The sequence below is a fragment of the Astatotilapia calliptera genome, chromosome 3, assembly GCF_900246225.1.
Source record: "Astatotilapia calliptera chromosome 3, fAstCal1.2, whole genome shotgun sequence".
Lineage (NCBI taxonomy): Eukaryota > Metazoa > Chordata > Actinopteri > Cichliformes > Cichlidae > Astatotilapia > Astatotilapia calliptera.
In genome coordinates, this window is record NC_039304.1 from 21,820,671 (window position 1) to 21,892,759 (window position 72,089).

Consider the following 72,089-nt stretch of genomic DNA (forward strand, 5'->3'; position numbering starts at 1 on the left):
CATCAGCAGAAGGCCACACCGGGTGCCACTCCTGTCTGCTAAGAACACAAAACTGAGGCTACAATTCAAACTGGACAACAGATGATGAGAAATGTGTTACCTAGTCTGATGTGTATCAAGCTCTGCTCTGACTTTTGGAAAGGAGGGTCAGAATTTGGAACAAACGTGGATTCATTAATGTTTCAGGCTCGAGGTGCATTAATGTGGGGGAACATTTTGTTGGCACACTTTGGGCTCCTTAGTACAAACTAAGCATCATTTAAACCCCACAGCCTGATGTTGACCATGTCCATCCCTTTATGGCCACAGTGCAGCATCTCCTTATTGCTGCTACACACCATGTCCCAAAGCTCAGATGAAACCGGTTTCTTGAACATGACAATGGGTCCACTGAACTCAAATGACCTCCACAGCCACGAGATCTCAGGCCGACAGAGCACTTTTGGGATGTGGATGAAGAGGAGATTCTCATCATGGATGAGCACCAACTGTGTGATGCTGTCATGTCAACATGGACCGACATTCCTGAGGAATCTGTGCCATGAAGTATTAAAGCAGCTCTGAAGGAAAACAGGGCTCCAACCTGGTACTAGTGACCAATGAGTGCAGATGTTAGTGCCTTTCATTTAAAAAATATAATTTAATCTTTTTTTCCATGAGACCTTTTAAATAACATGATAATAAATCCAAAAGCAGGACTTGGCTTAATGGGTTAATTAATGGATTAATACATGAATTACTAAATAGTCAATGATAAGTCTCAACACTCAAAGTCAGTAAGAAATTAATGTGAAGGTGTGAAATGACAGTGTTAGTATTTGCTGCCATCTGGTGGTTAAATCTGCACCCGTCAACACTCCCAACCCCACTCCAGCACTTCACTCACCGTAACCACACGGCGAACGGATATTGCAATTTTTTTTATTGCGATACTGAGTTACCTGACAAAATACAGTCATGTGTTTTTACACTGAAAAGAAATAGTGAGCTCTCACAATGAACACATGCTTCACGCACACATACACGCACACGTACACGCACACATACGCGCACGCCACATTCGCAGAACCTTCGCGTTAAAATGAAAAAAGCATGCAATAATGTTCAAAACACATCTCAAAACTGAACCTCCTCCCCTCCCCCGACTCGGCTGATCCAAAAACTCCAGAAATGTTGGAATGTCCACATGTTTAGGTTCGATATCTACCCAACAAATTCAACTATTCAAAGTTTTAAATACACACAATAATGATCATCGATAACGACACTGAGTCGAACAGTGAGTCGATAGTGATGACTTGCAGCAGGAAGTCACCAAGAGGCTGGCGACGTGCACATTTACATTCTACCAGTCGCCGCGAGGCTCCCGGTTTTATTGGTCAGACTGTCCTCTCAGTCCGCTTATAACAAAAAGAAAGAAAAACAGGCTCAGCCAACAGTAGAACTCAAAAGCGGTGAATCGAAACATGAAACGGATGCAGTTCTGAAAAGGAATAAACACTGAGAGAGATTTTAAATACATTCGCGAGTCATTCAGTAAAATCTGTTGTCCTGGTGTGTGGATGTGATGCGCTTCCGTCTTTTTTCTTCCCTCACTTGGTTTAAAAACAGAGAGAGATGATGCCTTTCTATCACTTCCCTCCTACTTGCCCATTACTCCACCTGCCAAAACCATTAAATAGAATACGCAAGCTGGGAGAAGAGCTTCTTCTTCTTCTTTGCTTTCCTTTTTTTTTCTCTTCAGGAAGTAAAAATAAAATAGTCTTTGTGGGGGAGCCTAAAAATAAACAGCTGATTTAAAGCTTCCCTCATGATTTCTTTCAAAGCAAACAGCTGTTGTGTCACAAGATGGCCTTTCTTTTATCTTCTTTTTTCGTCCCTTTGGTATTGAGGTTTGGTCGTGGCTATCACACATCTCCCCTTTTTTGTCACTGGGGTGGGGGGAAGGGAGGGAGGGGGGCACAGAAAGCCTCGTACCCCCACCTTTTAACAGCATAGTTCCATCCAGCAATCAATCTGCAGACATTTACACATAAAAGGAGCAAACCCCCCCCAAAAAAGTAATAAAATATCCAATTTTCACCCAGAACTATACAGTGGAAGGGTTACATCACCGCGGTGGACTATTTGCCTTCTTGCGGCGCGCGCTCGCAGGAAGTGATTAGTTTCCAGGCAACAGTAGTCTCACAGAATTTGTCTTTGGATTCGAGCCTCTTCACATGTTTTTTTTTTGTTTTGTTTTTAATGATGTAATCGCTTCGTGGTATAACTCTGGGTTCATGTTTCAAATAACAACCAAAATCCATTTATTACACATTTTCCATTGTCACAAGCAGCACACTCCTTTACACTAGCAGCCACACTGAGTGGTACATGGTACAACTTTTTGGCAACACTCCCCTACGTTGGTCCTGCTCTGTTCTGCACGTCGGTCCATTTAGGGAAGAGTTTACCATTTGTTTGTTTGTTTGTTTGTTTTAAAGCTCTGCTCCTGGTCTGGAGAAGGGCTGCAGTTTGTCACGAAAAAGTCCCGACCCACGACGAGACACAACACACCGTCGGAGAGAGAAAAGAGACAGAACAAGAGAGAGAAAGAGAGAGAGAAAGCAAGAGCCACCATCCATCTCCTCCTCCTCCTTCCTTTCCTTCCTTCCTTCCTTCCTCCTCCTTCCTCCTCTATGCCTCCCACTCACTCCTCACACACCGACTCGCTCAGGTCCACGGCGCCACCCCTGGTGAGCCGCCGCATCTTGCTGAAGTCGTGGTCGGTCCTCAGGTAGGAGAGCGAGGGGCCTCCCTCGCTGTGGCTGGCCAGGTCCTGGGGCTGGGCCTGGGGCGGCAGGGCCCTCATCTCGCCGCCGCTGCGCCAGTACAGGGTGTATTGCTGCGGGTCGGACACTCCGAAGGTGGCGGCACACAGCTGCGCCAGGGCCTGGCTCGTCTCCCCGGCTCTCCACTGCAACGTCCGCACGGCGCTCCGCTCCCCGTCCTGGAACAGTATCCGAACGCACCTCTGGAGGCAGCGAGGGAGGGAGGAAGAGAGAAAGAGAGGGAGAGAGAGAAAAGGAGTGAATATATATACTGTATTTATGCAAAACACAGGTCAAGAGGCTTATGGAGTGAGGGCAAACGAGGGGGAGGAGAGAGATGGAGTCAGAGGAGGAGTGAGGACTGTATAAGCACGGGCTGATACGCTGCCACAATAAATGAGCCAAAAAAACCCAAAAATCAGAAAAAGGACGTTCATGAAAGAAAAATGCCTCTTAAACAAAGCTCCTGCTTCCCACACACAGCCGGCAGGTCCGAGAGCTTCACGCGAAAGCCATCTTCATGAAACTGCTCTGTTTTCCCCTGCTCTGCTTCATGTTACAGCTTCACTGACAAACTCCCGGCATAAATCCACTCGAGCGAGTCCACTTCCAAACTCAAATATCATCCATTAAACTCGCTCTACTCTGGTGCTCTGCTGAAGTCCCCCCCCCCTCTCCTCCACCACCGCCACCACTCAGCAGACACAAACTTTTTTCACATTTTCCACAGAGCAAAAAGCGAGCAAACCCAAAACTAACAGGTCTATCGCAACAATCGCTGCTCTTCAGGCACTTGAGCCATTACATAATGTCAGATTCGACCACCTACAGACGCCCTCACAACTCTTTGTAAAGCACACACACACACACACACACACACTGTGAAAACATGCTGGACATAATCCTTTTTACCAAACATCCAACCTTGAGAAACCAGGGAGAATCCTCTTCCCTGTCGCTCACGGAAACACACAAACAGACAAACCATCCAGCCTGCCTCCCTCAACACACACACACACCACAGACGAATAAGTGGCTTTTAAAAGAAGCAGAAAAAAAGAAAGAAAAAGCAGTCAGTAGCAAATATAATCAACAGGTCAGCCATTATCAGAACTTACAGAGTCACTGAGCTCCTCGCTGTCCGTGTGCATATTGTGTTTGCCTGCTTCGATGGGTAGATGCAGCTCAATAAATTTCATGTTATCTGACCGCCCACTTCTTCATAGCACTTGGCTCACTGATCCCCGCCTGTGTCAGTGGAAAATCTGGCTGCCGGGTGAGTTAGATCGGCTATTTGAAGCCAGGAGAGGAACCACGTGACGAGACAGAAACGTTGTGGATGACAATGCCTGTTTTCCATGGCATCTGGTGGACCGTTACACAAACGTGGGGCCAGCAGGATGATAATAGGAGAGTGTAGGTAAAAAGTCAGCGTGCGTGTGTGTTAGTGTGTGTGTGAGCGCGCATTAGTGCACGACCGGTCGTAAGCCAGCGGCCCCAGATCAGAGGATTACCTCTAAAAATGTCTAAAAACTAATCCCCCCAAATGAATTTGAAACGTGTTTGCACTCAGAAAACCAAAACAGGGAAATCCAGGTGTGCTCTTTCACCTCTGATTTAAAAACCGGCTTTCCAAAAACTCCAGCTCTGTCCCCGACTTCATCAAGAAGCTTCAGCGGTGATGCCCGAAATCAACTTTGAGTCAAATGTGGATCACTGCTCCTTTTTTTTCTACCCCACCTGCCAGAGTCACAGATAGAGGACAGTGTGATGTTGCTCAACACTGTGTTGCCATCAGTGTAATTAATGTGCTGTAATATCTGACCTCTTTGGATGGATTAGCACCTCTTTTTCGATGTCGCTTGCTTCTTTCGTGCAATTTTTATGTGCCAAAGCGCACTGTGACAGTTCTAAGCAGATGCTGGCCGCTCCAAGCTGCAAAGACCACACGTTTGATACAAGAGAGACTTTGATTGTTCTGCCAGAAGAAAAGAGATTTTAACTGGTGCCATCAAGCGATGATTTGCTTTGTTATTCTCTGACAGTCAAAGACGAAGCCAGGGTAGCCTGCTTCTGAGTGCAGCTTTGTGTTTAATCCATAAACGTGCAGAAAATGGTTAAAGCTATACTGCTGTCCAACACCAGCACTAGTCAAAGCAGCATGCAGAAGCTTTGCAGCTGCATGGAAACACTTGTCTTGGCCCTTGTATGAGATAAGCTAGAGTAGATCCAGAAAGTATTCACATTTACTAAACAAGCTATTTCTAGTAACTCTGTAATTATGCTGAAACTGCCAAACTGATAAATCAAACACACAGTTTCTTGGTGAAGGGGTGAAATCAAAACCCCAAAGTAGACTCCTCTGCAAATAGAACAAAACCTGCAGATTGAGAACATCTGAGTAAAAGATGTTCTGGTCTGATAGGCGGCATGGTGGAGTGGTGATTAGCACTGTTGCCTCACTGGGTTCGACCCCACCTGTGTGGCGTTTGCATGTTCTCTCCGGGTACTCTGGCTTCCTCCCACAGTCCAAAGAGATGCAGTTAGTGGGGTTAACGTAACTGATGATTCTAAGTTGCCCATAGGTGTGAATGTGAATAGCTGTCTGTCTCTCTGTGTTAGCCCTGCAGTCCGAGCATCCTGAACTGGAACCTTGATGGATAGATATTCTGTTCTGATGAGCCTTATAACCCCAAAAAACATTTAGAGAAAAAGATTGGGACAGGAGATAGTTGTCCTCCGATGTCTTCTTAAACCTGGAAATAGCAGCAGGACTGAGCGTGCAGGATGCAGGACATAAAATGTCCACATCCTTGCTGCGAATTAGACTTTTCCGTTCCTCTTCACCATCTACACTGCAGACTTCTCCCACAATTCCACCCAGTGCTTCCTGCAGAAGTTCTCTGATGACTCTGCAATAGTCGGCCTCATCACTGATGGGGACGACAAGGAGTACAGAGGTCTGACCCAAGACTTTGTGGACTGGTGCCAGCTGAACTACCTCCAGATCAACGCCAGTAAAACCAAGGAACTGGTGGTAGACTTCCGCAGGCACAAGCATTCTCCACTGCAACCACTGAACAGCCAAGGTATGGACATTGAGGCTGTGGACAGCTACAGGTACCTTGGTGTTCATCTGAACAACAGACTGGACTGGACTCATAACTCAGACGCCCTCTACAGGAAAGGGCAGAGCAGGCTGTACCTGCTGCGGAGACTCAGGTCGTTTGGAGTGGAGGGCCCACTCCTGAAGACCTTCTATGACTCTGTTGTGGCTTCTGCTATCTTTTATGGCGTGGTCTGCTGGGGCGGCAGCATCTCTGCTGGGGACAGGAAGAGACTGAACAGGGTGATCCGAAGGGCCAGCTCTGTTCTAGGATGCCCTCTGGACCCAGTGGAGGTGGTGAGTGACAGGAGAACGGCGGCTAAGCTGTCATCCCTGATGGACAACATCTCCCACCCCATGCAGCAGACTGTGACAGCACTGAGCAGCTCCTTCAGTGGGAGACTGCGGCACCCACGGTGTGGGACGGAGAGATTTCGCAGGTCTCCATAATAAAGACTTTAACTGATCAAGCACACACATCCATACATATGCAATAATACTAAGTGCAATAATCCTTTCTGTCATCGTTGTATTTTTACTCAGTTGTTTATAGTATTTATATTTGTATTCTATTTTTATCTTATTGTATATTTATTTTATTTTATTCTACTGTATATAGTATATTATTTTATTCTATTCTGTACAGTTGTGTACTGTATTTATTCTTATTGTATTCTAATTTTTGCCTCATAACTTTTGCACTGTCCACTTCCTGCTGTGACAAAACAAATTTCCCACGTGTGGGACTAATAAAGGTTATCTTGTCTTATCTTACTTCAAGCAGCTCCTACATTTACTTCCTCTTTCTTACAATCTAAGACGTGCTGGTGAGCGCGCAGGGGATAGACTGTTTAATACCCAAGTCTGATGCTTTGCTTCTTACACTGGGCAGCTGTAGCTCAGGTGTTACAGCAGGTCCAATCAGAAGGTCAATGGGTTAATCTCTGACTGCTCCAGGCCACATGTCTAAGTATCCTTGGTTAAGATACCAAACCCCGTGCTGACACCCCTAAAACCCCCTTGAATCCATCCGTTGGAGTGTCAGCGTGTGTGAAATGGTGGATGTCCAGGAAACGCCAGGCACTGCTTGGAAATAGCATCAATCTGAGGGAAAGGCAGACTGATCAGAGCAGAGAGACGGAGATAAACCACCTGACAAACAGGCGACGGTTCACCTTTTTAGCATGACAGTGACTTGAAGCTAATAACCAAACAGCCACTCTGGAGTGGCCTCAAAGCAGCTCTCTGCCTGTCGCTAAGTGACCCCATCAAATCCCAGACTTAAACGCCACAAAACATCAGTCGAGAGGTCTGAATAGGCGCCTTGCATCCCATCAGGCTGAGAAAATCTGCCAAGAAGTATAGAATAAAATAAAAGCTTACTTTGGCTGCTCCCTAATTCCCAACAGGGTGCCACAGCAGGGTAGCTCTGCGTGTTTAATTTGGCACATTTTCTTTATGCCAGATGCCCCTACTGATTCAACCTCAAAGGGATTTGCATCTCCTCCTGGGATCAAACCAGAGATCTTCTGCTTGTTGGGCAAACGTGCAAACCACTACATTATGGAGCCAGTCCAAGAAAAATGGAATAAAAGCCACACTTTTACAGGCTTGACCAGAGTTATCCAAGAAAGCTCAAAACTGTAAGGAGATTTCTGCAAAGCTACTGATTAGCACTAGTTTCTTTATCCATATTATCAGTTTAATCCAATTCCCTGCGTTTGTAATAACCTTCATGTAGAAAAACAGATTAAAGAAAGAAAAAAATAAGACATCCGCCTCACATGTGTTTGTTTTTCTTTTGATCGTCATTCATCCACCTGTAAGATTTAGTTTCGTGTCTTTAAACCGTTTCTGCCGTTAAGTCGTCCACACGGGCCAAAATATCCCATTAGAGTTGTCTCACTGCATAATAAGCAGCTGTCCACACATAAATCACCATTTCACACAAGAGAGGTTTGTGTGAAGGCTGTATACTACATTACTCCACAACAAACCCACATGTAATGCTACTAGGGCTTGTGCACTGCTACAATCGAAGCAGGCGGCGCCTACTTGGCTCTGCTGATTCTCTTTCTGTCTCTGGGCCTCTCGGCTCCGTCTGCAGCTCCACTCTTTCAGCGCTTCTTGGACCTCTGGCGTCAGGCAGCCCGAGAACGGCTGCTCCTTGTCCAGGCTCTGGATCAGACGCAGGCTGGCGTACACGCTGGTCAGGTAGTAGCCACCTGTAGGCGAAAAAGGTGTAGGAGGGAAAAAGAGTGTAAAAACAGGACTAAATCTTGCATCACATAGTACTTCCTCCTACTCTGTCCTTAAAAAGATTGTCTTAAACTTCACTGCCATGTTCTGCTTTCAAGAGATTTTTTTTTTATTTACTTCCTAAATTCACTTCCTACACTCTTCCTGTGTAAGTCAGAGGTACGAATTAATAATAGAGGATAATAATATAATAATAATGTAGTAATAGCTACCAAAATACAAATAAGACAGAGTAGATTATGAACAGTCAGTGCAATTTTAAGACAAAAAGCGAGTAAAATGTGAATCATCAAACGCAGATTTGTGGTAATATCTGAAAATGTGTATTTTTGAAACCAGGAAAAAAAAATTAACTAGCTGTCATAAACCTTCATAATATCTGTTCTTTTTATTTTGCTGTTACCTGTGTTCCTTCTCTCTGTCTTTTGTTAGTTTTTCATCTTTAACTTCCTGTTTTAGATTGAAAGGTTAGCTTTTTGTGTGTGTCTCTTCTGGTTTTAATTCCTGTTTGTCTTCCTTTGCCGTTTTCACACTTGTGTCCTCTCTCCTGCATCCCTGACGATCTTTGATTATCAAATACATCCAAGTATCTACAAAAGTTTTGCATCAGTGTTTTATTTCTACTAATCGAATTTATTCATTAAAGTCACTTTTCTTTATATGGGAATAGGTATGTAGTATTAGTAGAAGTCCAACAGCACAGTGTTCGTTAGAGTAATTTGCATTGCCACCATATAAACATAAAAACACATAAGAAAAGCTTCACACAACAAAAAAACACCAAATCACTTGTGAATGACCTTTTTAAAAACAGTTTAAGGTTGCACTTAAAAATATTCCAGTCTGGATACAATTTGATTTCTTCTTCCTCTTTCAGCTGCTTCCTTTACGAGATGCTGCGGCGGGTCATCTGCCTCCATCTCACCCTATCCTCCTCCGTCACACCAACACTCCTCATTCACTACACCCATGAATCTCCTCTGTGCTCTTCCTCTTCTCCTCCTGCCTGGCAGCTCCACCTTCAACATCCTTTGTCAAATATATCCACTCTTCCTCCTCTGCACATGTCCAAACCCTCTGACCCTTGTTTCTCTAACTTTCTCTCCAAACTGCTCAACCTGCGCCGTCGCTCTGATCTACTCATTTCATCTCCAGCTCGGTCTCCTGTCTTTTTTGTCAGTACCACCGTCTCCAAAACATACATCACAGCAGATCTCACTCCCATTTTGTAAACCTTCACTCATGCTGCCATCCTTCTGTCATAAATCACCCCTGAGACTTGTCTCCATCCCCGCCACCCTACCGACACTCTCTTTTTTATCTCTCTCGTGCATTGTTTATTGCTTTGGATGGTTGACCCCCAAACTCAGAGGAATCAAAAGCACCTGAGAAGTAATTTGGTCCTATTTGGCCTTTGGCCCATAAATTACTTTTGATTGTTATATCATCAAATGTTTATGTTGTCTGGCTATTGCAGACGGTGATTAAAAATAACCTAACTCAGTTATGCACTGTGCTGTCCCAAAACAAAGACAGCAAATGTAACAAAACTATTGTGATAGCTGCTCCTGCGCTGCACAGTAACAGAGGTTTAATGATGGCTGTTGTACCAAAGATATCCTGGGACGACCTGATACAGTGTTGCGGTGCGACCGATGCCACAGTTTAGGACCTACCCTCTCCTCCGAGCCATGAGGGCTCCAGCAGCTCCATCATGTACTCCACCTCTATGAGGATGTGAGGCTTGTTACACTCCACGATCACATAAGACAACGACGGCAGGAAGTCGTCCCAGCTAACTTCCTGTCCTGCATATATATTAAGAGAAGGAAAGGAAAAGAAGAGGCTGTCATCGTTCTTTCTGACAGCTTGAAATGAACATTGTACCAAATAAACAAGTGTACAAAAGCAAGCAGGTTGTGCTGCTGCCCACACAGATACAGTTTGAAATGTGAAGGTTTTGACAGTGAAGAATGGCTCTGCAGAGACGCCTGACCTTCATTTTTTCGTCTTTCTTTTTTTTTTTTTACAGCCAGGATCACAAGCAGCAGCGACAAAGCCCTTTATCTGTAAACGCTACAGAAAGTGAAAAGTCTCCAGTATCAAACCTGATCTTTAACTAAAAACATCACAAATCCACATAAAACTCCAGCTGAAGTGACTCCATCTCTGGCTACCTGTGTTTCTGTCTGTGCAGCATCCAGCAGTCTCACCGTGTAAGGACCCCATGGCCTTGTGCACACACTTGCACACTTGGAGCAGCAGCAGCACCTTGTCGATGGGCGAGTGCGTCCGCTGCATCAGGACCAGTTTCTGCTTCACCCTCTCCACCTCTCGGCTGTCTGGAACGCCCGTCCGAACACCGAGCCTTTCCATGGTGGCGTCCCCTTTCAGCCGGAGCAGGTTCTGGGTGAGACGCTGGGTGGAGCCGTCCTGATTGTGCAAAGCGACCAGGGCTTTCTCGAGGTGGGACCTCAGAGGCCTGAGCACACAGGAGAACATGGAGCGCTCCAACGCCAGGTCTGCGAAAAAGGGGAGGGGCTTGTTATTCGGGAAAACCAGCATTTATTCTGACAAACTGATGCACAAGGAAGGAAGAGAACTAATTTTTGTGTTTTGTGCAACTGGGAAATACTGACACAGAAAGGTCTGCAGCAACACTTTTCATAATGCATGAAATTCCTTTTAAATTAAGAAAAAGCAGAAGAAAAGCTTTTTTTCCAGTTTTTATTCTGTCCTGCATTTTGAGAAGCACCCATGGAAATTAAAACAAAGGTACGTCTCTAGAAGAGGATCTTGGGGCCGCACCTTCTTCCAAATGATGTAATCACCTTTTTGGGTGAGGAACAGTGTTGTTCCACTGTGCATCACTGTAAATATAACTATAAATATAACAACAACCCCTCAAAATTCTTCAGGTAATTTTATATTTAAACAATAAAAATACAATTAAAAAATTGGCTCCCCCTCCTATATTGTGGTTTGGTCTTCTGCAGAGGTGTGTCTAGAAGGTGGGCATGGGTGGGCACCAGCCCACCCTCAAAATGTGATTCCCCCACCACCAAAGCAGCACCTTCAAACCAGAGGAATGTTAATCTTGTAGTTCCTGATACCACTGGATGAGAGCACAGATAGGACTAGTAGGAATGTAACTGAGTACATTTACTCAAGTACTTCACATAGATTTAATGTACTTGTACTACATTTAAATATTTCCATGTATTCTATACTTGGAATGCAATTATTCCACTTCATACGCCATTTGTTTTTAAAGCTTTCGTTACTTCTTATTTTGCAAATTAAAGAGATTCACACATCAGTAAATCAATAATTATAACCCCAAAACATCATTAGTACATTTACTTTAGGTACTTTACATATATTTGAACTATTAAGCTAGTTAAATGGGATTATAACTGTTACTTAGGTTAAATATCTAAATTCTTTTTTCCACTTTGCAAAACAACTATTCATCACAAGACTGTGTTTAAATTCTCATGCAGTTTCACTTTTCACACAATAAATCTGCAAAGGCAGGGCTGTATATGAGCTTTAAATGTTATAATTTATTCAATTTAATATTTCTAGATAAATGCCAATGTCAGTTGTTTTCTATGGCACATTTAAAAGCAACAAGGTTAAAAGTAAATGTGCTTTGCACAACAAGCAAGATAAAACCACAGTTCAGTAAAATAAACGTTGCAAAAGTGAACTTAAAAGAAAGCATATTTGAGACACTGTTCCTTGTGCTCACTAGTCAATAGAAGAACTTTTTTTACTTCACACCTGAGTCTTGTGCTTCAGTGCTGCCTCCCTGTACGGTATCAACACCCATGCTGCAGCGCAGTAACAATCCTGATGCTAATGGATTAATGAAATCAATTAAAATAATGACCTCATTAACCTTGCTGAAATTTTAACCAATTTTCAAGTGGTTCGGTTTAGTATTTGTTCCTGATTTCCCATGAGACCCCACGGCTGGCTCTGCATCCCAGCCCACTGCCACTCCATTTACAAAATCCTGGAAATGTCTAAGTGGGGGGCGGGGGACCATTAGGGACCGTAACATTTTATCTACATTTATTTTAACGATTACTGCTCTCAAATACTCAGCCATCATCCAGTGACCTGCGATAAAGTGCACATAAAGTAAAATTACCTTCAGAAAACAGACAAATATATGAAAATACATAAAAAAAATTCCAACAAATAACATTGGCTTGATTTTTTTTAATGATCTCGCCCACACCGTGTCAAGTCCCATTGTCTGGTTTCAAATTAATATTTAGATTATTTATTTAGAACCTTCATTTAGAGGAAAATAATAATTCAGATAGCAATGGATCTGACAAAGTACGCTTAATGGAGCGATCCACAGAAACACAAATTACAGCCTTAAAAGGTTTAACTACTAACACACATTACTTACAGAGCGTACTGTACTTGACTGTGTGCTTTCTGTTTTGCCTCACATCATATAAAATCAGATGTGCTTTGGATTCGGGAGATTATTGCTGAGCGAAATGTTGTTCAAACTCTTCTGCTGTAGTGCAGAGTGAGTGTTTGTAGAAACAGCTCCTATTTTGCATGGTCACATTAACCTGAAAGCGACCCTCCCTGCAGTTCACCTCCCGGCACAGTTTTTCCATTAACCCTTTTCTCAGAGCACAAACCTTTGCAGAGACACAGGAATCGTTTCAAGGTAACACAAATCAAAGTGATCAGCAGTCCTCCTCTGGCTGCAGACTGAGACTGGGATTTGTGCCTGCTATTCTTAGTCAAGACATAGTTACAGCAGCACATAACTGCTCCAAGAAAAAAATGTCTAGACTGTCATTTCGATCATCTCTCATCGCTTTGCCTCGTCCCTGTACCAAAGACGCCTCGTCCCAGTGGCCCCCAGGATTACAGGCCCGTGGCACTGACCTCCCACATCATGAAGACCCTGGAAAGGCTCATCCTGGACCAGCTGCGACCCATTGTAAGACCACATCTGGATCCCCTTCAGTTCGCTTATCAGCCTCGTCTCGGAACAGAGGACGCCATCATCTACCTGCTCAATCGTGTCTACACCCATCTGGACCAGCCGGCGAGCACTGTGAGGGTCATGTTTTTTGACTTTTCCAGTGCTTTCAACACCATCAGGCCGACCCTCCTGGGTGATAAGTTAGCAGCGATGCAGGTGGATGCTTCTCTGGTGTCCTGGATTGTTGATTACCTGACAGGAAGACCACAATATGTACGTCTCCCACAGTGTGTGTCTGACAAGGTGATTAGCAACACAGGGGCACCACAGGGGACTGTCCTCTCCCCCTTCCTCTTCACCCTCTACACCACAGACTTCAGCCACTGCACAGAGACCTGCCATCTTCAGAAGTTTTCTGATGACTCTGCGGTGGTTGGATGCATCAGCAGGGATGATGAGACAGAGTACCGGGCTGTGGTCGACTCCTTTGTCACGTGGTGTGAGCAGAATCATCTGCAGCTCAACGTGGCAAAGACCAAGGAACTGATCGTGGACTTCAGGAAGACCAGGAAACACTTGACCCCTGTTTCAATCCAGGGGGTCAGTGTTGACATTGTGGAGGACTATAAATACCTTGGAGTACACATTGACAATAAACTGGACTGGGCTAAAAACACCACAGCACTTTACAGGAAGGGCCAGAGTCGTCTCTATTTTTTGAGGCGACTGAGGTCCTTCAACATCTGCCAGAAATGCTGAGGATTTTCTATGAGTCTGTGGTGGCCAGTGCGATCCTCTATGCTGTTGCATGCTGGGGAGCAGGCTGAGGGTCGCAGATGCCAACAGACTTAATAAACTGATCCGTAAGGCCAGCAATGTTGTGGGGATGGAGCTGGACTCCCTCAAGGTGGTGTCGGAGAGGCGGATGCTGTCCAAGATAAAGACAATGTTGGATAACACCTCCCACCCACTCCATGACATGTTGGTCAGTCACAGGAGCTCGTTCAGTGAGAGACTGAGATTACCGAAAAGCACCACTGAACGACACAGGAAATCATTCCTGCCTGTGGCCATCTCCCTGTACAACGCATCCACTTAACACACTGTTTGCTGCTACAACTACACACGTTTCTTTTCCAAATATTTATTTTGAGTGACTTATGTATGTATGTATGTATATATATGTATATATTGTACTATTCTTAGTTAGCGTATTGTCTGTCTTGTCTTAATGTTGGTTTAAAATGGAGCACTGTAACAAAAAATAATTTCCCCCAGGGATCAATAAAGTATTCTGATTCTGATTCTGATTCTGATTAAAGCCTGGGAAGACTGAAGGTGGTGAGATACCGTGTAAAAAAGATTAAAAAAAAACAAACAAACAAAAGGCGATCTACAACCTTCTGACAATTTATTGTGAACGCTTATTTCCATCATTGAAAGTTACAAATTATTAGCAGGTAGAGCTAAATCAAAATTTTTTAGTTATTATCTCAAAATTGAAACTTCAGTTTTAGTCGAATTTTTGAGTCTTTTTAGTGGCAGAAACAAGTTTCCACAATTTATAATAGTGTATGCATTTCTGGATGTGTATACTAAATATTTTCCTACGTGTGTGTGTGTGTGTGTGTGTGTGTGTGTATACACATTTTTACAAATTAGATAGTAAAAAAATAAAATAAAATAATAATAATAATAATAATAAAATATATAAAATATACAGAGTTGAATATGTGCAAAACAAGTGGCATTTATATACAGTATGGAGTGCATAATGTTGAAGTTCCAGTAGTGAAGCTGAGGTGTCTATGACGTGTTCAGCAGTCTGATGGCCTGATGGAAAAAGCTGTCTCTCAGTCTGCTGGTACGGGACCGGATGCTGCAGAACCTCCTTCCTGATGGAAGCAGTCTGAACAGTTTATGGCTGGGGTGACTGGAGTCCTTGATGATCCTCCCCGCTTTCCTCAATCCTTTTGATTGCATAGTATCATTATAATTAATAATAATACCTTCTTCAAAATGATGTCCGCCCACCCATCGCAGCTATAACAGTTTCAGCTCTTCTGGGAAGTCTTTCCACATGGTTTAGGAGTGTTTGTGGGAATTTTTAAACATTCTTCCAGAAGAACATTTGTGAGGTCAGACACTGATGTTGGACGAGAAGGCCTGGCTCTCAGTCTCCAATCTAATTCATCCCAAAGGTGTTTTTTGGGGCTGAGGTCAGGACTCTGTGCAAGTCAGTCAAGTTCTGTCAAAGCACACTCATTCATTCATGTCTTTATGGACCTTGTTTTGTGTACTGGCGCAAAGTCATGTTGGAACAGGAAGGGGACATCCCCAAACTGCTGCCAAGGTTGGGGACATTTAATTGTCCAAAATGTTGGACATGTTGATGTGCTGAAGCATTACGCGTTCCTGTGCGACTGAACCTTTGACTACTACTTCATGGCTCAGTTGCTGTCGTTCCCAATCACTTCCACTTATAATACCACTAACAGCAGTGAGGAAATTTATTAACTGGACTGGTTGCACAGGCAACGTCCTATCACGGCTTGTAGAAGCAGTCTGCAGGTCTAGGTGTTCGATTTTAAACACCTGTGGTCATGGATTTAATTTGAACAATGATTTGGATGGGTGAATGAATACTTCTGGCAATACTGTGTATTCATTACATAAACTAGGGATCCCAGAAACTACAATAGTGGCTCTAACTAGCAGCAGGCATAAGCTATACTTTCTCATCTTTGTTAGTTTTTCTGGGAACTCCTTTGTATCTCCCAGCCAATTTTCCACCTCGCTTGCACAAACCTGGCTCCCTCCTCGCTCTAGTCTCGCCTGCTTACCCACAATTCTTAGAGAAGTGCTTCACAGATGTCACAGAACTGAAATAAGGGTAAACCTTAGCTTTCTGTTCAGCAGGTCCTCACTTACATTCCCCTAAAGATAAAACACGCTTTAAAACCTGCCTCCAATGAAGAAACGAGCATATTTCTGCAAATGTTAAACGACCCGTTTAAACCTCCCTGATCATGTAATTAGAAATGACATTTTCTCATCCTCTGAAAAGCTCAGGAGTGTGTTTATTTTTTTGTTTTGTTTTGTTTTTCATTTTGTTTTGGGGTGACAACAGTGAACTCGTGTACATGTAACGGTTCACATGCGAGCCTTCCCTTACACGTGTAAAAAACACACACTCGGTGGTTCTCCTGCAGTCAGTGGGCAGTCCTGACTAAGTGGGTAACAATTCTCCAGTGCACACTGTTTTTCCACTCATCATCAATATCCTCCACTCCCTCCTCTCCATGCTTCATGTTTCCCTGCTGCATAATCCTTGAACATCTCCCCCATCTACCTCACTATAGCACTCCCCCTTGTGATCAATCATTCCCACCCTCTAGTCTCTGTTTATCCACCTCCCTCTCTGCTCCATCTCTCTCTCTCTCACACACACAGCTCTGGAGAGTAATAGATTACATGTAATGTGATTACAACCCAGGTACAGAAAAAAAGCTGACTTTCTTTTCTCTCTTTTTTCCCTTTTATTTTTTGAGTTGTTACTCACAGTTCAGTAACTGATTACATTTTCAAAGTAACCTGCCTATTTCGATCTCTCCCTCCCACCCTCCTCTGAATCGTGCTGCTCTTCAAGTGAGCGTGGGACTGTGATATCTTTTTATGATAAACGAGGGGGAGAAAAAAAAATGCAAATGCCTCCCACCGACGCAAAGCGAGATAAATCAAAATCGCAGCGCAGGAAGGAAGGAAGGAAAGGGAGGACGGAAGGCAACGGCCGACCGCTCTCCCCTGAAGCCTCTGAAGCCAGGCAACCATCCGTCATCACACATTTACACACAAGCACACGCACCTGCGAGCGCAGACGCTCGGCCACACACAAAGCAGTCCAAACACGACCAAACCTACGCAGAGGAGCGTGTCAAAAGATCTAACTAGAATGCTTCCAGAGTAACACCCTGCGATGTCTTTACAATAATGAGACGAGTCCTGCTTTGAATGCTATGGATGTGAGTGCAGACGCGTCGGGCCGGGCTTTCCTAATGCTATTTTCTAAATACCAGAGACAATATGAGCTCCACTGAATGAGACTCTACCCCCCCAACCGCCCCCTACGCAAACTACTTTGTGTTGACAGTGCCTTTCACTGGAGCCCGAGCAGCCCACCATTTATCAGAAAAGGCTGTCTGTTTCCACAGACCTGCATCCTCTGGCACAGTGTCTATTGAATCACTGTTTTCTAATAGTACAGTTTGTTGGTTTTTTTGCTTTGTTTTACACATTTCTATCTCTCCTCGGTCCCTCGGTGCACTCACCATCGCCTCCTTTTTTAAATGTGATAAACCAATCAAGCATTCATATGAGAAAGGGTGGTGAGGATATTGTGCTCAGACTGTGATCCAGCACAGTCAGCTAAATTTGATCGAATCCTTCCCTCGGCGAAGCAAACTTACTTTGAGCTCCTCTGTGGCTCAAACTGAAAGATACTGAATGTCGTACAATCATGTTTAACTGTTTAGTTTTGCTTTGAGGTGTGAAGCGCTTTTGAAGATACATGTTAAGGAAGTGAAAGGATTGAACAGTCCTATCAGAGCGGGGCTGCCAGGGGGGAGGGGTGGGGAGGATCATCCACACCAATCAGATTATTGACAAAATGACCGCACTATAGAAGCAGAGGACCAGCAGTGCAGTACCAACTACAGCACTGAAAAGACTCACAGTTGAATGGATAACACTGATCATCTCACTAAAAGGAAATTTAGCCTTTATATGGATGTTTTGTGAGTTTTTGAGGCCCTCTTCTAATCAGGGTGTGTGGCTTTATCTCCACATGGGGGATCATCATGTATGAAATCACAGCCAATCAGTTCTCTGGAAAATAGCATCACCGTTCCTGGAAGATCCTTCAGACCTCTGTTTGTGGACAGTTGGAGGGTCTAAAGTTTTTTAATAGAGCGTGAAGTCTCTGTGTTTCAGTAACTGATACAGATTCTTAGACTCTTTCTTTTAAAACTGACTACAATTTTTCATCAATTTTATTGCTCTATAAGCATCAAGATATGATTCTGAAATGGGAAACGGATGTATACTTGTGGACTTTATATCAAATTCATGCCGCATTTTTTCTTTACTTGCTCAGAGAACATTAAACCCCTTTGGAGCAGCAGGTGATAAAGTTGTGATATTGAGAAGTCTGTTAACCCACGCAGACGGGCTCTCCTTCGTGTCTTTAAATAGATTAAACTTTGTGAATATTGTCACTCTTTACTTACTTTTAATCCTAAACTACCGTACAGAGTTTGTCCTCTATCTCTCTCACACACACACACACACATGGCTGATTTGTCTGTAGCAGCTGTGTCACTTTCAGCCCATATTGTGTGTGTAACCTCTTCATATGTTTTTTTGTAATATTGTAGTTTTATCTTCCTTCGTAAAAATCCTCCACTCTGCTGCCTGCACTGTTATCCATGATTATGATCAGCAGGATGCTGCCAACACCAACCCGTTCCTGTGAACACACTTGTAGCTAGATTGATAAAGCCTGGTTTAACTCATTGAGCTGATAACGACCTTCGTGTGATTGCTTATCCTGATCGCCAGTGTAAGAATAAGTGAATCCAGATAATAGAAAAAAATGGCACAGGTCTAGCAGACTAGGAATGGATGATCTGATATCGTCGTTTTGGTGTTGTTCCTGGAACAACATTTACTATTTCGTTCCAGGATCAACATTGCAAGTGACCAATCACATTGTTGTGACGTTATTCTTTGGCGCGCCAAGCCATTCGTGCATTTATGAAATTCCAATGTTGCAAGGACAATATCAATTCTGCTTACTGTTTATTAAAGGGTCAGGGTCAGGGTCCGTTGATCGGCGGACAGAGGTGGTTTCTCGCAGCTTAAGTACAGTTTTTTGTTTTACGGCAGTTTTTCCCGAAGTCGCAAAAGTATGATGTCACAACATTCTGATTGGTCACTTGCAATGTTGATCCTGGAACAACATTTACTATGTTGATCTGGGAACAACACCAACATGACGATATCAGATCGTGCGACTAGGAATACCCCACCATGGTAAGAGCAAGTCCAGCAGGACAATGCTCACGTCTTCAGCTCGAACTATGAGAACTGACTTCACCTCAAATTCTCTACAACAACATTCAATCTGTGCAATGAGCTCAAAACAATTCGGATCCACAGAGGCCACTCAAAGCAACCATCAGGACACCACAAAACACCCTCAGGAGGAAACTGAACTAAAAAATACTTCATGTTGAATTCCAGTTATTTTAATTTGTGTAACAAAGTAAAAACTAAATGTTCCTCAATGGAATAAGATTCTGCTAATAAACCTGCTCCAGCTCCAGCTTAGAGAAATTTCAAAAACACAGATCAAACTATGTTTTAAATGCACCGTGTTTCAGTTAAAATTCCCAGAGTGGATTTGCATGTTAATTATGTTTGCATTTGCTTACCCTTCTCGTTCTCTGGCACCAGGGTTTCAATGGGAGGCTCCAGCTCTCCGCTGTCCAGCAGGCAACACTTTGCCTGGGACAGAAAGAGGCGCAGACCCTGCAGAAGCTGCACGGAGGTCACGCGTGATGAGGACGATGCCGAAGGCGAAGACGTCAGGGATTTGAGCACCTCTCTCTGCTCTAGGAGGAAGTCCTGAATGATACCCCCGAAGATTGAGCGCCTGTCTCTGGACAGCTCTTCCACCAGCCGGGTGAGCCGCTTGTCTGGTGCAAAGAAGCACACAAATGCCTCGCTCATGCGGTGCAGCCCGCCGCGACCTCGAGAGCGCAAGAGTGGCGGGCGATGGTAGGCGTGCATTTGGGTTTGGGACATGCTTTCAGGTTCCGTGTCTGAGTCATGGTCCTCATCCATACTGCTGAAGGAACTGCTGCTGTCGAGCTCAGCCAAAGATGGAGCCGGGCGGCGCTCCATGGCCAGAAGTGCCACCTCGATGCCTGGCTCCTCAGCTGGGCCAGACGGCTGGGGCTTCGGAGGCTCCTCCACCTTGGGAGATGTCTTGAAGAGAGGAGAAGTTATTGCATGATGTGAAAAGCGACATATTTACTATAAATCAAGACAGAAAGGAGGTGTGCTCACATATCCGTATCAGTATAAGCATGCTTTGACGTGCAAATAAAGATCCTGACTCTTATTACTTGTGGCACATAGACAGACATCAGGTCATCCTCCTCAGCAGATCCAGGTGAAACAGCAGGAGTTCTCCTCAGGACGCCTGCACCGGCGTGAACTCTCCTCTGTGGGTTGTCGTTGGTCTTGTTCAGCCTTTCTGACCCACCAGGTTGCTCAACTGAAAGGGGAGGTGAGTAGGAACCAACCCCCTCGAGGGACAGATTCATGGAGGACTCAGAGAGCCGGAGCCGCATGCTGCGCTTGAAGCGGTGCCGTTTATTGGAGGCACTGTGGTTTGTGAGCTGTTGCTGCTGTAAAAAGGGAGGAAATGGATTCAAGGGTAGATTGATGAACTGTTTATTTTTCTATAAGTGATTATCTATAAGAGTAAAGTGCAGGGTGTAGTTATTTATCAGTTGCAGGGACGTTTCGATTTAGAGCACTTGTAGAGGCCAGAAAAGCACCAACGGGTGTCCTTGAAAGGTCTCAGAGAAAGCTTCTAAGCAACTAACCTTGCAAACCTCCAGCTGCAGAAAGAGCGGGTTAATGAAGCACAGTTTGCCTTGTGTGCCCCTTGACAGCAGGGGACATCGGTCCTGGACCCCAGTCTGGGCCTGACTGGTGGATGCAACTGGCTCCATCGGTCCATTTTGGATGTCTGAAGCACTCGGTGAACTCCAGAAGTCTAATTGAAAAACCAGGAGAGGGGAGATAACTTAAATATTTGAGTAAGTCTTTATTGTACTTTATTTTACAAGTGTTTAAACAGCGTTCCCATTTTTTAATGTTTCACCTGCTTGAAAACTAAAACAATACACAGCACAACACACAACATTAACCTGTGTTTTTTTACTGCAAGCTGATCCAGAAGCAGACTGATTTTGGAGAAGCATGATGAGAAAGAGTCTGGTTATCACTTTTCGCAATGAAGTCACACCCCACTGCACTACAGAAGTATGCCGCGCATTTAAAAATAGACGCAAGCTGGCAGCCACCACTTTAGTCAGCTATTACTTTACTCTCTCATTCTCTCAAACTTTGGTTTTCTGTCAGCGATCTCGTCCTGAACACATCTTTAAAGTCCTTAAATCTCATTTAGGTTCAGTGTTAAAGGGGGAAAAAACCCTCAACAGCCCCACCCCCACCTCTGGTTAGTGAATTATGAGAGAGTAGGACAAATAGGAAATACCTTATGGTAGCAGCTCTGTTGGGCTGAAGTATTTAGGCAATTTAGACAATTAGACAGGCTGACCCAAAAATGCTGATCTACGTTAAGTAACACTTATTATTTGGAGCAAGCGAATGTACCTGCTGCTGCAGTTTATTTTTTAAAGAGGCCACCAGTGACCGACCTTGTCCCATGTGTGAGATGGCCTCCAGCTGCCTGTGTGTTGACGCTCTAACGATGGCATCAGGTAGCTGCAGAGGCAAAGGCAACACATCCCTGCAGATCAAAGAAAAAGAAAAGTTCAAGTTTGAAGATATGTGAGATCAGAAAGTTAAAACTAGATACAGTCAATTTTACTACATGCAAGGAAGTCTGTGGACAGCTAAAAATTACGGGAATAAAACTGGTTTTAAAAACCAGTGGGCATCAAGATGCAGAAGAAGATTTAGGACCCAGCGTGCAAAGACTTTGCTCCCATTTAGGTGCAAAGGCATTAGGGGAGATCTGCCACTTCTCTTAAGAAGATTTGGGCATTCGGCCATCCATAGTGAAGTGAGGACTCTGCATAGGCCAGTGAGGTTGAATGTTAGCAAGAAGAATGATTGAGATTTATTATCAGTTATAATATTATTACCTGCTGATACAGTAGAAGGCCACCAGTCGACACAAGTCAGGGAAGCTGAGTGCTGAGCTCTCCAAGGCGAACGCTGGTTATACACAGACAGAGTTTGATTGACAGCTAATGGGAGCAGTGGGACACTTGTTCAGCTTTAACAGGAAATGTGCCAGTTGCAAAAAAAAATCTGGAGGACCCATCCTCTCCGGCCCACATCACTTCACCGAGAGAGTGTCTGAGCTGCACTGCGCCACAAACGCTGACTGGGTTGTCAACTCTCACACTTTTGACATGAGACACCTGTTTTCAGTCTGTCTCACACTCTCATGCTGTCAAAACAAATCTCGCTCCAATTAAGAGGAAGCCACGAAAAGAAGCCTTTATGAAAAGTAATCCATGTTAAACAGGCTTTCTCTCGACAGTCTGAACACCAACATCACAGAAAGCACCAGACTGCAGTTTAGTTCGTTTAGTTAGTGGATGCACACTTCGCCAAACTTCACCAACATCACAGATCGACTTTCGTGGATGTTGAGTTTTGCCTCGTTTACTCGACTCTACATTTTTCATCTATTACACATTGAAATTCCTACAAGAGAGCAGAAAATCACTGTGATGAGTTTGTAGCAGGTTTGACCTTCACCAGTAATACATGTAATCCATTTCTGACAAGCCTTTAACAGAAACTAAAGTTTACTTTGTTTTATTGATTTATTTGATTATTGGATTTATTTAATGAACTTTTCTCTGAGTTTATTGAATATCTGCTGCATTCAACAGCAGCATGATCCATTCGAGCATCTCAGAGAGCAGTGCAGCCATCCTCTGTAAAGCCATTTGTTTTGCTCTTTTTAACAGATTGATGTGTAAAGTAAAAAGTTTTCTCGTTTATTGCTTTTTGAAGTTTGAAGTTTTTGAAGTAGCAATGATTTGTATCATTGTACCACCTTTCTGCTCCATTACGGGTCCCTACTTCAATTTTTTTTTAGCTCCATCTCACCCTAACCCAATATTCTGTCACACCAACTTCAAACATGTCCTTCTTCACTACAGCCATGAACCTCCTCTGAGGTCTTCCTCTTTTCCTCCTGTCCAGCAGCTCTATATTCAACATTGTACACTATCCTTCTTCAGCACACATCCAAACCGTCTCGTGCTTGTCTATCTTAACATTTTCAACTCTGCTTCCTGTGCTTTTGTCAGTGCCACTGTCTCCAAACCATACATCTTGTTGTAAACCTTCCCTCTTACTCTTGCTGCTATCCTTCTGTCACAAATCACCAAGACACTCATCTCCCTCCACCCCTCCCTTCACTCTCCTATTGCTTTTTCTGTTGCTTTGGGTATATTTAAACTCCTCCATCTTTACGTCTTCTGCTCCTTGCATGTTCACATTTCCACCTGTCTCCCTCTCATTCACACATGTATTCTCTCTTGTTTTTTAGTCTTTCATTCCCCTTCTTTCCAGTGCATACCTCCACCTGCCCCAGGCCCTCACAACAGATCATTATGTTTTATAAAAAGGCTAATTTTGAATATTACATGTGATATGATGAAATAATTATCAGTTAATTTCATTTGTGCACATCTAAAAAGACGTAAAAACAAGCCTGACATGGTCTTTTTTTAGAGGTACAAAGATGACAACTTAGTGGCTGTGTAGGTAATTTCTAAAAAATAAGAGTCCAACCCTGCTGTACTCCAACACAAGCCCTCTCCCCCACATCCCCTCGCCCCTGATCTCACTCAGCCTGACTCTTGGCAGCTGTGGATGTGTTGAGTGTTATGTGTATTGCTTCAACTGCAGTTGGCTGATAATTTAGCTTGTTTTATACTCACTGGAGTCCTCCTCACAGATGAAGCACTCCTTAACAGAGGAGGCACTTCTGTCCGCTGTCACCCTCAAACACAGCACCTTCCTCTGGGTAGAGCTGCATTTGCGCACTAGAAATGTCTGTAAGCACAAAAAAAAAATCACCGAAAATAAGAACAGAACATTTTTTTTAGTTTTCTCAGGTCTAGGAGCTGATGTCCACTTCATGATTAAGGTTAATTTTCATGGTTTTCAATCAAACACATTTCATTTTAATTAGTGGAGAATTGCAGTTGGCATGAATAGGTTGATTGGTGGTACTTAGATGATGATGTTAATTAGATGAGGACATTTAGACCACCCTCAGTAAATATGAAGCTAAAGCAGGGAGAGCCAGGAATCATATCCACGTAAGATTTTACAAAATCCTGCTTTTTTAGTTACATATGTAACCATCCAGTTCATTGGTATGCACAAAAGATTATTCATTATTGTTTTACCTGATTAAATAGTATGAGTAATATGATTGATAGTTCCTCACCCCGACAGGTTCTCTGAGCAGGATGTAGAGGGCAGCTTCTTGGTTGAGTGACAGCTGCAGCCACACAGGATGTGTGAGCAGCAAACGATCCAGGACGCTGAAGGCCCGCTGAGAGCCTCGCTGGGAACTGCCCACCTCCTGCATCTGCAAGACAGATGCAACCAGAGAAAAAAAACAAATCAGACAAGCTGTTCCTGTCAAATATTTCAAATTTCAAACTTCAAATCATGATTTTTTTTTTAAGGACAGAAGTTTAAAGAAGCAGATTGTGATACAGCAGCACAGTACCAAGGAGGTTAGCACTGTTTCCACACAGCGGGGATGTCCTGGGATCAAATTCATCATGTGGCCAGATCCTTTCTGTGTGGAGGTAGTAGTTAGGGTGGTTAGGTTAATTAATTAACAAATTGTTCATAAATAATCTGTCTTTCACAGTCCAGTGACAGACTGGAAACCTGTCCAGTGTATACCTCTTCTAGACAGGCTAGACTCCAACCCCTGTGACCCTGATAAAGGTAGGAGGATGGATGTATGTGTTTACTCTCTGCCCCCGTAAAAAGTGATTAGGTTTCATATTTTAATTGCTGTTGTTAGCATTTTGTACCAAGGGAAAAGCTTTGAAATGTCTTTACTTTAGTTTTATTAAATAGTCATGAACCATTTTAGGCTCTATTAAGAAAAGTAAACACATGTTAGACTACTATTGATAATAATGATAACAATAATCTATTTGCTTATGAAGTCCCACAACATCAAGAATCAACCAAATTTGGCACACAGGCACATCTTAGGCCACCAAGTTTTTATCCATATCAGATATTATGATATCATCATGTTGCCTAGCAACAGGCAAAATGACCTATTAGTGGCATTTAAGGATCTAGTACGTTTTAGAAAGGTTTGATATCACGTTAATTACACAGCATTAATGTAATATTTATACCCACAACAGTTGAATTACACATAATATATTATGATGTCACTACACTGCCTGGCAACAAACGAATAAATGACCAGTTTTTAGCTTTTATGTACCTAACATGTTTTTAATGAGGTGTGGTATCGTTTTTATTCCACAACAAAAACATCTCACATATGTCCACAAAAACTGAATTGTTCATGATGAATTATAAACAGCATCATGTTACCTAGCAACCACCTACCAATGGGCTAAAACAACCTATTGTTAGCATTTATGCACCTACCACACCTTATAAAAGCATTTTATCATTCCAGTTTCATGAACAGGCCAAACAATACTGTCGCATGGGCATACAATAACAATAATAATAACAAGTTATTCACATGGTGTGGCCCTTCCCCACCAAAAGCTAGCATGACTCAAGAATCATCTGTGTGGTCCAGCTGCTAGCTTAGCATTAAGCTAGGCTCCAACACTGCTGATGGGACACTTTTAATGTAACACCAGACAAACTATAACACTTCACTTGAGTAGAACAGACTAAGTTGTTAATTATAGTTCAGAAGAATATATTATGAATATATAAAATAGTGTTAAATGTCAATAACTGCATGGTGTTAGAGTGGTGTTAGCTTTTATACCCAAGTCCTCCAAAACCTAATCAGTGTCAGTATGTTTACACTGTTGTCAGTTGTACTTCCTGTCTAATGGTTTGCCCTCATTAGTGTGACCTGTGTTTAGTCTGCAACACCTGTTTCCAATTAGTCATCAGCTTCCGTGGAGTATATAAGCCTCTAGCTGTTTGCTTGCCACCTGTTAGATTATTAATGATTTCTGTTGAAATATGGCTTGACTTTTGCCTGCCCCTCATTTGGATTGTTTGTCGCACAAACTGATTTCCTGTGTATGACCATCGTGTGTTTTCTGGATTGAAGACTTTTATTTCGCCCCAACCCCTCCGCCAGCCCCCTCGCAAGAGTTGTATTAGATTTGTCAGAAAGCCCACATAAAGTCTCAGCAAAGTGTTATTTATGTCGTGCTGTGTGTGTGATTTATGCAGAGTGCATACATTTTTATTTTTTGCATATTTTATAGTGTGCTGTAAAGCTGTACTTGCTTGAGATAGATAGAATTATTAAACAAGAGAAAGTCAAGAGATTGAAGTGGTGAGCCAATTTTTTTCTTGATAAATTATTCATGGTCTCAATTAGAACATATTAGCAATCCATTCCTGAGCTTTGTGGAAGAAACACCACCAGTTTCCTGCCATGTTTTTTTTTTAAACTCAATGGCCCTAGCGATGACACTGCAGCTCCTTTAGGCCCGCACCACACTCTGACTTTTACCTGCTGCCTGCCTGTGAGCGGCTTTAACCATCCTCATCCTTTACCAAACTTCACAAGTCCTGAACATTTAAAGCAGCTTTACATCCTTCTGTTCCTTCTATAATCTGCCAAAGTCTGCTGTGTTTCACATGCTGCACACCTCTCCTCCTTCTGTCACCACTATAGCAGCATTCCTAAAGAATTTATTGCACTTACACTTTCTAAACAGATTCACCTTTACGTGGACGTGAAGTGAAACTAATTCACTGTTTTTTGGGATTTTTTTGTGTTTGCTTATTTTTGGCTCTTTAATGTAAGCTTTCAGTCACAGTGTTACTTTCTCTGTAAGACTGGCTTGCTGCTGGATGTCACACTGTGTGGGCTGCCGGCGAACGCTTGCGAGCGTAGCAGCAGATGGTTGCTATGGCAACCTGGGCCTACACATCCTACCAGGCATTCCCACTCAGTGAAACACCCTTTCTCTAACAAGTTGGAGATGCGTACACACACACACACACACACACACACACACACACACACACACACACACACACACACACTGTTGGCTGACGGGTGACAGGTTTTTCCGGGGTGCAGAGGTGTTTTATTTCTAGGACGTACTTCTTTCCTTTATTCTTAAGGAAAGTGAAGAAATGATGTTGTTAATGATCATTATATTTCCAGTTCCTCCTTTTCCTTACATCAGACCGCTGAAGCACAGCTCACACACGATCTGTTTCAACGATATTAGTAAAAGCATTATGAATATTGTTTTCCTTTCAGTATCACATTTGAAATTTTCACATTTTTCATCACCTCCTGTTACCTATTACATAACCCTCCCCTCCTCCAGGAGAAACAAGTTCCCAGTCTGCACCCTGCAGGACCATTAACTGTAGATAGCACAGGAAAGGTTAGGAAACAAGTGCAGCACATATCAGTCACATTAGGGTCTGTGTTTTATGATAATAGCCACCTATATAAGATGCTTTCTCTATGTAAGAGGACAGTTTTAAGTGTGTTGTTCTTCTTCTTTAGCCTTTTAAACCCAGAATGCTAGTTTTCCAACACCTGTTAGTATTACTTAGTTGAGTTGTTATTGTAGGGTTACAAATTTAATTTAAATAAAGAAAGCCACTTGTTGCAGAGGTCAGATCCAAGAGTTGAGCTGCTGACCATAAAATCAAAGAAAACATGCTTTATTATCTCAACTATCTTAAAAATACAGACTTCTTTCATTCTGTGTGGGTAATTTTAAAAGACCTTTCCACATATATTGCGTCCATGTGTCTTTAAAAGTGGTGCGCTTTAATCAAAAATCTTTTTCACCATGTTTCATGTTTGTTAATGTTAAAAAAAACGGCTTACCAAATATTTGATGTGGCAGCAGCACCTCAGCTATCCTGTCTCATAAAGAAGATGGTGGGAATGCAACAGATTAAAGTACTGCATTTAAGTACTAAAAGTCTTGACTCTTTTTTACTTTTTAAATGATCATTTACTGGTCATTTTAAATGTAGATACCAGTAAGAAAATTAAAGCCGAGTGCCTTAAAGCTCGTGAGTCGTGGAAAACATCAGCCAAAATCCCCAATAGACTCAATGAGGCCCAACATCGATGGCTAAGATGGATCTTGCAGGTCTCTTACCAAGACCATGTCACGAATTAAGACGTCCACCACTGGACTGCCACACGTCCCCTCTGTGACATTGTGACTGAGCAATGTATGCACTTTGGAGGTCACATTTTACGCCAACTCCCGCGCTAACTGCCCAAGACTGCCCAAGCAAACCAGACCGCCCCCGTACAACATGGCGAAGGACTTTCGTTGATGATTTACACACCTAAGACATAACATGGGGTGAGGCCGAAGGAGCTGTAGCTGATCGATTACGCTGGCGGAGATCTGCCACCCAATACGGCGAACAGCGCGGGAGGGTAAAAAGCCTTAAACTTGGATTCCTCTTATTTGTTAAAGGAGGCCAAAATACCTGTGACTACAAACAGTTCTGGCTCCATAGAAGTGAAAACCGACCTCAGACCTGACTGCTTTAAGCACTTCCCTGATGACTTAATGCTCTTAATTGCTTATTTGGGTCTTATAGAATAATATACATGAAATTAATTTTGGAAAATTTGGCCACAAGTTTCAGAAAGGAGGATTATCCAGGATGTCCTCATACATATGGTTTCACAGTAGGATCCGCCCCTCATTTATCATATCCAAAATACCAATATAGGGATGGCAACATCAGCTTGAATCAGACAAAACACAATAAATAGTAATAACATTGTCTTTTGCAACCAGAGGTGTTGCCCCTTGTGGGTGTTGGGAAAATGCAGGTGTAAGTACCTCCACTGTTTACTTTACTCCTCAAACCCCTGGTCTATGTCCTTCTGCAGTCTATGCCCTATAACATAGCCTGATCTTAAGGTTTGAGCTAGCTTCCCATCATTAGCCAAAGCTGAAGTTAATAAAATCTGCTATTTCTTGATATTCCCTGTTTCATCGAGCCGTGGTCGGCCATCGGCCATGGCTAAATGTCCACTGTCATAAATTTCAAACCTAATTTCAATCAAGAAAATCCCTTCTTGTTGGCTTGAAATACAAAGACTGCTTTTGTTTACTTCGAGTAGCTATTGTTTCAGAAAATACTGAATTGTGAAGCTGCAAATCTGCCACTGTTATCCTGGCAAGCCTGACGACAGGCAGTTTTAAATGAATAAAACAAAGGATGAATCTTTATCCTTCAAAAAAATAAAAAAACTCAGACACACTTTACATGTGCATCACAAGTCAACAAGCAGCATCACTGTAAAAGTACAAGTCATATATCAAGCTGCTTAATGAATAATTACAATTTAAAATACGTGTTTTGTGTGTATATGTGCGTGTTTTTACGACTCTGAGTGGGCTTGGAGAGTCACATCATTGTGTATCTGGAGTCAACCACAGTCCGATGACCCGAACACACACACACACACACACGCACGCACACGCACACGCACGCACGCACGCACGCACACAAGGCCACAAGACAACCAGAGAGAGAATGAGAGAGCAAGACACAAATGTTTTGCTAGCCATCTCCAGGTCCACCTTACATAAAATGCAGTGCTGCCCACACACACACACACACACACACACACACACACACACACACACACACACACACACACAGAAAGTCTTATGTAATTCCCTCAGAGAAACAGAGAGGGAGAAACACAAAAGAAAGATAAAAGATAAAACGATGAAAAGAGAAGAGAGAAAAGTCGGCACTGCAAATTAAAGCTTGGATAAGGAAATCACAACATCGGTGGGCCCGCAGCGCTGCGAGCTGGCAGACTGGAAATGTAATAAGCAGAAGGAGACGACACACGCTGTATATCTAACAAGGTGTTTTTGCACCTGAGGGCAGCAGCTGCAGCATAAGCAGCAGCAGTGGGAGCCCAGCGGGGTAGAGCATAAAGTCTGATGCTGCTGATCGCACTCAGCACTTAACAAGAAGTAGATGAAGAGACAGTTAGGGCAAGGTTTGACTGAAGCGGGATGGGGAGAGGAGGAGGAGGGAAGGAGTGCTGAGCCCAGTAGTGCGATTCAGTGGGGAGTTGTTGAGGATTTTTAGAGAACCTTAAATTATGTTCCTCTTCTGGGAAAAAGGTAGAGGGGAGAAGAGCTTGTACAGTCAAAACTGGAGTGAGTGCTACAGAGGGGGGAAAAGGAGAAGCAGCAGGCTGTTGGTGGGTAATTTGAGCAGGAAACATCAGATTTTATTGTGCAAATAATGACTGACTGCTGGAGAAAACCTGGCTACACCTTTTGGAGAGGAGATGAGAAATTTTGAAAGAAATCCGAGCATGAGTGCGATGCTGCACAGAAGGACTGCGAGCGATGACGGGCTGACGGAGTGACTCAAACCCTGACAAAGGATGATTTTACAACAGATGTGAGAAAACACAGCAGGTGCAATAGGTATCAGTGTTTTGTTTAGATTTTATAGGCAGTGGTGCATCATAAATGGTGTACAGAGATTACATCACCACCTGTCTGTCACTGGACAACAACTCAGGACTCGAGAGAAAAACGGCTTTTAGGGCTGAATGTGAGTAAGTCACATTGTGGGGGATGAAAGAGATTGCTAACAGTGACCAGCTGCTATGCTAGAAGCTCAGCTTCATGCAGATGGTCAACATCATGGTGTCCAGATTTGCAGGATGCAGTTTGTCCGCCTCCACAGCAGCGTCCACTCAGGATGCACAGAAGCACAGTGGCGCCCCCAAGGGATCGAGCTTATTTGAAGACTTCACAGACAATGAACCCAAAAAGCTCTGCTGTGTCATGCATGTGAGGAAGAAGAGTATTGTCAGGTGTGCAAGGCAACTACTGGTTCTACAGCCATGAAATATGATTGGTCTTCTGGAGCCTCTACCCGCCCCCCCCCACCCCTCACCAACACCACTGGTCTAGAGTACAGCTGATCTGCAGATGAACAGCGCCATTGGATCTAAGAGTGGCTAGGACTGTGCATAACACATTTACTCAATGTGAATGGACTCATTACCCTTTAAACATGTCATACAACTATTGTTTTACACCATTATTAGATATTGAAAACAAATCTACATTTCATCTAGATTCATGTTAATTTGAAATATAAATCTGAAAATAAAATAATCCCACATCATCAACAGTTCAGGCTGCTGGTGGTAGAGGTGGTGCAAGGTGTAGGGGATGTTATCTTGATATACTTTAGTGCAAATAAGAATCCTGCCTCAGTAACACCACAGCCTGCCTGAGTATTGCTGCTGACCACATCCATCTGTTTATGACCACAGTGTGTCATCCAGCAGGATAACACACCATGTTACAAAGCTCAAAATATCTCTTGAGCTACCAACCTCCTGAACCACATCCACGTGACGTGGCACATCTATAGTCGCATTAGTGGTGAATAGCGAGTTTGTGTTGCAGTTCACTGCAGAAAAAACATCCAGTGCTCTGCTTTTTTTAAATCGTTTTTAGCGTTATCGTCGGTGTCCCTGGGTCTTTTCCCGAGTGTTATGAATAAATCTTCTTTTTTTAGGTACCGGTTTTATTTTGTTGTATTTATCCGCGACACCTTAAAGGCCAGTCCATGAAAATATTGTCAGACATAAACTGGTCTGTGGCGCAAAAAAGGTTGGAGACCGCTGACATATTTGATTAACTAAAACTTGTGCATCCTTTCTTGCAGCAAACCCCAAGTGTTTGCTTTGACAAATTACCTTCGGTTCCAGTACGGATGAACTTTAGACCTACCTGAGACACAACAAGTAATCCATCAAAGAAAGCCTAGTGTTTTGCAGTCACAAGGAGGGAGAAGATTTAAAAATAAATAACAGAATGTGCGATAAAAACTTAATGTAATGTAACATAAGTAATAACCAAAAAAAGCCCTCCTGAAATGTGAAATCAGGCTGTCCCAGATTGTTGCATGCTGCCCCTTTATTCTCCCTCCTGCTTCACACTCCTGCATTTCCCAGCATTCATTTCAGCAGCCTCCAGAGAACACTCATAAACTTGTTTTCAGCTGAGTTTTATGTGTAGGTGGATGTAGCCATATAATGACAGAGGCAGTAATAGCAAAGCAGCGCAGGCGTCCAGTTAAGCAGAAACCTTCGCGATTTACACATCTGCAAGCTGTGATCTGCAAGCCTGATCAGTTATCCCAAATAATGAGATGGGAAATGCTGCTGGTGATTGATGCACTGTCAAAAACGTCAAAGAAAATTCTAAATCATCCGTACAGTACTTCGCATTTTGCCAGCTACTCACAGGGGAAAAAACAAACCCTAATGCAATAAGTCCAGGGAAAGTTAGAGAGGCTCCTGAGACGGCAGCAGAGGAGGAACAAGGCGGAAACTTAAATCTCAACAACCCACCCACTTTTCACTGAGCTGATGCAGCTTCAGCTTCTGCCACACCGAGTGAAATCCACCGAGTTCTCACAAATGTAAACCCCAGCCAATAAACATGCAGTGATAGTAATGCTGAAAGCAGATAGCAGTGCCGTGCACTTTGCTCATTGTTACATCCTACATACGGTGTTTCCATCTGGAGTCTTTGATAAGCAGGCGCTGGAAATTCACTTTTTAAAAAAAATCATCTTCTACAGATTTTACATTTGGCAGGGACATAACATTTCATGGATATACACTGATGTTGCAGCTCTGAGAAATCCACAGGATGCACAGATTTCTGCACATTTATAGCAGCTTACCATCGACAAATTAACATGACTAATAATAAGAATTAACAGGTTATTGTGCACATTTATTAATCACATACAGAAAATGTATTTTTCCCAAGTTCTGTTAAACAGAGCAAGGAACTTTTAACACAGCTTTTCCAAACATCCTAGTTTTATTATAGATACTTACATTACTTTACGTTCCCCATTTGACCTCCCTGATGCTGAAAGTCAGTTGTGCGTTGTTTTTGCTGGATAACAGCCTGCAGTCGTTTGTTGTAGTTTTCAGTAAGTATCACTTATGTCTCCTCAGCAATCCCAGGCCATTCTTGTTTCATGGGTTTTTCTTTCTGAAGCTTCACATATCCTTCTTTCATCATGATTCCTTCCATCTTGACAAGATTCCTGGTACCAGATCTTCTGAAGCATCCCCACAACATAATACTCCACCATGTTTCACTGTGGAGTTGTTTTCCTCTCTCTTCTTTCTCCAAACATAAGCAGCATCTCTGTGGCCAAAGAGACCTAGTTTTTGGGTCATCTGAAATCTTGTGCCACACTTCCAGTGTACATAATGTCTCCAGGTGGTCCTTTAATCAGACAGTAGTCAATCGTTTTCTTTCCAGAGTCTTTGAAATCTTTGTCTTCCCACCTCTGCCAGGTTTAAACTGTCTAAACTGACTTCTTTTGCTTTTGACATGATGCGTTTTCAAGAAATAGCTCAAACCCATGCTGGAGTTTTTATACTGTGTGTTAAATAAAAGATAAGCCTTACTTTTAGTTTGATTTTACAAAGTTAAACCACATCATTGCACAGTAGAGGTTTGTGCTATGGCTCAATAAACCTCTCATTTTTTCTGTAATTGTGTAGAAAAAAATATTCATTCATTCTTTGAAATGCTTAAAGAAAAGTAGAATGTTTAGAAATACTATGTCGACCATCCCTTAACTGTTAAAAATGACTTTTGACAAAAACTTTAAAATTCATAGGCCTAGTAGCTGTTCTCACCTGTATAGCATTCACTCCAGCAAGTCAGGCTCAAATGCACGCTCAGCAGATCAGCTGATCTCAGTGCTAACCCAAATCAGCTGTAGGTTCAGCTGATATGCATTGTGCAGTTGGCAAATGTAGCGTAGAACATGCTATTTGAGTCTTTTTAGCTCACATCAGTTGCTGCCTATTGCAAGCCTCTTTGCAACCCACTGTCACCACAACACATCTTCTCTTGTCATTTCAGACAATGTGTCTTGCTGCTGCAGCAGAAAAGTTTTTCCTACTCTGAAGAGGATGGTGGCAGGAAAAATGTGTACAGGCATTAATATATTGCGATGAATTTATATTTGTTATTTCTGATCAATATGGCGGCCACATTGCTGGATTTATGAACAGTGGCCAGTGGTCTATCTACTTGAATGTAACTACACACTGTTATATACACAGTATACGCCAGCTCTAACTTCATAATAGTTGAAGCCTTAACATGTCAAGCAGAGGTAGTTCTAAACTCAAACAGAAATCAGACTAACAACTGTGTACTTAAGGTTCAGCATAAATTCTTGCTTTGACGCCAGCCACTCTCTCATCAGTCTGTAAAATCTCTCATTTGCATAAGAGTGACCATGACAGTGGATAAGTATAGCCAGCAGCCCATCACTGCATGCGTAGGATGACTAATGGAACAACATAATTGCAGTGGGCTATAAGTATCCACAGGGGGCAACAGTGGGCACGGGGGCCTGCTGACTGATGACAGGTGTCCGTTTTGATGCCTGCTGCATAAGCGGCATAGCAAAGGCACTCAGGGCCAGTGACAAGGAAGTGAGAGCAGTGTTGTGTGTATGTGTGTGTGCATGACGAAGTAGTACAAAGGCATTAGTATGAGTCAGAAGCAACACTTGGGCTGTAGGAGAGAAGAAGGACTGTTAGCATAACTGTGAATTTTCATAATTTTAGAAGCATATCGGTTAACTGATGTGGTGATTCAGAAGGAGCATTATCACAAATAGTTCTGTCAGACCAGAGATGCGTGTCTGTGTGTGTGTGTAATGAGAGAAAAGCTAAATGTGATCCATTATGATGTCAAATCATTTAACTGTTCCATTTTTGCTCCATAGTGTGACACAGAGGTCAGCCTGCAACCTATAATCATTCAGCTTTTGTTAATGGCAGCTTTAGGTATATAATGCATGTTAAAATCTTATGATTATTTGAATTCAGGATAATTTGGCGTGAATAATTGCGTGTTTAGCACTGAAAAGAGCAAATATGAGGTGTGGAGACTGCAGTTATTATGAGGTGTAAATCTAATATAGGATATTTTTAGATTTGATACGGATCCCAAATTGGATAAGTATGCCCATTCAGACAGAGAAATAAAGTGAACCGTGATTTAAACATAAGAAATGAAAAAAATAATCCACAGTATTGAAGTCCTCCTATTAAAACTATCTATAAAAGCACATTTAGACTGAAAAAACATTAGGAGTATAATTATAGTACAAATTTACTGCAGTCATTAACCCTGAAAAAGAAAAAAACTCTGAAAAGCACGTACTGAATACGAAACAGCAGCTTGCTGATGAACATCTTGCGCGGGTTAGCAGCTAAAGATACAGATATTTTCTCAGGAGTGACTAAAAGCAGAGCTGAAAGTATGTGAATGTTAGCGCTAAATTCAGCAGGTGAACAGAAACACCAGCTGAATGATAGAGCTGCCTGTTGAATGGAATGATGGACGTGTTAGCTAAACTATTAGCTATCCAGTCGTTAAGTCTGACGTCACTAGCCGTGTCTGGGCCTAAACTCTGCTGCAGGTCCATATATCAAACGATCACTATGGCATTACTGAGAGTTGAAAAACTGTCTAAAGTCTTTCATCTTTAATAAAATGATCAGCGTTCTGCTCTACCAGGTGTAACAATTGAGTTTAACATCCAGGCATCCATGAAAACAGAATTTATGACATTTAACGGGAAGTTAGCAGGAAGTTAGCTCGCTAGCTTTTATCTAAATACAATATAGCATGTCCTGACTGTGGGGTTTTGGAAACAAATTAAAACGTACAGCTCTGTTATCACTTCCAACATAAATAAAGACAGAAAACTAAACAGCAGTGACGTTTGTAGGGTTACTGAAGTTGGGCTAGCTGGTATATAATGATGTGCTACGTGACCGCTAGCGACACAGCTATGTTAGCATAATATAAACAAGCTAACTTTTTTTCCACTCGATAAAAGTTAACGTGAGTGTTCTCGGTGGTCAGGAACAAATGTAATCGCATGGCAGGATGCTGTAAAAGGACCAAACTTCAGCCAGGAGAACAACTGAGATAATCCATCCACAATACGAGGTTAGTCATTCATATACTGCTGCATGGGCTGGGCTGTTACATCCTAAGGTTTTAAAAACTGAGCTTAAATAAATGATTAGTGGTAATAAAAGCCGAGGGAGGTCAACAGTGATCACTGACTGTTTTAGGAGCTTTTTGAGATTAAATAGAAGAAAATACAAAACATTAAACATGTTAACAACACAAAAGCCAGACTAGACACGCAGACTACTTTAGACCCGGAAGTAGGATTCGTCACGTCATCACTTAACAACCGGATAGTAACTCGCACAGTAGTGCCAAGCAGCAGCTGCTGGGGCAGAAAAATAAAGCCAGTGTGGACATGCCAAAACTTGAGTTCACTTTGAGAGCAAATGTTTCCCTCTATATCAACTGTACAAGGAGTCATGTTTGTTTGAAAGGCTGAAAGTTATCATTATTAGAGAGGTGGAGGCTAACACAGGGGGCTGTCATGCTAGCTCTCTGCTAGGCTCTCACCTATGTTATTTTAAGTCGGTGAAATTCACATATTTTTGGTGTTGGTGCCTTTAAGAATATTCCCATTACATTTTTCAGTAACACGTTTTCAATTCAATAATCACATTACAGTTAGATTTACTCATTACTGCATTTTCACAGACAGCATATGTGCTCATTAGGATAACCGTTTGTGTTGGTGTGCGGGATAGTGGCCCCAGGTTTATATTGTTAACTGGTTTTTATGTGATGACGCATTTAAGCCATGTTACAGAGTAACGTGAAAACTAATTAGCAAGTAATGTAACAAATTACTTTTTTTCTGTGGAATAGTTAAGTAATGTACTGCATTACTTTCAAGAAAAGCAGTGACTAATGTGAAATACATAACCTTTACTGAATAACAACCCCAACACTGCTTGCTAATAAGGGAGCAGCTGAAAGACAACATAGCACTAATTAGCAGCTGTGTCGGTGGGTACACACATGGGATAAAGTGGGCCAGTGTTCCAGCACCTTCAGCTAATGAGTATTTAAATCTTACAGTTTACGATACAAAAATACTTTCAAGTAAGCATTTTTGTTCTGTGCAGTTTGACACAATGTGTCTACTAGCTAAAGGTACAGATACTGTATTTCACAGGGACAGAAAAACAGAAACAACATGTTAATGTGTAAAACTGTCGGAGGTGGAAAAAGATGTGGAAGTGTGGGAGAAGAGGACAGGAAAGTAAGAAGAAACATTTAAATAGGAAATTTAAAGCTTACATAATGTGATGTGCTGCTGGAGTTGAGTTTTTTTTTCATATTGTATACAATATTGTGGTACATTTTATAGTGATTGATGTTAAACGGCTGCAGGGCAGGTTGTGGTATCCTTGGTAACTGGCAGGTTAGTTCCTGGCTACTATGAGAGACATTGAAAGAAACAGAAACGGCACTAAAATAATTTGGAATAAAATTTTGTGTGAGAATTTTGCAACAGGAGGGATGCCTTGAAAGTTCAAATAATTAAAACCACTACAAGCATGTAGTACACAATGGTACTATATGTGTATTCTGGCCACAAATAAAGAACAAAAACGACCAAACAATAAAGTACATCCGTTTCCCAGGTGACCAATCTATTTTGCATGTGTCACCAGAGGGCACCAAAGGCCCATAGAAAGCATTTTCTAAATACAAATAAACTTTAACCTAAAGTAATCCTAAATGTTTATTTCGTAACTACAATATTCTAATATGTTATTTGAATGCTTGTGCACATGTAAACAGTATTTATAGACTATTTACATATAAATAATATCAATGTTCTTCAGAAATGTGCACATTAATTTGACTGACCAAGCGGTGGTTAGCATACCACCCAGACTAGCAAGTTTAGACATTAGCAATTTAAGAAAAAATATACACAACAAATAAAGCTATTGATATCTAGTACTCTCTAATATTGATTATAAATAACAAATGAATAAACTTACGTGAGTGCATTTACGCATCCTCAGAACAGACTTTAGCTACTGTCAATCCACTAAGTGTTGACCACGCTGCATAATGCTGTAGAAGAACAGCTATTGGCCAATAAACCCAAGAAGGACCAATCAAAGAGCTCAAAACTAAACCAATAAAATCGAACCTTTACTGAAAGCATTTTTATCAGTAGCGGTTAAGCTTAAAGAGGAAAAACCTCCTAAAGTCTTATTTGTGGTAAAAGTAAGCAAACTTTTAAAAGATGTTTTTAATCAGATATGAGTGAATCTGTGCATTTTTTAATATCCTGGTTTAAATTTAAAGTTTAATTTAATAATACTTTAAAATTTGTTTTAAATTTGTTTAAAAGTAACAGGACCTGCTTCCAGAAGAACTTTGGTAGGAGTCATCAATGTGAATTTTAGCTGATATTTCACCCTTTTGCTGTCTTTTTAATAGTTAGGATTTGGAAAGCATTCATGATGCCTCATATAACATCTACTCATATAGTGTAGGATGCAGCTGGGTGAATCCAGGAAGAGGAGGAAACCTCAGAGCCAGCAGTCAGCTGACTTCAGCTGGTCCACAAAGAAAACGTGCTGGAGCCCACATTAGACATGTATGCTGCTTTTTTCTGAGTGACTCATGAGCTATCCATGCACCTTGCTAACTAAGCTTGATAGTATTAGCAGGTAAATTCATATTCAAACCACTCATCCAAATATGTGACGCAGCACGGGAAAAGCCAGTCAGAGATGCCAACCAACAATCCTGGCTGTGCACAAAAACAAACAAAACACAAAAGAAAAAAATCACGAACAAGGAGACATTCCAATATTTCTGTTTGCTATCTTAACTTCAGTGTCTGCAAATATGTCTCAAAACTGTCAGAATTTTTGTAAAATGTAAAAAAAAAAAATAAAAAAAAAATAAAATTCTGTCTTCAGAATGTTAGCTTCTAGTCCCCCAGAAAACGTATTTTTCTTCACAAGGCAGTAGGTGGCGTCACAGTGGCCTCATCTATTTTTAAATACAGTCTGTGGTCCCACAACAAAACAAAGTAAGTGGTCGTCATCAGCTTTGAGAAAGTCTAAAAATGTGGACTATTTGTGAGCAGTGACTATTATTATTTATATACAAATAATCAGTGGATAAAGTTTTGACTGAGGTTTTAATTTACTGCAAATCTTATTTACTGTGTCTTTTTCCCACCGTGTTTTGGAGCTTATCTGGAAAGCCTGTACTCGATTTGGAGTGCCAAAGTTGTCCATCTGAACAGGTCACTAAATCTTGCATTTTCCTCATAATAAGAGCTGGAAAAGTTGCCAAGATAACAGCCCGGCCACATTCACTTGTCTCCCACGAAAACTGGAAACCAACTTTCTTCAAGATGCTGTCACTTTGCCGTTGTCACTTCTCAAAAACACATAACAACTGGAATCTCACCACGCGACTGCCAGATTTTCTCACACCGCTTTCAGCAAAAACAAGGCGAAACACCTCTCCTCTCCTTCTTAATCTCTCTTTATCCCGACTGCGGTTAAAGCTGTGATCCAAAATGTGCTTGGAAACAATAGGATCCATACCCTTAACAAAAGTCTTTTCAGCATCGCAGTTCCTCCTTTTTTCTGGTGTTGCTTGACCTCTGCATGACTGCGTGATTCACAGTGTAACTAATGACGCATGAGGAGCTCTTCATACAAAATGGTATTTTTGTAAAGGACTGTTAGGTAATGTCAGAGGTTTTTCCATAAGCGGGAGTGAATAATATCTCTAAAAGTTGAGTTTTGTCAGGGGTCTTTGGAGAAGATATTGATTGAGTAGATATAGCATCTCGTAGACTTTGTGCTAATATCAGTTTTAGCAGCTTTTTAAGACTTTGATTAGGAACTTTAAAGTTTAGTTTTATTCTATCAAACACTTTCCTCCAAAGAAACCTCAAACTAGACGATCATGTTAGAGTTAGGACTAAAAATGTTTCCTAAACTACTAGTTTGCTGATAAGACTTTAGTGCGTGTATATGCGTCCATACATTTGGTTAGTATTTAAATTCCCCGGCTTTCCTGCGATATCTACCGTGGATTTAATCTCACGAGCGCGGACTTGACAACGACAAAGAGGGATCACTTTCATCTTTCATTTTCAGATTGTGTTAGAGTGACCACAAGAGGACAAAAGCCTGCATTAATACTGTAATCTCTCTGAAGAAGCCAGGGAAGGAGGACGACAAACCAGATCTGTTGGTTTTCAAGTTCTGCTCTATTAAACAACCCCTACTGATTTTTTTTTTAAAGTGCTGTCACAATAAACGTAAAAATAAAACAGTCAACTATATGTTTTTTGACATATTTAAGGAGTCAGATTTAGCAAACTCGCCGTCTTTAATCCGTAAACCAAATTCAAATCTTTTACTTTGTGATGTTTTGTTGAGTCAGTGTACGTAAGCCGTAAACCTCTCGTCTTGAACATCTACCTTGGAGCATTTATCCACCAGACGTGCTCAAACATGAGGGAAAAAGCTGTCAGGTTGCCTAAGAAACACACCTATATTAGGACTATAACAACACACTTCCTAATTTAATTACACTGCATGAAACAGTAACCAAACGATATCCTCCAAATCCTGCTGTTTTACATCCACTCCATAAGTGCTGTGGTGCATGCGGTACCCTAACAGTGAGGAGACAGGGTGGGATCTGTGGTCTTAACCAGGAGGTAATGAATATGAGGCAGTGCAGAGCTTCTGATCACATCATGTCTTATCGATTTTGGAGTATTTGTACTTCGAACGCAGAGTGTTGTTTTTCAGAGCTCCATCTGTCAATAACTTGTTGAGTTGGAACTGATTAATTTCAACCTTAAAACCAATAGAGGTGGTAATTTGGGGATATATCTTTTATCATACAAAAGGCACTCTGTAATTTGTGACGTGTCCGTGACCTTTTACTTGTTAATACTACATATTAGCTTGCGAGTTAGAGGAGTGCACGTGTGCAGTACGACAAAAGTGATCACTTCTGTGATGGTTTCTTTCAAGTGGTTATGTAGGTGTGTTATTTTCTGCTGCCTCTTTAGATGCAGGCGAAGCTTTACCATAACGTTACGAATGCAGCAATCATTCTTAACTGATAAAGACAACATCTGGGGACCTCCCCTCTACCCTTAATGAGAAGTACTGACACCGATAAAGATCAATGACATCATTAAAGACGTGTTTCGACCACCGGTAGACCACTCTCACTTGAAGTTTGTTTCTGCCGCTGACAAACTAAAACACTTTTTGGGATCTGTAAGTCATAATTTAAGGTTATTATCTAATTTCAAGTTTTTTACTCAGACGTTTTGCGTTAGCAAGTCAAAGTTTTGAGATAATACCTGGAAATTGGGACTCAAGCTTCTGAGAAGATCCGTTGAAACTTCGAGCTTATGGATGCAAAAAAAGAGTTTTTTTCTAGAAATGATTGGCACTAATTATTAAGAAGAGATTGGAAGCTGTGTTCTTGTTTGTGTGTCTGTTTATTGTTATTGTGGTTAATTTGAAGCTATAAACAGAGAGCTATACCAGCAACCATACCAGGGAGATATTATCATAAACATCTGCTGTTTCCATACCAAAATGATCATAGTTGTGCTTTAAGTTCTCTCTGTTAAGACCTGAGGGTGTTGGGGTGGCGACCTATTCATGGTGATACCTCACCTCTCCAATAAAAACAACAGCTCCAGCAGCACCGTCACGACCGTGGTTGGATAAGAAGGAGTATGTATTTTCCCCATTTTGCATATATTTACAAAAAATGCAATTTTTTTACTCGTATCACATTGTATGAAGCATTGGTAGCTACTGACAATTTGTTTTCCTGTAAAGTGCTGCCCTGCCCTACTGTGCATTTAAATTAATCTGACTTAAGCTGACTGGAGAAGGCGTTCGCATTGGAAAGCGAGCGTCTTACATCCTAAGTTAGTGCAGCTTAACTTGATTATACTGCTGGGACACACTGATGGGAAATGGTTGTTATCTAAAAAAAACAAAAAACTAATTACATCTTTAATAAAGTTTTGATTCGGTGCCCAAAATAGCCTCTAACTGAAGAGTAAGAAACTGCTCTCAGTGGAGAAACTGTCTCCTGTGCCAGCAATCCTTATATATCTGCCAGACTTTTCAAAATGGTGGACGTTTGCTTTAGGAGTGAGCACTTTTTTTCTGTTTTTTCTCTCTTGTGTTTCAAGGTGATGCCACAATTTCTTAGCAGTGAAGAGGGGAAGCCTGCCATATACATGAGTCAGGTTACTGTAATGTGTCTGTCTGCGCACCGTTTCCAGCACAGAGGACAGGCTGCTCAGCAAAGGACTGAACTCTGTCCAACAGCTCTGAGCGTCATGCCTGGGCACTCTGCGATCGCACTCCTCCTACACAACACAGGGCAGAAAGCAGCCCCCCTCCCCCTACACACACATAAATATATACGCACACATTTGGTCAAAATCAACATGTCAGTCCACCATTCAGCAATCACAGACTCCTTGTAGGTAGGACGGCATAATCACAGCAACGACTCGCAAAGCAATCAGTAATGCTCGTGGCCTCATCTGCATCTGCATTTAAAAGAAGGGTGGGGGGTCTTAAAAAAGGAATAAATAAAAACTATATTTTTTTTAAAAAAAAAACAGCAGTCATGTAAAGTCACAAAACGCCACTTACAGTAATGCGCCTCTCAGAATTAACGAGCAAAACAACAGCGAGGAAGTGGGAACATCACATCTACTCCTACGCAGGCAGGATGGCACTTCAGTTTTAAAGTTATGTAACAGTCCATTGGTGTGAGATTACATTCACTTTGCCCTCTGAGGGGAGACAGGAGATCAAGATACTTCAAAAATAAAAGTCTGAGTGGCTAATTGAACACTGGCATGCCTCGTGAAGGTGCAGTTCAACCAAAAAAAAGAAAGAAAAGAAAAGAAAGCCAGGCGGATGGATGGGTGGATGGATGGTCATTAGTTCACCTCCAAAACCTGCAGAGATGAAAATTTGCATTACTTCTCGTGGGTGGCTGGTTTGATTAGGTGCTGGAGGAAATCTGGGGGAAAAAACGCCCTGAACTTCTGCTTGTCTGAGGTAATATGGTAATTTGAAATCTTCAGGCTGTACACAGACAAATCTGCAGCACAACCACTGAGAGACAGAAGGAAAAACCATCAGTAAAGTTGAAGGAGGAACAGCCCAAGTACACAGTGCAGACCTGTGGCTGAGAATAATGAATACCTACACCCAAACTGTTATTATCATGTAAAAAACATCCATATTAATTTCATGAAACCTCCACTTTGAGCTTTGGGTCGTGCGTCAGCCTCACTCCCACCCGCCCCCCTGCACCAACGCTTTCCGACCGTCCTAATCGCTAATTGATTAATTGGCACAAACTTTAATGTCGAGGGGACGCACACGCGTGAATCACCGAGCTGCATTGTTTACCGAGACGTCCCCTGCTGACCGGAAACTACGTTAAACAACAAACGCCGACGCGCTTTGAACTTGAGAAGAGAAAGGGGACCTTCAAAAGGGAGGAGAAAATATTAATACAGCTACTGGAGCCTGGAGCTGTGCTGCATGTGCCAACTCTCCAGGAACTACCTCTTCCTTTTTTTTCCAACTTCGCGCAGGCTTATTTTTATTTATTTATTTTTATGCATCTTCACAGCCAGTCACACCTGTCTCCCTTTTTCTTTTTTCTTTTTAACGCAAATTTCGATTCCAAAAAAAACAAAAACAAACTTACCTTCTATCTGAAGGTGGGAACAGGTGCTGCGGGGCGCTGTGCGCAGTCTGCTGTCTTAATTAAGCGTCCGCGAGAGTTTAATGGTTATGTACGAAGAGGGTGCCGAGCCTCCGAGTCCGAGCACCATGCTGTGGGAACACGGGCTTGTCAAGAAAATGCGCACAACACCGGCGACAAGGCGGAGGAGCGCATTTTTAATTCTGTCTGAGCATCTGAAGTGATACACAGTCACAGCAGAGACACACTGTGTGCCCCCCTCCCGCCTCCCTGACTCTGACACTCACTCACTCACACCAATCCAAATCACACCATGCCAGGGAAAATATTCTGCTTGTAAATCCACTTTTTTTTCTTTTTTTTTTTTTTGACATAGTGGACACGATATTTAATAGAGGGCGTTTCCCGTGTAATCATGCAGGAGCCTCACAAAACTTTAAGCCTTTTGTAATGTTCTCATGAGGTTGATGGACTCCAAGAAGGAGACAGCACCAGTGCAAACTATAAAAGACGAAATCATTTGTCTTTTAGGGGACACAAGGCACGTTTTTAAATCTGTGATATAACCAAGAAAATAACGTAGAAATATTATAAACAGACTTTTTACTGCAGAAAGGCAGCGAATCGTCCCACTTCTGTTCCCCTAATGAAGCCCTTGAGTATATAACGCGCTGTTCAGGTGGAAGAGAAAGCGCACAAAGGTCCTGAAAATGCTAATTGAAACAATTTGCATTTTCCCACAGAGACTAAACGATCAAAAATAACACCGCTCTTTATAAAACTGCGTGTGTGTGACCATGGGAGAAGCTGTGAGAAGCGTCACATAACCGGAACTGGACTTTGACGCACTGTGCGCTTTTTTGTGAGAGCTATTTCTGGACTGCTGCATCAATCTTTTTTTCTTTTTTTTCTTCTTACAGGTGAAGGTGTGTGGTTCTGCTAATGGCCGCCAGGTGACGCCAGAGTCCGCGCTTTATGTCGCCGACATGGCCAAAAAGCTCCAGAAGTTTTCTGAAACAGGTGAACATTTGGTTCTGGTTCTTTATGTGTGACTTTGAACAACATTTACCTTCCTCTGTATCTAATGAATGATGTAATATTTTACATATGTGAAGCAATAAAATAATAATAATAATAAACATGTTTAACTTACTAAACTGACATTTGACAACTTGAACTGTGTTTAAACTGAATGTAGAACTTATATCACATCACTAACTAACTATAACTGTGTCTTTATGTGGCCATAGGAAACTAACTGACTATCTGGATACCTATAACTACCTAACTATAAGGACTATTACTTGATATGCTCAGTATGTGGATTGGGGGGGTGACAAAGCATCTGGCATGTTGCCAGATTTTCCCTATTGTAATACAATAAAGTATTAGCCTACATTATTTTGACATTGATAATAAACCAGGCAAAAAAAAAAAAAATGGAAAGAGCTTGATTAAATGCTAATAAAATTTTAGTAAGTCACCAGTCTGACACAGGGTTAATGGAAAGAGACATGTCAGGCAACCACACAGGATCACGTCTACACCTACGACCACTTTAGAATCACCTATTAACCTAACAAGCAAAGTGGACTGTGGGAGGAAGCAGGGGTGCCCAGAGGAAGCCCACACAGGGACAGGGATAACAAGCAAAGTCCACACAGGCAGACCTGGGTCGAACAGAAGGTTTCAACCACATACCGTCCTGCGGCGAGGCAAGAGGGCTAACCATTGCACCATTGTGCCACAAAACTCTTGTCCTGAATTTTAATTATATATGCTTTGATACTGTTGGTCATATACGCTTTTTTTAAGCCCAATTTTTATTTTGTTTACATATGCTGTACCATCCATCCATCCATCCATCCATCCATTCATTATCTTTAGCTTATCCTTATCAGGGTCCCAGGAGAGGGGAAGCAGCTACCATAGTGCAAGAGGCGGGGTACACCCCTGACAGTTTGTCAGTCTAAGGCAGGGCTAACACAGACAAAACAACCACTCACACCTATGGGTAATTTAGAATCACTAATGAAACTACCTGCACTAACTGACATTGTGTTAATGTAGCATTGGCATATTAACACACAATGCTACAATCCTCCCAGGAGACTAGATGTCACAGCAAATTCACCCCAACGTCAGACCGTGTAAAAAAAACTCTCCATCACAGAGTCAACAGGCCTCAGTTATCTATAAAAGTCATGACAGTACAGATGTTTGTTTCACACCACTAAATTTAGAGGAAACCAAACACCTCATATCAGCTGTAGGCACAATGTTGGAGAGGTGATGTTTTGGGCTTGTTTTGCAGCCACAGGACCTGGACATCACCCACTAACAGAGTCAGCCATGAACTCCTCTGTATACCAAAATATTCTAGAGTCAAATGTGAGGTCATCAGTCTGACAGCTAAAGAGCTGCTACTGCTACGCTTGGCTGAAACTGGGTCATGCAACAGGACGATGACCCCAAACACAGTCGAGGTCCAGACTGCTGTGGTGGGACCTTAGAGCTGTGCATGAATGAATCACTGCAAACGTCAATACAACGAAAGCACACTGTAAAAAAGACTGGGCCAAAATCCCAGCACAACAATGTGAGAGACTCATAAAGGCATGCAGGAAATTATTATGTCAGGTTATTGCTGCTAAATGAGGTTCTACAAGCTACTAAATCACAAGGTGTACTCATTTTTTCACATGTCTGTAGTTGCTTCAGTCCCTTCTGTTATCCATGTAAACTCTCACGTTGTTATGGAACAAAGCCATGATTAATGTTATGACTTATATCTTTGCTTTCACTGCCAGATTTGCAGACATAATAAGCTGCTGTGAACAAACTTCCTGTGGGTGCAGAACACGCTGCTTATATGAAATAGAACTGGACCTCAGTTTTGCTCATGTGGTTAATGAGAGGCTGATTTATTAGAATAGGGAGTCGAGATTCAATGGTCATGTCGCTGAGATGTTTGTCTGTCCACGTATTTCTCTGCGGTGCTTCAGGAGCAGGTCAGCTCTAGGTGTTTTTACCCTAACCTCATGCCTCTCTCTATATTGTTTCTCAGATCAGCTCTAACATGATAATGTGCCTGCCTGCCCACACTCCTCATTATTTATCCTTCTGAATGCTTGGTTTGCTGGTGCTCTGCCAGCTCCAGATGTTATTTGAAGTCTGGCATCACATCATTATTCTCTGGGCCTCTGCCATGCGTCCTGTGTTCACATTCATTCCTCTGCACACTCTTTAGTCTATTTAGGATTGTTTTCTTGTTTCTTGCAGTCGGACTTGTTTTCTTGTCATTTTCATGCCTCCCTGGACCCGTCCTTGACGAGTGTAACTGTGAAGCTCAGCCATTTTTAAAATGATGACAATGACATTTACAAAATGATGTCTGGCATGTGGGACTTTCTTCTTCTTCTGCTACTCTTTATTTGGCCTAAAAAGAACATTGTTTTAGTATAGGTGCATTTTAATACTGTCATTCAGGGCTATTGGAAAGATTTTAGCAATACTGGCTTTAATTTTTTTTAAATTACTTACCTTTTTATTTAATGCATTTATTTATTCACAATTGATTTTATGCAAGTGGAAGCAGTTCTCTTGGGAAGATTTCTGCTGATATCAGCCGATGCATATTCTGTCAGCTCCATGTGCCAAACTTAACTCTGAATAACTGCATCATTGTCGGTTTTCCTCGAAATAGCACCAGTGTTACATAAATGTGGCCGGAAAACTTTTCAAGAAGTGACTGACCCATGAAATGAAGTGTGAGACGCTGATAAAATGGGCTGTGAGATGCAGTTCAGAGATCAAGCAGAAGCTACTGAGTGGACCATGTGTTTGAGTTATTTCCTCACACATGCAGAATTACTGGAGCAGTACTTTCCTTCAAAGGCTCAGCTGTGCTGCCAGGAATAAAGCCCCGGTGGAGAAATACTGAATTCTATATTTTCTCATTTGGTCTCTGTAGAAACTGCAGCGAGAGCTTTGTCTGCATCGCCGGCAATAAGTTGGACTCTTTCCCGGTGGATGCTGGACTTTGCCAGGGCTGCCCTTTGTCTCTGATTCTGTTCATCATTTTATGGACAGCATTTCTCAGGGCCACTCAGAGACCTCTCTGCTGTTTGTGGATGATGTGGTTCTGTTGGTTTCATCAGGCAGTGGCCTCCAGCTTACACTGAAGCAGTTTACAGGTAAGCGAAAATAAGAACCAGGAAAGGGAATTTGCACCTCCAAGTCAAAGACTGTGGTTCTCAACCCAAACATGGTGGAGTGCCCGCTCTGGGCCAGGGATGAGTTGCTGCCCCAAGTGGAGGAGCTTAAGTTATCTTGGGGTCTTGTGAGGTAAGAGGGGAGCAAGAGCTTGACAGATGGATTAGAGCTGCATCTTCAGTAGCGTGGACCAGTGTGGTGAACAGAGAGCTGAGTGTAAAGGCACTGGTGAGATCTGTGTTCCTACTCTCCCCTATGGCCACAAGCTTTGGCTCATGACAGAAAGACTGAGATTGTGGATATAAGTGGCACATATGAGCTTCGACCAAAGGGTGGCTGGACTCTCCCTTAGAGATCGGATGAGAAGTTCAGTCATTCGGGATCAGAGATGGGCAGTAATGCGTTACTGTAATCCAATACTTTTTTCAGGTAATGAGTAAGGGATTACTATTGCAAAAACAGTAATTAGATTACCGTTACTTTCCCGTAGGAACGCTGTCTTACTGCGTTACTAAAACCGTGATTTTTTTGCGAGAATGTCTCATGACAGTGACGTAAGCGAGTGCGACGTTCGTGACAACAGCTGTGTGCAGATCAACAATGGATCACATATCGATTGTGGGAGAGAGTGTGCAGCGTTTAAAGCGTGGAAGTACTGACCTTACTTTGAGTTTGATTCCATAAAAAGTGACAAAAACATTAGCGTCCATCATGCGTGGGAAGAAAACTTCTTTTTACAGCGGAAAAAACCCCCTAAACTTCCAAGCAAGCACCGAGTGCGCAACGACGTAATGGGAAACTCACAGAGAAACTCGCGGATTCTTCCACTGACCGCCGCGGCACACCTGCACCAGGGAACGCCTCCGCCTCCACCACTCCTGCAACACAGGTGAAAATAGAGCAACAGGACCGTTGAGTCTTTGACTTTATTTATTTTCTGCTGTGTTTTACTTGCATCTATTTGAAAGAGTGAGTGTAAACAAAAAAAATATATTTTATTTTATGTGCTGGAATGTGCAGAAAATAGGTTTAAATGTTAAACAAATTTCTTCCAGTCAGAGAATGTTGCATATAATTTAATTTTTGCTTGATGCATAAAGTTAAAAGATTAAAACTGATAAAACAAGTTAAAAAAAGAGACTTTTCCATTTGATTACATTTTGTATGATGGATTATGTAGAAAAAGTAGAATTGGGCTGAAAGATCTATTGCTTTATCACCTCTTCAGGTTGTAAATCGTGTTTTTAAAAAGTAACTAAGTAACTAAGGAATTAATTACTTTTGAAAATAAGTAATCAGTAAAGTAACAGGATTACTTTTTTGGGGAAGTAATCAGTAATTAGTTACTGATTACATTTTTCAAGTAACTTGACCAACACTGTTCGGGATGGACGGTCAAGCTGCTCGTCCTCCACATCGAAAGGAGGCAGCTGAGGTAGCATCTGACTCGGATGCCTCTGGGCACTTCCTAGGTGAGGTCTTCCCGTGGGCTTGTCCTACGTAGATACGAAGATGGATGGATGATGGACAGATGGATGGAAATTATAAATAGCTTCATTCACCTCCTGCTCATTTTAAAAACCAAACAATGCAACAGTAAGAAAACTAAATCTCAAGGCTTTAAAAAACGGGTGTTCAGAAAGGGTTTTTACATTTTATAAATGTGACGTTAACATGAAGGTCGAAGAGATTTCTAGTGCCCATTTGAGTTGCTTCATTTTGGGCACCTCTGTCGGTTTTGCTTTGTTGTCAGTCTTGTAGGTTTTTATTTGGGAAGCTGAGAGATAAATTATACAGCTGCCAGTTTAAGAACACAGCAACATCTGCTATTATAGAAATGTGGCTTAACTGATATATCAAGTCTTTAACCACTCATGTTGATACATAGCTAGTTACATTTTCTGTGCAGACTTCTTGTGAATAACTTAATCCAACCAAACTGGCACATGAAACTGTATTATTCCAAGGTCAGGGTGTGTGTGTGTGTGTGTGTGTGTGTGTGCATGTTTTTAATGCCGCATTTTATCAAGCTGCGGTCTGCTGAACGCCTTCAGGGGGGAATCTATGCTTCCGATGTTGTGTAGCTCTCGGTGTTTCACTGCTTGGTGTTTGCCTTGTTCGGACATCCTCGTCTTTCCAGCAGCTTTCACACGCCAGATCACTGTGGGCCAGTTCCTCCATCCACTGAGTGGAAAACTCTCCAGTGTGGCAATCTGCAGCCGCTCGGAAACCAACAGCGCCCCGCTAATGCTAATTAATTGCAACACACGTGCACATGCACGTGCACATAAGTCCTCTCCCTTTCCTTTCTGCCCTCTTGCTCTCTCTCCCTGCACAAACACACACTCATGCCGCCCACAGCCCTTCAGAGTGTGAACTAAAATGGAAGTGATGTGTTGTGGTCTCAACGCTGCAAAAAAGCATCTCTGACTCACCAAGAGATAAATGAGCAGGGACACGGGCACTGGTCATATGAGATACTGTCAGTGTGTGTGTGTGTGCGTTACATGTTAGAGTCATGGCAAATATTGTGTGTAGCCTCATATCCAATTCTGTTGGGTGATCATGCTGGCAGACAGATGCGATGCTGTTCGGGCCTCTTCGTGTCAGTTCGAGAGCTCTTCAGGGAAAATAACATGATAGACAGAAGACAAGTAGCTGCATTGTAATAAGTAGCAGTTTATACAGCTCAGGAAAGTTGTGTTTTTTCATTCTGTCATTAGAAACACTGAAAGCAAGTGTGTGTTCAATTTATATGTAATTTCCACACTAAGGCTTATGTGGTGAAATGTAGTTACACCCGTTCAGCTGTTCAGTTCCTCAAACATCTGACACATCATCTGATCACATGACAGCAGCTCAATGCATTTAGTCATGCAGACGACCTGCTGAAATTCAAACTGAGCGTCAGAATGAGGAAGAAAGGTTAAATTTGAACGTGTCATGGTTGTTGTTGCCAGGCCAGGCTGGGATTTTCCCACACAGCCATCTCGATGCTCTACTACTAATGCTCTGAAAAACTGAAAATATCCACAGAGCGGCAGCTCTCTCTATGAAAATGCTTGTTGATGTCAGAAGAATGGCAAGACTGCTTTGAGCCGATAGGAAGGCAACAATACTTTAAAAACCATTCATTACAACCAAGTTCTGCAAAACAGCCACACACATCCAACCCTGAAGCAGATGTGCCACAGCTGCAGGGGACCACATAAGGTGCCGTTCCTGTCAGCTAAGAACAGGAAGCTGAGGCTACAGTTCACACAGGCTCACCAAAAGTGATCACAATGTTGCCTGAACAGTCTTGATTTCTGCTGCAAAATTCAGATAGCATTGTAAGGGCGATGTTGTAATGTAATGTGTAATTGTGTGGGAAATATTTTCTTTGCACATTCTGGGCCCCTCGGTACCAAGTGAGGATAATTTAAACACCACAGACTACCTGAGTATTGTTGCTGACCATGTCCATCCGTTTATAACCACAGTGCACCATCTTCTTATGGCTGCTTCCAGCAGGATAACACACCATGTCACAGCTCAGATTATCTCAAACTGGTTTCTTGACCATGACGGTGATTTGACTGAACTCAAATGACCTCTGCAGTCACCAGATCTCAATCCAATAAAGCACCTTTGGGATGTGGTGAAACAGGAGATTCACATCATGGATGTGCAGCGACCGTGTGATGCTGTCATCATGATGTGATGAGAATGTTTTCAGGATCTTCTTGAATCTGTGCCATGAAGAGTTAAAGCAGCTCTGAAGAAAAAAAGGGTCCAATCTGGTACTAGCAAGGTGTACCTAATCAAGTGTCCTGTGAGTATACATTACCTTCTACAGTCAGAAGGTGAAAGTGTTGTTTCATACTTTCAAAATAAAATGCTTTCTAATTTTTACTGAGCTTTTATAAACTGGCGGCACAGTTAAGATTTTATAAGTTTTATATATGAAAGATGCTCCAATTAAAATTTCAATGAATTAAATTTACATCAATCAGTTTTAAAAAGTACTAATACGAGACCGTATCCACACAGAGACGTGCAAAAACGCACGTGCCAGTGCACTCACATGCACCCGTGTGCTGCTGGGCTCACACTGCCTCCGGGCCTTGCAGCATACGACAGCAGGCAGAAGAGTTGACTTGGTTTTATACGTCCCCTGTATCCTGTCTGTTTCCCTGCCTTCATCACGGATCAGTGCTCCACCACACAGCTCAGTGACACCTTGTTCACATCTCCTGGACTCCAGAATCTGACAAGTGAGTTAACGACTCGGGATCCTGTGGCCTGATAATGACTGCAGAGGCCAAGAAACAAGGCAGAGGGATGGTCTGTATTGCATGGGTATTACTCAGTGAAACCAGCATGCATCTGCTTTTCACAGGGAGGGCCAGTTGGACAGGACGCACGAAGACTGTGACCTAAATTGGTGGACTGTAAAGAATGTGGAGCAGATGTATTTTCCTCAGTTGTCATGAAGATAAACCTTCAAGCTCTGCAGCTTTCACTTGGTAAACCTGCACTAAAAAAAAGTGACATTAGTCTGTACTCTCTGCTCAGAACAGCAAAGCAGCGTTTCCTGATTGATGCGTGTTGCCACTGTTTCATAAGGTTTAAGCCAAGTTGCAACCTTCAGAGCTGAAAACGAAGCCAACCTGAAGTAGTTTCCTAAGGCTGTCTCCAAAAGTGAGTCCAGCTTAGCTACAGAAATAACCCAGCAATTTAAATCACATTACGGATTAGAGTTATGCTTTAGAAGGCGATGGGCTGCTTTGAGTAAGAGGTGGCTGCTTTTTGTTCATGTTTAGTGTTGAGTGTGCACCAACAGATACTTTAAAGAAGTTCTTCGTTTAGTTTCTTAGCATGTGTCCAACTAAGTATGTCAGACACTTGCTGCAGTATCTTCATAGCTAAGCGAGCTGGTTGGTGTTAGCTGAAGAGTACCCTCTGGCCCACACACAGTCACCTCCACCTTCAAAATAAGATGAAGGTTTAATAACAACGAGAGACTGTAATTTCTGGACAAACTGCAGTTGGATTGTTGCTGCGATACAAAGAAAGGATCTAAATATATACATATGTAGGGATATATTTTTAAATTATAGAGATATTTAATCATCGTAGACAAAACTCTCAGCAGGCAGAGCTACCGCTAGACTCAGAGGTGCTTTTGTGGTTGTGGTCTGTAGAAGCGGATGAGGATCCTGCCCTCTGGTTTGATGATCCTCTTCACTTCCAGCACAAATTAAGTCATCAAACTCCAGCTTGTGCAGCCAGAAGGTGAAAGTGTTTTTTCATCATGCAGCGTGTAAACCATTGACACGGGGTGACCATCGAGGCAGTTTGCAACAACATGCACGTAGACAAGACCTGACGTAGTTTGAAGGAAAGATTGTTTACTGTTATTATGCATCTGTTGCTATGCAACAGGAATGCGGGCGGAGCCTAGCTCTCCTCTCTAACTCCTATCCGATTGTTCAGTCTGACGTCACTAGCCGTGTCTGGGTCTAAACTCCGCTGCAGGTCCATATATCAAACGATCACTGTGGCATTCCTGAGAGTTGAAAAACTGTCTAAAGTCTTTCATCTTTAATAAAATGATCAGCGTTCTGCTCTACCAGGTGTAACAATTGAGTTTAACATCCAGGCATCCATGAAAACGGAATTTATGACATTTAACGGAGTTAGAAGTTAGCAGGGAGTTAGCTCGCTAGCTTCTATCTAAATACAATATAGCATGTCCTGACTGCGGGGTTTTGGAAACAAATTAAAACGTACAGCTCTGCTATCACTTCCAGCATAAATGAAGACAGAAAACTAAACAGCAGTGACGTTTGTAGGGTTACTGAAGTTGGGCTAGCTGGTATATAATGATGTGCTACGTGACCGCTAGCGACACAGCTATGTTAGCATAATATAAACAAGCTAACTTTTTTTTCCACTCGATAAAAGTTAACGTGAGTGTTCTCGGTGGTCAGGAACAAATGTAATCGCATGGCAGGATGCTGTTAAAGGACCAAACTTCAGCCAGGAGAACAACTGAGATAATCCATCCACAATACGAGGTTAGTCATTCATATACTGCTGCATGGGCTGGGCTGTAGTTACATCCTAAGGTTTTAAAAGCTGAGCTTAAATAAATGATTAGTGGTAATAAAAGCCAAGGGAGGTCAACAGTGATCACTGACTGTTTTAGGAGCTTTTTGAGATCAAATAGAAGAAAATACAAAACATTAAACATGTTAACAACACAAAAGCCAGACTAGACACGCAGACTACTTTAGACCCGGAAGTAGGATTCGTCGCGTCATCACTGAACAACCGGATAGTACAACGGCCACCAAAAGATATGTATCGTTCTGAGATTTGAGCGGTGCTTCTATGACAGATGTTGCAGGACTAGTTGGATGTGAAAGTTCTGGAAGATTAAAATATAACATGATTTTTTCTTGTTTTAAAATATACAATATATACATATACAATTATAAAATACACCATGAAGACTAGAATACAGTCAAAAAGGAAATGCTAACTTATCTGGCTAAACCACGACAGTCTTAGTGTGTAGCTCACATTTTTCTATGAAGTCTATGTACGTGTGTGAAATGTCAAAGACCAACAGCACCTCGTTCCAATTATATTATCCAGGCAGAAGACAAACTCCAAGCTTTTTTATTGGAGATTATGTATCGGAATTTCAGGAGCGGGACCACGCCTCCAAACACGCTCCTTCTGGTTGTCATCTATATAGGTTCCCCCCAGTTCTGCAAACTTTTCAGTCTCGTTAACATGCCACACCGTCCCTCCCTCCTTGTTCTCAATTCTTTAACTTCTTCACTCCTGTTTAGTACACGGGGATCTGCCAGGCCCGGGAGCCGTCACCCAGCTTCGAGGCCTTCCCCAAACCGCAGCTCAATTCATGTCCAAGCATTCACCTTTACCTACTAAAACGCCGCAAACCCTAAAATGAGGACGTGGGCCCAGCTAGTGAAGTTTTAAGATGAGTCTACAAAGTTCAGCAATGACTTTGTTCTCTGTGTGCTTCATGGCATTGAAGAAAATAGAGAAAATTGATTTAATGGAATCACTTCCTTACGTTTGGTTGTTGCACTTTCAGATAGAGACCTACTATAATTAAATTCAGTGTAGTCCATGACCACAAACTGAAATGTTAGAAAAATAATAGACAAATGCAGGTTTCAAGGAAATGTTAATCAGTGTTCACTGTACATTTAAGGCTATTCATTCTCTCTCTCCACCATACCTCTCTGATTTAGTACAGATGAACTTCCCATCCCGGTGCCTCAGATCTTCATCTTCTCTTTCTCTCTCAGGGCTTTTAGTTGCTCTGCCCCTCGGCTTTGGAATTCCCTACCCCCTGACCTCAGAAATATTAGTTCATTCCCTCTTTTTAAGTCCACCCTCAAAACTCATCTGTTTAAAATTGCTTATGTGTAAACCTCTGTATGCTCTTAACTTTTATCTGTTATTCTTATTATTGTGTATATTTCCAGTTTTTGTGTTTTTATCTGTTGTACAGTGTCCTTGGGTGCTTTGAAAGGCGCTATTTTTAAATAAAATGTATTATTATTATTATTATTATTATTATTATTATTATTATTATTATATTACAAGCAGAAGGTTTTTTTTTATCATTTTAATAATTGCAATGAAAAATAGCCCTACTACTGAGACGCATATTTTTCTCTAGTGTAGATGGAGCGTTTCCATCCTTGGTTTGATTCCTGGAGGAAACATGAATCGCTTGTGGATTGTGCCACGAAGGGCATCCAAGCATGTGGAGCTGCCTGCTGTGGCAACCCCTCGTGATAAGGGAGGAGCTGAAAGTAAGTTTTATGTCTGTGTAGCATGGCAGTATAATCGACAGGATTACACCTCAGGTGTGTCAAGTGTTGCACTTTGTATACGGGGCCTACACACTCCTGTTACAACCAGCTGCACATGGACAGTGTTTTCACTCAGCCAAGGTTGAATGATGACTAGTTTCATGAAAACAAGCTTGTAGTTTATTTCCTGCACTAATGATGTAAGAAAGAGGTGCTGCTGGTCTTCTAATAACACTCCATGTAAGTTATTGATCCCAGGAGCTCAAACGTGCAAATGTCTTTATAAATGAACCTTGAAGAGTGGCCCTGACACGCCATCGCTGTCGCACTGTTTGTTTTACATATAACTAACGCTGCTATGGTCTAAATGAAGTACTTCCCTTCAATGAACATAAATGAACATGAATATTTCTTAATAATGAATGTAATAAATTAGATTTGTATAGTGCCAAGAACGTTTTACAAAAGAGTATCATAAAGAAAAAGGGTAGAGGTTGAAGTTCTGAATCAGAGCTGGCATTGTATTCTTTGTGTGTGTGTTTGTTTTGTTGTACTCTGTAATAATTTCTGTCACGGACCCGGTTCCGGGGACTCGGGGTTCGTGAACAGTGTGGACCTTTATTGTTATTAGTGTATTGGATGTATGTTTGCTGCACTGTGTTCTTGTGTTCAATGCTGGTGTGTGTGTGTGTGTGTGTGTGTGTGTGTGTGTGAGGCTGGAGGATGAAGGACAGCCACCTGCAGGCCTGATGGGTGTGGCCCTGCCAGCTGCTGGTCACGCCTAGCTTACCACACACCTGCTTCTGATCAGGATCGTCGGGGGAGCTACTTAACAGAGCGATGGAGCTTCCTCCGGCGCAGGATCGTTGAGTTAGACTCCATGTCAGTGTTTGTAGTGCTGGTCAGTGTATGCCTGCTGGAGTTGGTGCCATAACGGCTGTGTCTGTGTTTTTTCCTCAGGAGAGTGGAACACAGGACGGCAAGACACACGGGGTGTGTGAAGGCACAGGGGCAGAGAGCACGGGATACCAGCACTTGGGAGAAGACACGTCACGGGAGTCGAGGGAGCACTTTTGGAGATTCAATGTGTGGTGTACATTTACCTCACTGTAAATAAACCCACTGTTCATTTCATTAAGTCCAGCGTTTGGGTCCTTTCTCCAACATCCCCCACGGTCTGCCCCCCAGACCGTGACAATTTCATCCTCACCATTATATGTCCTAAAGCAGTTTGAATTGACTGGCTGTTGAATGATGCTGTCACTCTAAACCAAACTGAGAGCCTGGAAAATGATTTGCAGTCACCCAACACCCAGCGTTGATGAGATGCATTCGCTTGCTTCTGTGCTGTAAGCACGTATAACATTTTCGTGCATAACCAGCACATAAAGAACTTGCAGCCAGGCCACATTTTTGTCACATTTCACTCATTAATTTCATTCAAATGTCCAATGCCAGCCTCAATAAGCCCACACTATTGAGTATCTCTTGCTCAGAGGACCTTGTTGGGTGTTGCAGAGTAGCAAAGAAATTGCTGCAATGAAAAGTATAGACACTTAGTTTAGTTCAATACCAGTAGGTGCTGGACGAGTGTTTGTGCTGTGTGCTGTTGAGTGTGTCTTAAAGAAAGAGAGAATGAAAAGGAGTAGAAAGGGACTGAGAAAAGTCCCAGATCAGAGCCCATCCACTGGAACAGACACTTCATAAAAATGTTTTGACACCAACATCTGTTAGAGATGCCTCACGTCAGCTGACATCGCCTGATCTCCTGCAGCTGTTCTTTCTCCTGCTACCGTCATCACAGAGTTTCACTGCGTTTGAGGTGAAATCACACAATAATAAAAAAACCTCTCCCTGTACCAGAGAAATCTGCGATGGTGTCAGAACCACTGCTCATCAATCTGAGTATGTGTGTGCAAAGAATGAATGCACTGTCCACAATTAAAAGGAAAGTCACTCAGGCTTTTTTCTCTTTATGACGTCTGAACGAGCAGTACTTCACAAGCTAGCTGCTAACTGTATCTGTGTGCTGTTTGATGCCGCTCAGGTGATGTAACTACAACCTTCAGTCCCCCTTTAGCTTGTTCAACATGCAGCGCAGTCTGAGTGATTTCAAATGGCCAGAATTTGGGGTTTATAATAAGGGTTACCATTAAGGCTGCTATACCCTTGTAATTAAATGTTGTCACAAGGTGCATTTCACACAGTGACAACCATCTTTGATTCCCACTGAGAGAGACGTTTTAGGAAACATCAGTAAACACTTTCCCCATCTCACAGAGTACTGACAGCTTGACAGACCGGCTGTAGTATTTGGTGATGTGTAGTCCAGGAGCTCCACAGGGGAGTGTGCTGTTTCCATTCCTGTTCACCTCGTGCACCTCAGACTTTCAGTACAAGTCCAGGTCATGCCACCTATAGAAATACTCTGTTCAGCAGTGGTTGGATGTATTAGTGATGGACAGGAGGAGGACAGAGCATGAGTGGATGATTGTTTGAAGTGGTCTGGAAAGAATCGTCTAGTCCTGAATGTGAATGAGAAAATTTCACGGAGAAGAGGAAGGGTTCATGACCCATGTATATTCTGTGGAGTAGGAGTGTAAGTACCTGGATGTTCACCCGATCCTTCAACATGTGCAGCCAAATGATGGAGACTTTGTACCAGTCAGTTGTGGTGAGTGCTGTGAACTTCGCTGTGGTCTGCTGGAGGAGAAGCATCAGAGCCTGTGACACCAACAGGCTGAATAAACCGACCAGGAAGGCTGGCTCTGTGATTGGCTGCAAATTGGATACTTCTGAAGCTGCAGTGGAGAGGAGGTCGCTGAACAAGCTGTTATCCAGTTACTGTGATTTACTGCCACAAGGACAGATACAAGAAAACCTTTATACCCACACTCTATCTCCTTCTATAATACAGTCTATCTGGCAGAACATCATCTGCTCTTTAACCCTTTAAGACCTACCATAGAACCAAGTCCGCCAGAGCTTATATTATATTTTTACATGCTGTGGAGCCATTTTTGGGAGCATTTCAAGTTGCTATACATCAATACAACCATTATAGCCCAAACTTTAATAATATGTCTGCATTAGGTGCATAGTAATTACATAAATTGCAAAAAAGTGCAATAAACTACAAAAAAATTGAAAATCGTTTTTGTTTTTTTAACATATATTTCTAGTTAGAGAAATTTAAGAGGCTCATCCCTCAAAACTGTAAATACAAAAAAGTTGCACAAACTAGTTTCCCACCACAGGAAATTTATTTTGAGTGTCTTCATAGTTTTATTTTTGAAATACACCAATTTTTATACACTGCAGGAAAAACGAAAATAAATATTATAGTGCAAATTTGCAAAATAACAGCATATGCATCAAAATAAACTATTTCCAGCAGTGCAATATGAGTCTTAAGCATCCCAGAAACGGCACAGAAAGTCATAAACTCAAACATAACTTTTTAAAACACAAGTATAGGCTCATAAGGCCCCGATCGTAAAAAAACTACATTTCCGCAAAATGACGTCACTTCTGGTTTCGGGCAGGTCATGCGGTCATGTGATAGTTCGCGCTGATGGACGTAGGAAGTGTTACAAACAGCTGATCGGATCGGCGAAGCGTGTTTCTGGAATATCATGTTTTTGTTGCTGCAAGTGATTTTTATGCAGTTTTTGCAAAGCTATATGTGGAAGGAAACTGTGACCTAGGACAAGCTGATGGCATAAGATGTAAGTACAACTCCTCCGGTTTCATATGCAAAAAAAATTATTGCGCTAGCTTACGTGGTTGCAGAGCTACCGGGATTTAAAAATAGTTACGCAAAATGGAGCGTGCCCGCTCCGATCGGCTGTAAAGGGTTAATTTGATCATTTTAACACTTTTAAAAAATCAGTTCTGCTTCATTTATCTTGTAATATTTTGTTTTCCTTGATATGAGCAGTATCACAAGCAGTTGAAGTCATTTCTCCAAGAATAAAGTAAACACATTACTCCTAAAGGTAATTCATCATGTTACTTAATTACTCAGTGGAGAAAATCACACTAATGCACTACATTATTCACACACCAACACAAATCCCTCTCCTAATGAGGATACACATACCAGTTTTCTTTTTAGTGTTTAAGTTTGAACACAAAGTTGAAAACCAGCGCAAAAATGTAATCACAGTGATTCTGCTGTACAAATATGAACGAAGCCTCCAGTGCTGCAAGCCTCACTGCTCATCACGCACAAAGTTGTGTGATGCAGTTGTTTCCATCTAAGGCTACATCCACAGTACACGGGTATTTTTGAAAACGCAGATTTGTCTATGCGTTCGGGCCTTTCGTCCACATGTAAACAGCGTTTTGGGCCACTGGAAACTGAGATTAAAAAAAAAAAACTCCTTGAGATTTTGGAAAACTTTTTTTTTTTCTTTTGGAAAAGAAAACGGAAAATCCCTGTTTTCAAAAATACTCGTGTACGTGTGGACGTAGCCTAAAAGTACAAGTATGCACTGCAGTACTTGCACATCCTTAACATCTCCACATCCCTTACAGTGAAAATAACTGTCAGTGTGATAAGACATCATCTCAGTATCAACATAATATTTCGTTTCTGTAATATATTGGAGAAAATTTTCATGTCAGAGTTATTTGTAATATATTTTATCATTTAATATTAGTACTTTAACTTGTTTGCTACTGTCTTACTGTCCTGGAGTAACTGTGAACACATACTTTCCTCTGGGATTAATAAAGTTTTTGGATTCTGACCTGGATACAGTTTTGTTTGAAAAAGTCACGTTAGGTGTTTCAGGTAACTGAAGAACCGTGTTGTACAGTGTACAGTGCAGTGTTGTAATTGTACTGATTGGCTAGATAATGTTTACGTTGGTGAGTGATGGCACGTACCGTATGGGAATTTCCAGGTGGCTCAGCAGTACTGAGGGTAGTGGGCATTTTACTGGGAGGTGCTTAGGTAACAAAAGGCCATGCACCAGGTGTTGTAGCCCTGCTCAGTGAACAGGGTGGATTCAACACAGTCCTCTAAGCCACAACCAGCGACTGTACTTTCGGCTAGATGAGTCACTTCAGCTGATTAACTGATAAGTGTGTGTGTGTGAATGGGTGAATGACTGAATGTAGTGTGAAGCGCTTTGGGGTCCTTAGGGACTAGGAAAGCGCTATAGAAATGCAGGCCATTTACCATTTACCATAAGTTGGGAGCTGGGTTTCCTTTAGATCTTTTAGACAGATGTTAAAGCACCGCCTCAAGAATCTTAACCTACAGCTTTCTGAACTGTGTGGATTTATGTGTTTGTCAAACAGTGATTATTATCTGCTGGAGTTTTTAAACTGTTTCTATTTTTTTACTTTTTGTTTTCTTCACATCATTTTAGATAAAACGTTAGTAATTGTAATCCTGGACCTGCTGTCATCGTTATGGTTTCCTGGCAGAAGCCAGTGTGTTCACTTGGAGCAGTCAAGTTTATGGTGGAACCTGGCGAGGTGATGGTCATTTTAACAATGTTCCACACTGTGATGACACCTCCGTCTGTCCCCTTGTTTCTTTATTTGAGTTACATTTTCAATAAAGCAATAAAGCCGCTTGTAACAGTGCTTGAACTGGAGACGAGGTAACAGAGATGGACACAGGTGCAGAAACCAACCCGGAAGCGAGACGGTAAGAGAACAAAGGATTTATTCCTCCCCACAAGTAAACACAAGCGAAAGCAAAACGACGCCACCACACTAGTGGCTCGTAGGATAACCTAAGGTAACTAAGTGTGACCTAGACAACTCTAGGAGGCAGCTGAACAGCAGAGGCAGCGGGGAGGTGGAAACTGGACTATGAAGGGGCCGGGGCACTGTAATGAGAGGAGATCACAGTCAGTGGGATCCAGCAGACAATCAACGATCCTCCACAGTTAAACTGAGTTGCCTTACTTGGTTTCAGGTGGAGGGGACAGGTAGGGCGGAAGGCCCGGATGTGGTCGAGACGTGGGGAGGCAGGCAACGTCGTATCAGCAGCAGGCGGCCCAGGTCCAGGAAAGCGGGGAGGAGGAAGACAAGACCTCCACTCCAGGAGCTACCTCTGAGAACAAGAAGAACAGGTAAGTCGTCACACGGGTTCTGGACAGAGCAATCACACTCCACTTGACTAACATGGGGATAGCAGATACTCAGGCGATGAACGGTTGAGTGCGCAGGTCTGATAAACTGCCGGAATAATTGCCCACAGGTGGTCAGCCAGGGAGGAGCAACCGAACTCCGCCTAAAGGAGGAGGAGCCGCTGTTGGAGACCTGCAGGTAGCCACCCAGACCATGACACATATTAAGACGTATGTGTGACGTATTAACTTTATTCAAGGAAGGTTAAAAAAAAATGCTTAGAAATGCTTAAGCTACGTTAATGTGTTTTGCCCAAGTGTCTGGCTGCCTGCATGTTTTGAAATTCTTATGTTTGCTTTCACAATCTTCCCCCGCCTTACCTCTATAACCTTCTTCCTTCCCCCACACCCCGTCAGGTCACCCGGCCAGCTGCTCCTGCAAGTACCGAGATCCGGGAGGAAACTCAGAGGGGACATGGCTTTTTCTTCTGTTACTCCTTAATTATGGAATAACTTGCCCAGTACATTAGAAAGGCCCCTTTGCTATCCAGTTTTAAAACATGTCTTGAAATTCGTTTTTATTTTTTCCCTTTCTGCCCCAATGAGACATTTTTCTTTTAGTTTTTCAGTTTTTCTTTTAATTATTTGACTTTTTTAAAATGTGATGTTATTGATATCTTATGTATTTTTATAATTTAGTTCCAGTGTGCAGCACTTTGTGTCAGCTGTGGTTGTTCGTAAGTGTTTTTTATAAATAAAGATGAATGGCTGTGTTAGGTCAAGATCTACATATTACCAGAACAATACCGATTGTAGCAATAATTTGTTAGATGTCATATTTTAAACAATGTAATTATGTAAATTAACGACTATATTCAAGTGTTATAGAGTAACACTAAAGATAAAGTAAATATATAGATGAAAACTTTGCACTGACTGTTAAAATATGCAGCATAACAAACACAGAACATGCACAAAAACTACACAAACTTAGCATGCGCACACAACATCAGCAAACGTGCACACATTGAACACAGTCGTAAGGTTGGTGTATTTGTATATCCCAATTCTTTGGGGTGAAGGAAGAACAACACTCTGTGTTTAATGATCAGTCCACAATCTCTTTATTCCATACAACACTTTGAGCATTACGTCCGGACGGGAGATGTGCACGGGAGGGTGTCCGGCAAAATCTTGAAGTGTCTGAGCGTTTCTCACATTCTTATAGCTTCGGCCCCCCTCCAAACTAAGCATTCACGTTCTTTCTCTCTCAGTGAGCCTAAGGTACGACCTTGGCTTCTTGTGCAGTATGTTTTGTTCTTTCTACAATCAGAAAAACAAGGCCATGATTCTCTGCAAACAGTATTCTCTTTATAAATCAGCAGAATAATGCAATACAAATCAGTCTAATAAATCTAATAATTTCACCTTCTTCTAACTCAGGAGTGTAATGCAACCTAAAACAATATAATGATTTCACAATCTTTAATCAATGTGGCCCATAGCCATAAAATGATTCAACAATTCTTTGATTGGAGGTATAATGTAACATAAGACAGTGTAATAACCTCACAGCACCACATAGATGTCGGCACTAACGGTGCCCTTGGTAATATTCATCCAAAGCTTCATCATGATTGGTCCAGTCGTCTAGACAGGGAACATGCAAAGACATACATGCGCTACAGTCATCATAGCATGACGACTACTGTCTGTGCTGCTATTATTATTATTGCTTCTTCAACTATTATTGCTAATTTACTGTTTTTGTAGTTTTCCCAATTAAGCGTTAAATACATATAAATGTCTTTGGGTTCAAATAAAGATAACAACTTTATCATCAAGTAGGCCCCTCGAAAAGAAAAGTAAAGAAAAGTCACAATCGAGTGTGTAAAAATAGCGGTCCCAGATAGGACTCCAAACCCCAGCCTTCTGTTTCCAAATTGTGCCACCTGTTACCCCGCCTGCCTCCTGACTGTATATGTGGGCATCTGTCAGATATTATTTTTCCTAAAATTCCTTAAAGTGACATGCCTACAGGTCCTGACTGAATCAGAGTGTGAGAAGCTGATAAGGATGTGTTGATGATAACAGTAACAATGAACTAAAGCAGCAGTCGCAGGCTAAAAAGCCAGAACACGCTTAAGGCTCCATAACAAACAATAGTCAGATGTAGGGACGGGGATCAAGAACCAGTTCTTGCAGAAAACCGATTCCCAGTAGTCCAATTCCTTGGAATCGTTAGTCTGCCTGCCTGTCGATGCTACTTATCGGTTCTTGCACTCGCACTACAATCAGCTGACTGATGCTTGCGTGTCAGAGGACGAAAATAGCGATGTAGTCTAGAGAATGGATATGGACATTTATTTTTATTGCACAACACAATGAGATAAACGGTGAAGCGGAAAACTGAATCCAGAGGCAGAAAAGGACATCCAGGACAGAAACAACCACATTATGCTGCTAACACAACTTCAGTTCTTTGCAAGGATCTGCATGCTAACGCTAAGCTAGCTAAGAACTCAGACCCTTAGTTTTAACAGGTAACAAGCAGATAAGCAGTCAGGCTGCAGCCTCCCGTTCTGCCTGTTCATGTTTCACTGTGGCGATCGCTTTTCTCTGCTGGTTTTCATCTTTGCTTTCCGCGGTCAGCTTTAGAGAAAAATCTTAGAGATGTGTTTAATCGTTCGGGATTCGTGTTTGTGTGCGAGGCTGGAGCCTCAGTTTTATATTGTTGAATGGTGATTATGAGACAGTGTGTTTCAGCTGTTTTACAGAGTAACATGAAAGTAATGTAATGAGTAGTATAACGAAAACGTTACTTTTAAGATAAGTTCTGTGTAATATGTAATAATGACTTTTTTGAGTAACGACTCCAACACCAATCACAAGAAAGAGAGGAAATACCTCAACAAGCATGCACAAACATAGCATGACCATAGCAATTCATTAGCGTGAATATTATTTATTTATTTCTGCTTAGAGATGGTGGTGACTCTAAAAACGGAGCCAATGACAATCAATAAGAGAATCGAAAAGGACTCGAATCGATAAGCGATACTGTAAATATCCCAGTATAAAAACTGTTAGTTTTTGAGATTTTTTTTGGTCTTTTTAGGTGTTAAATAGTAGTGAAATGGGAAGACACTGACTAAAAACAGATTTTACATTTGTTGGAGGAAAGTGAGGTTACATAAATGTATTTTCAAGTGACTGGTAATGATTTCCATTTACGGGTAACCACGTGTTATGTAACGATAAGAAAGTGTCTTCTAAATTGTTCTGCTCAGACACACAGTGCTGAAATAAAAGCATTTTTTCCCCCTGACTCATACAGCCTGTTGTTGTCAGTAGGTCACATTTTAGTCCAAAGCAGAGACAGGATATAAAAATGATCCACAGCTATCCACTCACACACTAACACCCCACACACAGTGAAAAAAGCCCGTCAGTACATGCACATAAACGCACTCCACCTCCAGTCCTCTCCTCATTGTCTGTGTCACCAGAAGCTCTGACATGCATTGCATAAGCACGTCGCTGCTGGCACCATCGGGTCATCTTACAGAAAGCCTTCCAGACAGAGAAGCAGACAGGGGGAGTGATGGAGACATCAGATACACGTGTGTGTATGTGTGGAGGCGAGAGAAGGAAGGGAGAGAATTCTTTTTTATTGAGGGGGCGATGTGAAGCGAGGGATGTGTAAAGTGAGCGATGACAGGCGTGACGATCACACCTCTGGCTGACTTACCCCTCCTCTGCCACGAGCAAATTAATCTGTGAAACGATAAGAGGCCTGGATGATTGACAGGTGGATGCTGCGTGCTGCAAAAGGAAGATGAACGATAAGAAAAAACTGTACAAATCTGTATGTGTATCTATACTATGAACACATACATACTGTGAAATTGTGAAATGACATTTTAAGTGCAAATCATTACCTTTTAGAAATCCCTTAAACGGTAAGTCTTATCTTTTATTCATCAGCCGGTTGTAAACACATCAAAATCTAATCTGCAGTGCATTCATAATTGGTATTTGCTCTCTGCTCAGATGAAGTCAGGTTGTGGGTCTCATTGCATGAGAAATTAAATGTCAGTGAGTGCTGCAACTTGTATTAATTTTCAGCATTAAAGCTTTTTTATTTATTTTTTTGGCCTCTTCCGGGCAGCTGTGAACACAACACTAACATATTGTGTTATACACAATTATAAAGTTGATTTAAGGACTAAATTCTCAGCGAGAGCCTCATTACAAGTTGCCCTGGTCACATTATTTGATCCATCCTCGCAGTGATTAGAGCACATTTAACATATCATACATCGTAACTGAAGTGTCATTAGTCAGCAAGGATACTGTCTTTGCAATCTGCAAAATGATTTGAAATTAGAAGAATTAATATGCATTGTGTGCAAAAAAACATGGCCGCTCCCACGGCTCCAAAATAGTTTTAAACAATCAAGATTTAATAAATAACAAAAAAATCGTATTTATTCTCAAGTATGTTTTTATGTAGTGGAGATCATTTGTAACATATTTAGAGTAACTTATCATAATAGTTCCTTTTAAAGTCTGTGATAAATGATAAGCTACTGTAACGGTTATCAGATATCAGTTAGCAAAGATTATTGATAAGGTTATCAGTTACCATATTGGTGCATTGTAACATACTACTGAAGTAAAAGACATTTTCTTACCAAAACTGGAAAACAGGCTATGTACCAATACCACAAACATGGTTGAGAGGTCTAGTTTGTTGAACCAAATTAGCTAAGATGAAGCCTGGCAAGCAGCTAGCAAGCTAGCAATTCCTTGTTGCAGCAGTATCTGAAATACAGCATTTTAAGCATTAATACATTTAAACTGGTGACATATACAAAAATGTACCACCACTACAGCTGTCGTGAAGTAGGAATTTCGGTATATAGATCAACATTTTGTGTTCCAGGCACTTCACCCGTGTTTCTCTGGTATAGCGTTGGGTATTTTAACATGGGAAAGTGTGGAGAAAAAACTAACTTTTCAAACCAGCCTCAAGTGGCATTCTGAGCAGATTCACTTTAATCACTTTGATGTCACTTTAATGTCTTTTTGTGAGCCATAATTCATGCACAAATACAGTGTTAGCTCATGGAAGGAAAGCAGACCTGTACTGCCTTTCATCTTGTTTGGAAATATTGCTTCTTCCTAATAATATGGAGGACTTGAATAAACATTGTGATTGATGTGCTGAGAGAAACAAAGTGGAAGAAGAAACAGATGACAAGGTTTTTATATGAAGGAGACTGACATTTAGTTGTACTTATATTTATATATTATTTTACAGTTTGTTAACTCAGGACTTAGATTGTTGACTTAGCTTGACAGCTGTGTACTGTAAAAAGAGAAAGACAAATAGTTTAACTGAGGAAGGAAGAGATTCTTATCTGTGGGTATATAGATTTTACCATATTCAGCAGTGTGCAGTTTGTGAGTCAATTGTGAGTGTGTGCGTCTTTACAGGGCTTGCTAAAGACATTCTCCCAATTTACTGTCTTGTTACTTCTATGGTAATTATGCTGAGGTATTTATCCGAAAGAAACAGCAAGTGCAATAGCCTGGAGCCGATCTCCTGTCCTCCTGCCGAGCTCACCTGCACGTTTGTGTGTGTGTGTGTGTGTGTGTGTGTGTGTGTGTGTGTGTGTGTGTGTGTGTGTGTGTGTGTGTGTGTGTGTGTGTGTATGAAGGTTGTTTTATAAAAGACTGCTCAACACATCTCTGTAGACATTGTGAAGCTTTGTCACCGAGCCCCCCCGAGAGAAGAATAGGGTCACAATGAGATTCAAGTTCACCACCATCAAGGACACATGCACAGCTGTGATCACACACACACACAGAGTATAGTACACACTTTGGAGGGAGTCTTCAGGGAGAGGCAACAGCAGCACATGAATATATTTGGACTTGTAATGAGGGCACAGCCCACCAATTAAGGAGGACTGGTGTGTGTGTGTGTGTGTGTGTGTGTGTGTGTGTGTGTGTGTGTGTGTGTGTGTGTGTGTGTGTGTGTGTGCAGACCACTAGTCCCGGCAGGGGATGGAGACGGAGCCCAGCGGAGGGGAACCGACCCCATTCAGAGCTGGTAATCCAATTCTGAAAGCTGTCTTTCAGAGGAGGAGCTGTGTGTGTGTGTGTGTGTGTGTGTGTGTGTGTGTGTGTGTGTGTGTGTGTGTGTGTGTGTGTGTGTGTGTTTGGGCTAGACTGGGTGTGGGGAGCTGAGGGGTGGTAGTAGTAGTAGCAGAGAGTAGTTCTTTAATGTGAATTAAACGCAGGGGAGAGGTCAGATTACTCCTCCTCTCTCTCCTCCTGTAAGTGTTCATTTGTTTTTTAAACCCATGACTCCTCCCTCAGAAGGACCACTGTGGACAGTTATGACCCCTCAACCTTCACCCCACCCATTAGGAGCTCTATGTCCTTCTGCCTGATAACTCAGCAACTAAGTCCTTTTATAAGAAGCTCAAGTTTCCTCCCCTCCCTCTTTGAGGATCTTTAACATGACAGGAGACAGATTGAAACGAGGAAAAAAAAGGGAGGGAAACATTTGGAGACTTCAGTCAAAAACAGTAAGCTCATTCTTTATTATGTATTATGTTTATTCACAATGCGAAGTCAAGTTCTCTTACAGTCGCCCAGAAAACCATGCAGATGTTTCCACAGTGCATAAATGCTGTTCTGTCTGTCGTACCTGCCACCGTGCTGCTGTGAAGAAGTCATCAACACATAAAGATTTTAAAATAAGGAGCTCCTGGAAAAGAGGTGCAAATAATTCTATTAAATTATTATAAATGTGTAGCTGAGCAGCTGCCTTTACCAGATATATTGTGCCTTACAGGTGCAATAGATTTATACAACACAACAAACTTCAGATGCTTTAGTTTCCAGTATGTTAAAACAATCACCAAGTAACAGGACATCCACCCTTTTTGTTCTTTCTCATGTCAGTTATTCTTTGCTCACACTGAGGTTGCTTGCTTGTGGCCGACTTTAGCTTTAGCTACTTTGCCGTTCCTGTGCAGCTGGGTGAGGGTGGTTAAAGATTCTGATATTAGGTTTGTTGCAACAAACTTTTTCATGGTGACGCCTGCAGCTTATTTTGATTAACTCTGTGGAAGCTCACAGCAAGGAGCTAATGACATATTAGCATGCAGCTTTGAGTGTGTGTGCTACCGTGTGCCAGTCGATCGGTGCATCTTTGATTTCTTTCTAACAAAGTGTCCACTCGTTAACTCAGAAGACTGTTTAAAACCCTGGAAAAGAAAATCAAAGCCAAAGTCTAGTTAAATTATGCTGTTCTCAAAAACAAAAATCTGTATTTTACATTTAAAATCTATAAATCCCCAAAACATGGGGGGGGGGGGGGGGGGGGGGGGGGGGGGGAGTGAAGTGTGAGTGAAGACCTGAGGAGTGAAGAGAAAACGGGTGAGGTGGAGAATGAGACACAGAGATAGCTGGGAAAATCACTGATTTAAAAGACAGAGTGGGCAGAAGAGGGGCTGATAATGAGGGGCCTCCCTCGTAAGGCCCACCGGGTCTCTGCAGACCTCTCAAAGAATGGAGCGTTGCAACAGAGTGGCCCTTATTTTCTTTGTGAGCCCAGGAAACCAGAGATGCTCCTCCACCCAGTTACTGAGTGACATCAGCCGCTTAGGGAGAAGACACACACATTGAAACATCCTGCAGAAGCATACACACACACACACACACACACACACACACACACACACACACACACACACACACAAGCAAAACCACCCACCACTTGCCACACATGCACACAGATCCTAAATCCTCTAAATGGCTAAATATTTGCATATACTGCTGTTCTAATTATCCTCCTGTCTTCCTCTTCTGCTCTTTTATTCGTGGGTGAAGACAAGTCCGTGTGAGGTTTAATGAAACAGGCCCTGTCATCTTCCTCGCACTGAACGCTGTCTTTTTTCTCATTACAATATTAGAGGGAAAAAAAGGGTGAAAAACAAAGATCTTAGGCGTGAGGCCAGAGGAGTAAAAACAGCGCACAATCGATAAAAGTACAATTTGCATATAAACTGCAAACAGGCTAAATCCACAACATGCAGACTTTGTCCATATGAGGAAACATTTCCAAGCACTGAATAATTATACCAGAGACAAAATGTAAAGGTGACGTTTTATTTTACGTAATAACAATACTTTAGTGGGTGAGAACAGTCCCAAAAAGTTGATTCTGCTCACTTTTGGGGATTTCCTTATCTGGACCAATAAGCACCCATCTAATGAGAACAGTGCTTCATTTTTTAAAATATATATTATTTTAATTCATTTTTTTTTCATCAACAAATATGAAAACAAAAACATTTTGCAAAATGCGACGAATTATTAGTCTTATAAAAGGTTTCTCATAAATACTGTCTCAGTTTAAAGGGCCTTCAAACATGCACAAGGGTTTTTACTTATCTGGTTAGGCAAATCAGGCAAAAATAATGGATCATCCATCCATTTTCAGCTACTTCTCTGGGTCCAAGTTGCAGGGTTCTGTCCCAGGGGCTCATCTCCATAGAACTTGTCCAAAGCAGCTCACCTAGAAACCACCCAGAGGTCTAAGCAAAGACCTTCCTCTATGCTGCCAACTTCTCCAGGATGCTGAGGCTTTCCCAAACCACCCAAGAGCCATAATTTCTTCATCATATCCTCAGTTTGCACTGGGTGAGGTATTTCGGACATGTCCTACCAGGAAGGAGCAAACCAAGGATATGGTGAAGAGACATAATCACCATCCCAAGGATATGGTGAAGAGATTATGTCTCTCCACCAAGGATATGATGGAGAGAAAAAACTTTGGACATATCCTTGGTTTGTTCTGGGGCTCCCTCTCCCTGGGGGTAGGACATGCCCGAAACACCTCACCCAGAGCAAACTGAGGATATGGTGGAGAGATTATGGCTCTGATGTCTGAACTACCTTGACTGACTTCCTCCTGTGTAACCAAGCTCATCTTACATCTAAAGAAGTGTCCAGGCACAATTTGGAGAAAGACCATTTCCACTTCTTGTTTGCAGGTCTCATTCTGTCACTAGACCACAGCCAGTGGCCATAGATGAGTGTTAGGAATGTAGATCACAAATCTGTGTGTCAAGCTGCACACCCCGCTGCATCAGAGTTATGTCATAACTTATGCCATAACAGGAACCTCATTTACATTTACATGACCTTTTACATGCACCTGCCAAGAAATTAAACAACACATTGCATTGACACATACCACAACAACTTCAATGTTGTGGAAGTTACTACATCAGTTAAGATAAAGAGCTTGAAAAGAAAAGCGTTTGGAGTTCTTTAGGTTTCTTGAAGATGTTTCAACTCTCGTCCAAGAAGCTTCTTCGGTTCTAAGAGCAAATGGTGGATTGCTCACCAGCTCTCATCTTCATGTGTAGCATGACCAGGACATGTCCCAACTGTGTCAGGAAGATCTGTCTCCAACACTCATTCTTTCACTGTGGAAAATTCTCCGCCCAGATGATGAAGTGTTTAAAATGACTGATGCTCTTGATACAGTGATAATAACTGAACAAACAATAACTGAATAAAATCTTCCATTTATTAAAACTGCATTGGTGCCTTTGACTGGGTTCCCTTGGGACCCCAAAACATTTGTATTTTCAAAAAGCACAAATCAAAGCAGAAATAAAAAAACAACAAAAAATAGATAAAGTCATAAAAAATGGAATGTTATGCTAGAAAAACGTCTCATGCAGGAGATACCCGAAAGGCATCCTGGAGAGATGCCTGAACCACCTCACCTGGCTCCTTTTGATGTGCAGGAGTTGCTCTGAGTCCCTACTAAATATTTTATCTCTAAGTCCAAACACCCTTTGGAGGGAAGCTCATTTTCTCCTCCACTTTGGACAGCAAGTCCCGGAGCAAACACTCCACCCATTTCAGCCTGTGTCTT

The 72,089-nt window shown here is 42.0% G+C and overlaps 1 protein-coding gene and 1 long non-coding RNA gene across 12 annotated transcripts; one reads left to right on the forward strand and one right to left on the reverse strand.

Annotated features, from left to right (window-relative positions):
- Positions 1 to 2,649: 2,649 nt before the first annotated feature.
- On the reverse strand, positions 2,650 to 44,271 carry rin1b (Ras and Rab interactor 1b). 11 transcript variants are annotated; one of them, XM_026162369.1, is made up of 16 exons: positions 43,969 to 44,271; positions 28,056 to 28,090; positions 27,514 to 27,580; positions 27,309 to 27,420; positions 24,729 to 24,800; positions 24,441 to 24,584; positions 23,926 to 24,040; positions 22,105 to 22,177; positions 21,655 to 21,746; positions 20,815 to 20,987; positions 20,329 to 20,613; positions 19,633 to 20,188; positions 10,389 to 10,697; positions 9,852 to 9,983; positions 7,972 to 8,141; positions 2,690 to 3,013 (listed from the first exon to the last, which is right to left on the reverse strand). In XM_026162369.1, exons 5-16 carry the CDS (start codon positions 24,783 to 24,785, stop codon positions 2,690 to 2,692), a joined length of 2,430 nt encoding a protein of 809 aa, XP_026018154.1. In that variant the 5' UTR covers positions 24,786 to 24,800; positions 27,309 to 27,420; positions 27,514 to 27,580; positions 28,056 to 28,090; positions 43,969 to 44,271. The 11 variants fall into 11 exon arrangements, with proteins under 11 accessions (XP_026018150.1, XP_026018154.1, XP_026018152.1 ...); XM_026162367.1 differs by having other exon boundaries at positions 27,504 to 27,580; XM_026162370.1 differs by lacking the exons at positions 27,309 to 27,420; positions 27,514 to 27,580; positions 28,056 to 28,090.
- Positions 44,272 to 56,743: 12,472 nt separating this feature from the next.
- Positions 56,744 to 57,162, forward strand: LOC113012618 (uncharacterized). Its single transcript, XR_003270728.1, has 2 exons — positions 56,744 to 56,906; positions 56,985 to 57,162. It is a non-coding gene; the product is annotated as an uncharacterized LOC113012618 (long non-coding RNA).
- The last annotated feature ends 14,927 nt before the right edge of the window (positions 57,163 to 72,089 follow it).

Excerpts from the sequence above, each read along its gene's own strand:
- rin1b (XM_026162365.1), bottom strand. The coding sequence starts at position 26,233 with ATGAGGGGCAGGCAAAAGTCAAGCCATATTTCAACAGAAATCATTAAT. Across the intron at positions 20,189-20,328 it reads TGTCTGTCTATGTGCCACAA|ACATCTCCCAAGGTGGAGGA; the intron begins GTAATAAGAGTC and ends CCTCTCTTCAAG. Across the intron at positions 3,014-7,971 it reads AAGAGAATCAGCAGAGCCAA|AGGTGCGTTCGGATACTGTT; the intron begins GTAGGCGCCGCC and ends CGCTGCCTCCAG.